The 69,448-nt window shown below is 66.2% G+C and overlaps 1 protein-coding gene across 1 annotated transcript; it reads right to left on the reverse strand.

The window, feature by feature from the left end:
* Positions 1–51,985: 51,985 nt before the first annotated feature.
* Positions 51,986–55,355, reverse strand: HMX1 (H6 family homeobox 1; the record flags this gene model as incomplete). The annotated part of the gene is made up of 2 exons (XM_081091771.1): positions 51,986–52,629; positions 54,962–55,355. The coding sequence occupies 2 exons, from the start codon at positions 55,353–55,355 to the stop codon at positions 51,986–51,988; spliced, it is 1,038 nt and encodes a 345-aa protein (XP_080947897.1).
* Positions 55,356–69,448: the final 14,093 nt, after the last annotated feature.

Consider the following 69,448-nt stretch of genomic DNA (forward strand, 5'->3'; position numbering starts at 1 on the left):
GGGTCCCAGGGCGGCTGCCTTCTGGGCGCTCGCCGCTGGCAGGTAGGAGGCAGCAGAGAGCTGGCAGCTGTGTGCCTCTCTTGTGGGTGGAAGTGTCCCCCCAAAAAGGATGTGCTGTCCCCACCCCAGCCCCTGAGAATGAGGCCTGGGCTGTTCACGTTGTATAAAGCGGGCAGGGTCACTTCTCTGCAGCACGGCATGCAGTCTTCATGCTTGCCACGCGTGACTGAGCACCCGCGGCGCCCTCCCCCGATCTGGGCACGGTACTCAGCAGAAAGCAAAACAAGTAAAGCCTCTGCTCCTTTGCCCACTGGGGGAGGCAGACACAGCAGAAGAATCGGTGACACAAATGTGGCTGATGCCAGTGACAGCGTGAAGGTGGGCAGGGAGGAGAGAAAGACATCAGTGATGAGAGAATCCCTGAGCGGCTGCCTCCCACACTACCCCCACTGGGATCCCGCCCGCAACCCAGGGCTGTGCCCTGGCCGGGAATGGAACCCTGACCTCCTGGTTCATAGGTCCGTGCTCACCCACTGAGCCTCGCCGGCCGGGACGAGCCACAGTTTCGACGGTGGAGCTAACGCGGCCCCACCCCCTCAGCAGGTGCGCAGGCGCGGTTATTCCTGAGCAGCGGGTCCCGTTAGCGAGCAGGGATCACACCCTCAGCAGGTGCGCAGGTGTGGTGATTCCTGAGCAGCGGGTCCCGATAGCGAGCAGGGATCACACCCTCAGCAGCGCCGCCTGCACCACGTGCCAGCCGGGCAGAAGCCGCTTCCTGGGTTCTTCAAATGCCCGGCACCGCCGGCCCACGCACAGGCTCCCCACGGCCGGTGCGCGGGGCCTGGCCAGCCGCCCGCGTGCCCCCGCACGGTCAGGGCGAGCCCGCGGAGCTGCTGCGGGAGCGGTTGTTTTCAGCGTGGAGTCGGCCGGGAGGGGATGGATCCGACTGCTACACGTGCTAAATCCCTTTAATGACGTGTGAACGTTTAATTAGATCGCCACCGAGGGCCTCCGATGACACGCCCGGCCCGTGAACCTGACCTTCAGAGCGAAACCAGGCACCGGAAACGGGACCGGCCGCACCTGCGGGCCACTTCCTGGGCATCCCGTCTCGGTCGTGGGGGGAGCGGACGTGAAACCTCGCGCCGCCGCCAAGGGAGGCTGCGCACACCGGGCAGGTCCTGCGGTGTGGCTGCCGTCTGCAGGGACAGCGTCTGAGGCCACGAGGAACCCGGAAAAGCAGAGGACGCTCCCCCCAGCGCCCCCAGGAGACAGGCGCGCAGGAGGGAAACGAGCCACGCGTGCCAGGCCCGGCTGAGCGTGTCACAGCCCTCGGGAGCATGACTCGGGCAAACGCCCATTTCAAAGGCCGAGCCGTGGCCGGCCCCCGGGGGGACTGTCTCCGCACTTGCCCCGCGCAGCCTGGGCGGCGGCCAGGCCGCCAACGCCAGCCCAGCTGTGCTTGCAGCGGCTGAGAAACCCTCCATGATGTGACGAGACCAGACAGGCGCAAGGAACAGGCCCCGGCTCATGTAAAATGCAGGCGCGAGTCCCGTGGGGACGCCTGCTGACCACGCCGCGGGGCGGGCAGTGGGACCGGCCCCCTCGAAGAGCCGCAGTCCTGGGAGGAAGTGGGCGGCTGGGCACATCTGTGAGGCGCACACACCTTCAGGGCCCGGGGAACCAGGCAGGGCCGCCCTGTGCCTCCCGGAGCCGGAGCCTCCGGCCCAGCGCGGATGGAGCGGCCAGCGGAGCGGCCGTGGGAAGGGAGCAGGCGTGTGCTCACCGGCCCAGAGCCTCGGGCGGGCGGCGGGATGATTGACCGGGAGCGAAATCGCGCATCCGCAGCCGGCCAGCCTGGGTCGCCCGACAGATTCCACACACGGGTCATCTCCCCGACGGATTAGCTCCCTGGTGCCCCGGGCCCAGCGGGGGTGGGGAGCCCTGAGCTGTCCCGTCGCCCGCGCTGGCCCCCTGCCCGGGGCTGTGGGAGAGCAGGGGCCAGGCCTCCGATCTGCTCACCTCACTCCGCCCCTGGGGTGAACCCTAACCCTCCCAGAGCTCGGCCCCCTGGCCCTGACAGTGGGCACAGGAACGGCACCGCCCCTCGGCCTGGCTGGGAGCAGGTGCTCACGGGCCAGGCCCGGGCTCTGCCCTGAGGGGGCTGGGGACCTGGGCACTGTCCCATGCAGGTCACTTACAGGCGGCCCAGGGGTCGGCTGCCCTGAGCCATGCCCACCCTGCCAGAGAAGCTTCCCACCCTGTGCACTGCGGACTTCCACACGCTGCGCCCCCCGCCCCCCCCCCCCCCCCGCCCGCCCCGGCACACTCAGGACAAGGCCCTCACGCCCTGTGCACAGTGGCATTGCCCCTCGTCTGTCCCACACCATCGCCCTCACCCGCAGGAGCAGGGGCGGCGGGGTGGGCCCCGGGCCTCTGAAGCACAGACAGGGACAGACAGGCGTGGGCACCAGATGGCACTGAGTCTAACAGGAGGCCCATGCTGGTAGGATGTGGGGTGAAGGGGACTCCTGGAGGGTGGGGATGTGGGGTGATGGGGACTCCCGGAGGGTGGGGATGTGGGGCGGTGGGGACTCCCGGATGGTGGGGATGTGGGGTGAAGGGGACTCCCGGATGGTGGGGATGTGGGGTGAAGGGGACTCCCCGATGGTGGGGTGGGGGGGACTCCCGGAGGGTGGGGATGTGGGGTGAAGGGGACTCCCGGATGGTGGGGATGTGGGGTGAAGGGGACTCCCGGATGGTGGGGATGTGGGGTGAAGGGGACTCCCCGATGGTGGGGTGGGGGGGACTCCCGGAGGGTGGGGATGTGGGGTGAAGGGGACTCCCAGATGGTAGGGATGTGGGGTGAAGGGGACTCCCCGATGGTGGGGTGGTGGGGACTCCCGGATGGTGGGGATGTGGGACGGTGGGGACTCCGGACGTGCCGTGGGGAGGAGCGCCCTTTCAAAATACCCAACGTTGTCTCCCAGCCCCAACAGTCTGCAACTCAGCAGCTCGGGCCCCTTCTACAGCCCAGAGAGCCGCCATGGGGAGGCGCACAGAGCCGCCCACGGTGGCCCCACTCGCAACGGAGCCAGACCAGACAGCCCTCCACGGAGACCCACGAGGGAGCACCCCTCCATGAGGGAAGCGCCCACACAGATGGAGGGTTTTTAACAGAAATTCTGAGGAGCCAGGCGCAATGCGGGCGACACGGGCATGGCTGGGGGTGTGAGAGCTGATGCCCAGGCCCCGGCCGGGCTGCACGAGGAGACGGCACCCGCCAGAGGCTGCGGCAGAGCGGGGCTCTCCGAGGAAGGGCGGGGCGCCCCCCAGGAAGGGAGGCTGGCAGCTGAAGACAGGCCAGGAAGCCACCCACCGGACAGAGCGGGGGCCCCACCGAGCAGCTGAGCCGCGGGACGAAACGGCGCGTTCCAGCGGCTGCGCGGCTGGGGTTTCAGAGCAGAGAGAATCCGCAGAAACCGCCCGGAAAGGAACAAAGCTCACAGGCGTCCTTCTCCCCCCGCAGCGGCGAGCGAGTGGGGCCACGAGTGGGGCCCAGGAGGCGGCCGCGGGCTTCACCCCGGACCCGGGGACATGTCGGCCAGTCACGCGGCCGAGGGAGGCAGGAGGTGCCCAAACCCGGAGCCCTCACCAACCTCGGCACTTGGGGCTGCCGGGCGGGCGCGGGGCCAGGGCGGACAGTTCAGACACAGCTGCCGCCGTCCCCAGAACCCCCCGCGGCCCCCCCCCACCCCACTAATTAGGCCACATCTGCTGACTGCGCCTCCCTTCCCATGGCCGCCTCACTCGGGAGACCGCCCTCCGGCCGCCGCCATCGGTGCCGCCATCGCAGCCAAACGACCCCCGCGCTCCTGCCGGAGGCTGCGTGCCAGGCCGCCTGCTGTCTGTGCCCTGCGGACCGGAGTGGTCCGGCTCCCGCTCCCCGTCACTGTCCGCTCCCCACGCCCCTCAGAGCAGATTCTAGAACCCGCTCGGCTGGAGAAGCCACGGGCTCCACACCAGCTCCGTCGCCCAGGGTCCTGGGTGCACCCGGCCGCACTGGGGGCCCCGTGGCCGCCCCTGGACGTGCTCGCCGCCGGTGGGGGAGGCCAAGGTCACGGACATCGCATGGGGACGTGGCCTGGGCACCCGTCCTGCAACATGGAGAAAGCGGCTAAGGGGCGGCCACGGCTTCCCTCCAGACCAGGGGCAGGAGCCTTTTCCTGCCCAGCGCCCGTGGGCACCGATGGCGTCATTCCCGGCCACACAACAGTAGCCCCTTAAACCGTGGGTCAAACACGAATCACCTCACCCGAATGCCGCGTGGGCCCAGACCACATGGTTTCAGGGCAGCGCCCCCACCCCGGCCGGACAGGGAGCTCGGGGGCCGCTCTTCCCGGATATAAGCTGAGGGTTAAGGTGCTTGCAGGTGGCAGGGAGACGCCCGCATTGGCCGCGGTGTGGCTAGTGGGTGGGTGTCATCCCACGCACCAGCCAGCAGCTCCGTTCCCGGGCGGGGCACCTGCCCAGGCTGGGGGCTCGATCCCCAGTAGGGGGCGTGCAGGAGGCAGCCTCTGGGTGTTTCTCTCTCACCAATGTTTCTCTCCCCCTCTCCCCCTTCCTCTCTCGAATCAATGAAAGCATCGCCTCTGTGAGGAACAAAAAGGAAAGAAAAAAAGGTGGCGCTGGCATCTTAGAGCCGGCCCAGTGTCCCCCAGGGGAGCCTGCCGGGCAGTGAGCATGGTGACAGCTAGGGGAGCAGCGCAGGGGGCGGCCCCCCAAAAGCTGGCCTAGCCCTGCAGCCTCCGGGCTGTCCCAGGCTCACACATCACAGGGCAAGTTGGGGTCTTGGCAGGCTGGGGCGAGGCCCCTCTGGCACAGGACAGAGGCGCTGGGTAGAAGGTTCCAGATGCTCGGGCGGACTCCCTGTGCGGGAAGCAGGCGCTCGGAGTGTGGAAGGAGGCAGCGTGGATGCAGCGCGTGGCTGAGGAGGAGGCGTGAGAGCGGGGCCGGCGCCCGGGCTGACAGCAGAGGGCTGAGCGTGGGGTGTCTCAGAGAAGGCGTGGACTGGGAGCCCCACGGGGGCCAACCTGCAGCTCTCCCCGCTGGGATCCCGGGATGTTGGGCAGGAAGCCGAGGAGCCCAGCGTTCAGCTGAGGGCATTTCAGCAAACTTGTTGCTGGCGGCAGGGCCCCGGGGGCCTGTGACACTCAGAGAGGAAGCGGGTGTCCCCGGGGAGCAATTGAACACTTCTGAGCACTTTGGAGAGGTGGCCTCCCCAGGAGACACGGCCCTGCCCCGCCCGCGCCTCCCCTGGTCCGCAGCTGGGCCAGGAATTAGCGGCACTTTAGCGAGGCCGCGGAGATGATCCTCTCGGAGTGGATCGATCCGGCCACACACGCTCGCGTTTCAAACCCAAGGCCAAGCGGAGGGCTGCTGGGACCGCGGGCCGCTCGGCCTCGCCTCGGTGCTGCTGGGACTTCAGATAAGGTGGCTCCAACGCCGAGGTGCCGGGCAGCCTTCCCCCAACTCAGGGGAACCCAGGGAGGGGCGGTGTCTCCCGCCCAGAGCCACCCCGTCTGGGACCATCCAGCCTCCTTAGAAACGTCCCCCTGCCGTGGCTGGGTTCTGCCTTCCTGTCACCCCAGTGCCGCGGGGGGACCCCTGGTGGCCCTGCTCCCTTCCCCCGGAGGCGCCCACGTCCTCCCCTTTCCTGGGGCCATGGGCCCCGCAGGTGCTTCCCGGGGACTTGGGAAAAGGCCGGAAGCTTTCTTGGTCGTCAAGACTGTGGCTGCTGCTGGCAACTGATGGGCGGAGGCCAGGGATGCTCCCCCACATCCCTGGGGGGACCCCCAGTGAAGGGGAACCTGGCCCTGAACATCCGGGTGCGGAGGAGGAGGAGGAGGAGGAGGAGGAGGAGGAGGAGGAGGAGGAGGAGGGAGCCAGATAGGCGGCCGGGTGTGCGCGCTCCTCCGCCTGCGGGAGCATCTGGGTCAGTGCTCGCCTTCAGTGAGGCCCGGTGGCCAGGGGACTCCGGGAGGTGGACACAGCTCCACACGGTGTGTCCCACTCCCCTCTCACGGCATCCAGGGCACCTACTGAGGGAGACGGCTGTGCCCAGGGACTGGCGTGTTCTGCCCCCGGTGAGACACGTGTGCTGTGCGCCCCCAGGAGCGGGGAGTTACTGGCCCAGCGTGACAGTGAAGAGCCGACGGCTGACGGCGTCTGTGTGTCCCACACCAGACACAGAGCTTCACTCGCGTGGGGATCTCACTCCACCCACGACCGCCGGGTCACCTCCTGCCAGTGGGGTCCTGCCAGTGGGGGAGGGGAAGCGACTCCCCCTGGCCGCACAGTGGACAAGGCAGGCCAGGCCTTCCTGTCCCCACAGCCGCTCTCGGTCCCATGCGACGCGTGTCTTGGCCCAGCAGTGACAGACCGATGGGCCTTCAGGGCTGGCTGTGCTGTCACCGGGCCCGAGTGACAGGCGTTGCACAGAAGTGCTCTTGCTGCACAGGGAGGCGGGTCTCGAGCAAGCGAGCGTCCCCAAGCGCGGCGGCTCCCGCTGTTTGCCAAAGTGGTCATTAGGAGCGGCGGGCGCAGTGGGCATTGCCGGAGCGGGACCTCCCTGGGGGCGGGGGTTGCGGGGAGGGAGGAGGTGCGCTTCCGGAGACAGGACCTGCCCCCTGTGCAGCCCCAGCTGGTCCCAGGAGACGGCACTGATGAAAGAGCAGAGAGAGCTGCTGCGCCCGGCCAGGTGGGGACAGTGCTGGCATCCACAGCATCCACTCCTTTCTATAGATAGATGATGATAGATAGATGATAATAGATAGATAGATAGATAGATAGATAGATAGATAGATAGATATAGATATAGATAGATATACTTTTACTGATCTCAGAGAGGGAGAGGGAGAGAGAGATAGGAACATCCATGATGAGAGAGAATCATTGATCAGCTGCAGCCTGCATGCCCCACACTGGAGATTGAGCCCGAAACCTGGGCCTGTGCCCTGACCGGGAATTGAACCCTGACCTCCAGGTTCATAGGTCGCTGCTCAACCACTGAGCCACGCCAGCTGGGCCATATCTTGGCAGCCATGCAGGGTGGGCCTTCCTCCGGCGTCTCATTCATTCATTCATTCATTCAGCACCAGCATGTGCGGGTGCTGGGATGACACAGCAGGGCCTGGATAGCTGCAGGCCCTGCCCGCGTGGGGCTCCCCGTCTAGAGGAGAGAGGGGAAGTGACCGGCCCATCGCGGCTCAGCGGGGGAGGGAGCCTGGGCCCGGAGGCCAGGGCCGGCGCCGTCCTGCTGGCTCCAGGCCACTCCGGCCGCATCTGTCGCTCTTCTTGCTGTGGCTGCCCCGTCTGTCCCGGCCGCTGGTCACGACGCTGAGGCCTGCCCAGGGACCTCCGGGCCGCCTTCTCTGCACCTCACCTCCCGCTGGAGAGCTGGTATTTCCACGCCTCTCCGGCGCCTCTAGTCCTGGCCAAGGCCAAGGGTGTTGACCAGTTACCCCTGACCCTTCTGCTCCGGCCTGGCTCTCAGACTCGCCTGCACCCTAACAGCCCCCCTAGTTCACACTCACAAGTCTGTCTGGGGGGGTTTGTCTGTCTCCACTGAGCTGGCTGGGAACCCCGACTTCCTTCCACCCTCACTCTGGGTAAAGGGAGGCCACGTGGCAATGGGGAAACTGAGGCTGGGGAGGATCAGCAGGGCCCGGGGCTGAAAGGAGGAGGCAGAGCTGGGTGAGGAGCTGGGGGTGGGGACGACCCTGGTGGGCTAAGACTTTATGTAAGATTCCGAGGCCCCTGAGGTCCAGACCTCTCTATTCTGTGAGGTTCTTGTCTTTGTATCTATTATTCTAAATTGCCACATAGTCAAGTTTCTGTATCCGATAGCCCAGGCCCCTGCGTGCCATCTCAGTGGCCGCCTCCCTTCCCCCTCCCTGCCTTCCCCCTCCCTGCCTTCCTCCCTCCCTCCCTCCCGGCCACCAGGCCCCTGGGCCCTGGCTCAGCCGCGGGAGTGGGCGACAGCCGATTAATTGCCCATAAAGCACTTAGACCCTCTCAGGCGACAAGAGCCGTGTCGCTGCAACATTATTTCATTACCGTCCCTCGGAGACGGAGCCGTCAGCGTCAGCGGATCTAAAACCAGGACGGGAGCCAGCGCTGCCTGAGGCCCTGGGGACCTGGGCAAGTCACTTAACTGCGGCCCGAGGCCCCGCCCCCGGCGGCCAGAGGCCCCGCCCCCGGCGGCCAAAGGCCCCGCCCCCGGCGGCCGGCGGCCCCGCCCCCCTGCGGCCAGAGGCCCCGCCCCCGCGGAGAGCCGCCGGACGCCCCGCCCACTCGCGCTGGACCACCCCCCGCCCGGTTTCCGCCCAGTCGGGGGTGGGAGCCAGGCGCCCCCTGCACTCTCCACACCGGACCTGCTCCGTGTGGGACGTCCAAGGCCCCCCCTCCCACGACGCCGGCCTTTCTCAGCGCCGGGACCGCGTGTTCCTCTCGTCGGCAAACAGGCCCCGCAGCACCTGCTCCTCCGCCCGCCCCGCCCTCCCTCTCTCCCTCTGGCAGGTGTCACGCCCCTGACAGGGGCCAGTTTCAACCTGCGACCCGATGGCGGAGAGACCAAGTAATCAAGACCTGTTACCACCACCAAGTCCGAGGCCGGACTGGGGCCTGGGGGTGGACTCCCGGCGGCCCTGCAGTGTCCGCAGCCTCTACACCTCCCCGCCTCCCGCCTCCCCCTACTCCTCTGGGAAGAGAGCACTTTAGGGCCATTTTCCAGGCGTGGCCTCTGGAGGCGCCCCAGAGTGGCGGCTCTCCTGCCCTCTTGGGGGAGTCCCACCACCTCCCCACCCCCACTCCTGCAGGGGCTCCAAAAGCCCTCCCGCCCCTTGGGGTGCAGAGGAGGTGCGGGAGGCCTCCACTAGCCGTGGCCACTCAGCAGAGGCCATGGCCACATGGAGGGGGGCCCCCACCTGCACAGGTGACCACCTCCACGGCCAGGACCCAGCTGGACCCAGGGGCAGCCCCGGCCCGTGGCAACCGCCCCTGAGGGCAGAGCTTGTAACAACCAACGGTGCCAGGGCAGACCCAGCAGCCCCAGCCTGGGTCCCTGCCCCCAGCACGGGGCCTGGCACGGAGCAAGGGTCTCCTGCTGCTGCCGGCGGTGGGCAGTGAGCATGGGCACTCGGGTGGGACTCAGGAGTCCTGCCTCCCTCCCTCCACTGTGGTCGTCCCGCCTCCCTGACCGGGGAGCCTGGTGATGAGCGAGCCAGGCGTCAGGGCCGGCCGTGACTTCCCCGCCTGTGAGCTGAGGTGGGGGGGCCTGGCCGCCTCCCTACTGGGAGGCTGGGAGTCGGCAGCCCCTGAAGGCCCCCCAAGGCCTCACCAAGGGTGACGGAAATCCTATAATTGCCCCATTAAGCCCCTCCCCCAGCTGCAGCCCAGGCGGAGGTCAATACAAGTCATTTGCTAAATGTGATCAGAAAGTGGACAGGTCAGGTTACCCGCCTCGGACCAGGAGCCACGGGTGGCGGGCTGTCTGCTCCCTCTGTGCCAGGGGGCATGGTCGGGGCAGAAGCCCCAGGGGTGGCTCTGAGACAGAGGAGGTGCCGGGCAGAGGGCAGTGCCTGGGGAGCAGAGAGGGGAGCTGGGGGGCAGCGGGGCAGGAGGCAGCCCTCATCACCTGCTCAGTGTTTGTGGGTCCAGCAAAGAGGAGGCGATTCGGGGGAACAGTGGCTGCAGTGGGCGGACGGAGGCAGCCCCAGGGGCCCCGGGCTCCCCTGAGCCTCGTCTCCGCCCGCATCAGAGGCAGGCTATCCCAGTCCCTGGCGGTTTCCTCATCTGTCAGGCGCCGGCAGGAGCTGTGAGGAGTGAGAGGGCCCTGGGCTCCACGCCTGGCACAGCTCCCCAATGGGCAGAGTTGGGTCACTGCCGTGGGGCCCGCAAGTCAGGTCATGATGAAAATCAGGGGGTGCAGGTGGGGGTTCAGGATCTGAAAGGGGAGCCCTCCGCATAGACACAGGGTACAGAGCCCCTGAGGGAGCAGGGCAGGGGAGACAGGCTCTACTGCGCGCGGCCCTCTGTCCGCCCTACTGCGCGCAGCCCTCCTCCTGTCTCTGCTGTCTCCCAGGTGCGCGTCCTTCTCCAGGTTACAGGCAGCTCATCCCAACTCGAGGGAAGAAGAGAGTGTTCCCCCCAGGGCTGCTCTGAACTGGTGGGGGGAGGGCCTTGGACCACCCAGCACCGTCCTGAGTCTGCCGGGCCCTGGGGGACTGCCACTGACCTCACCCAACTCTGCCCATCGGGGAGCTGTGCCAGGCGTGGAGCCCAGGGCCCTCTCACTCCTCACAGCTCCTGCCGGCGTCTGACAGAGGAGGAAACCGCCAGGGACTGGGATAGCCTGCCTCTGATGGGGGCGGAGACGAGGCTCAGGGGAGCCCAGGGCCCCTGGGGCTGCCTCCGTCCGCCCACTGCAGACGCCATCCTCCATAACCGCCTCCTCTTTCCTGGACCCACAAACACTGAGCAGGTGATGAGGGCCGCCTCTTGCCCCGCTGTACCCCAGCTCCCCTCTCTGCTCCCCAGGCACTGCCCTCTGCCCCGTACCTCCTCTGTCTCAGAGCCACCCCTGGGGCTTCTGCCCCACCACTCCAGGTCCCCCCCGTCCGGCGGTGCAGGTGACGCAAGCTTGCCACTCCACGCAGACCTTCTTAGGGTTTGAGGCACCCGTGGTCTGTTGCTCATTGTGATAACGGGGTGTGCAGACAGGCACTGAGCTCCATGCACCCCCGGGAACTGCCTGCACCCCCTGGCCCAGCGGCTGGCCCCCCACACTGTGGGCCACGGCCACTAGTAGCCTGGACCTTCTGCACACATGGACCAGCCGTGGCTGGGTTGAGGAGGAGGGAGTAGCACCTGAGTTCATGTTGGGCTGACTTACATCAGAACCGGGGGGCCTCTGTGCACCCCCCCCCAGGAATCCCAGGCCCGGGGCCCAGCCGCTCTGCACTGCTGGCACCTTCACCCTCTGCTCTGGCCTGTTAAATGGAGCCCCCGTGCCTCCTCCCCGAGGGGGACGGGGACAGGGACTGCATCACAGGATGGCTGGTCCGCAGGGTACATGCTGCTGAGCTCTGGGACCCTCAGCACTGGGATCCCGGCCAGCAGCGCGGGGTCGGGAGCGGCAGCAGATTCTCTGACAAACGAAGTCGGAGTGCGGGATTTGACAAAAGTAAAAAGTAATCCTGTCCTCACATGTTCGTTTCCGCCCCTCCAGCCCCCCTTCCCCGTAATGTTTTGGGGTTTTATTGTGAAACTAGAGGCCCGGTGCACGAATTTGTGCACCAGTGGGGTCCTGTGGCCTGGCCTGCCGGATCAGGCTGAAACCGGCTCTCTGACATCCCCCAAGGGGTCCCGGATTGCAAGAGGGCGCAGGCCAGGCTGAGGGACCCCACCAGTGCGCAATCAGTCTGGGGTGGGACCGCGGGAGGTTGGCCGGCCAGGGAGGGATGGTTGGAGGTCTCCAGGATGTGTCCAGCCCATCTCACTCAGTCCCGATCGGCCAGACCCCACCAGCAAGCTAACCTATCGGTCAACTGTCTGCCCCCTGGTGGTCAGTGCACATCATAGTGAGCAGTTGAGTGGCCTTAGCTTATCATTAGCATATTACACTTTGATTGGTTGAATGGCCAACCGGTCAACTGGCTCCAACCCAGAGGCCGTGCTGGGGCGGGACGCAGGCGCACAGGGCGCCGTGACCGGGAGCTCCAGGTCCACACCCGGAGGGTGACCGCAGGCACCTCCGCCTCCTGAGCCCGTCCTCCGCCGAGGACTAGCAGTCGGCTGCCCATGCAGGAAGGGGGTCCAGCTGGACTGGCAGTCACCCCACGCCTGCTCTGAGCTCACCCTCCTGGCCACCCCTGGGTGACAGGGCTCTCTCTGATCCCTGGAGTGGCCATGCCTCCAGGGTACGGCGTGCACCCTCCCGGACCTCTTCCCGCCCGGGGACGGCATGGGCTGGGGCCGGTCCGTCGCAGGGAGAGCAGAGCGGCCAGGCAGCAGCTGGCCGGGCCCCGACACCCTGCGAACAGCTGGGCAGCTCCTGCGGCAGCTGGACACGCCTCCTGGCGGGTCGGGGACAATAATTAAGAGTCAGGTTTCATCGCAGAGCTTTACTGCCGGGAGGGGTTGTAAATCAATAGACAACGTTTTTATCGCAGAATGGGAATTAATTATTCAGTGTCGGACATGCTCGCGCTCACTTCGCTGCGAGGGCCGGCTGGACTCGGGCTGGACCCGGGCTGCCAGCACCCCGGCCAGGACCGGGCAGAGCGGCCTCCGGGGTGGGCGCCAGGGAGACTGAGCCTAACGGGCCGCACCGGGAGGGGCCGCGCTGCGACTCAGGCCCCTCCGCGCCCTCCAAGCGGCTGGAAGTGGGGCCCCCGGCCGTGGGGGGTGGGGGGGGGGTGGAGGGAGGCAGGGGACCGCGCAGGCACAGGTGCAATGAAAGCCACTGGCAGGCGGCCAGCCAGGCAGGGCCAGGCGGGCGGACATGGCGCTGCCCTGGCCCCTCCATCCCAGGCCTGGGTACCGGTTCGGAGCCGGACACAGCCCAAGGGCCTGCAGCACCTGGTGCAGAGTGGCCCCACCCCCAGGCCTCTCGGGGATCACGGCGCCCCCAGCCTCTGGGCCCTCAGGCTGCCCCCCTGCCCCTCACTCCCACTCCCTCCCCGGCTCTTCCTCGCCTTCCCCGTCATCCCCGGCCGTCCCGGGGCCGCACGGCCTGGGCCTCATGGAGCCGCTGCCCTGGCCTCTGTGCTGTGGTGGGGCCAGCAGCCAGCACAGCCGAGTGGAGGACCCGGTGTGTCCCAGGGTGTGTCCACGTGCAGGGTGGCACAGTGGGCGGGCACTAGAGCATAGTGAGAGGCGGGAGGTGAGAGGTGAGAGGTGAGAGGTGGGAGGTGAGAGGCGAGAGGCAGGAGGTGTGGCCATGAGGTCAGCAGGGGTGACTGCAGAGCCGGACCCAGTAAGTGCTGGCAGACAGTGGACTAGCTGAAGGCAGGAGAGGGTGAGGTCCCTGACCTTCAGGAAGGTCACTCTGGCTGCGGGAGGGGCAGGCGGAGGTGGGAGGGACTGAGCGGAGAGGACAGAGGCGGGAGAGCTGGGGCTGGCGGGGTGGGGGCCGAGGGCAGAGCCGCAGGTGCTGTGCAGGACGCAGCCAGGAGGGCTGCCTGGAGGAACTGGCTTGCCTGCTGCTCCAGGTGAGGGCGGGGGAGCGAGGGCGGGGAGGCCGTGGCTGCCAGAAGCAGGGGGAGGTCAGGCCCATCCCTGCCCCCCAGGGCCCTGCGGGGTGCACAGGCCCGGGGAGAGGGCGCCGGCCCATGCCTCCTGCTGCGGCCGGCCGCGCGAGAGGAGAGCCTGGCAGCGAGTTTCCCGTCGTTGGTGTGAGTCCTGGGCCGCCGTCACACACCGCGTGGCCTGTCCCCACGGCTGGACGCGCTGAGCCTGTTTCCTCCTCTTCAAAATGGGGTCACAGCCCCATGTTCCTCCCTCCCAGGGGCCTGTGCAAACTGGAGGGAGCCCTGGATTGGGAGGGGGGGGGGGCGGCCGTGCCCAGCTGCCGCCGCGGCACCTGGACGCCCGTTGGCCTGGCTGACCCTGGTCACGGAGCCCTCCCTCGCAGGAGAAGGGGGCGCCCCTCTGTGTCGCCGTGGCCGTGTTGCCATCAGATATTCATATTTCCAACACTGATATTTACAAACCTCCCCCGAGGCCGCGCTGATGGAATATCGGTGATCACGCTCAACTAAAAAGAGTCTATTGATCGGGGGAAAACACAGGTCACTTTTGAAAAACCCCAAACCTATAAAACACTGGAATCCATAGCCCGGGGCCCGCTGCAGGGACACCCGCGGCCGCGGTCTCGGCGGCTGGTCAATACGGCTCCATTAAGGGCCACCCCGCGCCCCCGCCCGCCCGCCGCCCCGCGCTGTCCAGATTAATACGGGCAGCGTTTTAATTCTGCGTCCATTAGTCTCACGTTGCCAGCTGACCGGCTCGGCTATCGATCCCGCGGAAGGCCGCTCGGGGACCCTGTGCCCGGCGAGGTCAGCGGGGGACACGGGACAGCTCTGCCGGCCTGAGGCGGGTCCGCCCTCCCGCAGTCCGGTGCTGGCCAATCGGGCCGCAGGAGCCCGGGCTGGGAGCACGCAGGCCCCGTGGTCCCTCGGACGCCTGCAGGGCCTCACCTGCCCGGAGGACGTCACGCCTGTCCGGCACCTTCTCCCGCCAGGTGCCACACCGGCCTCCGGAGCGGGGCCTCGGCCGGACCGGGCTGCCCGCAGGCGCCCTGGCTGATGCGTGTGGAGGTGCCACGCCCACGCCTCTGGGAGGGGGGGGGGGGCGGGGGGCGGGGGAGTGAGTCTCCTGGGGCCAGTGTCATCCAGGAGAGAGACGGCAGGGCCTGGACTGCAGGCCGGCAAGATGGACGGACAGATGGATGGACAGACGAAGGCAAAAACTGCCTCACCATCCACCAAGCAGGCAGACTGGTGGTGGGCCGACGAGGGGTCCCTCCTGCACGTCCCCCCAGTGGCACAGCCCCCCAAATGCACAGTGACGTCAGAGGCCAGGAGTGGCCCTCAGGAGCAGAGCCGTCCTGGGGCTCCTCTCGGGGTGCAGCTGGGAGGTGAGGGAGGCGGCGGCGGAGGCCTGGCCCTGCCCCCCACCCACTGTGGGTGCGGCTCAGGGGGCCCGCACCTTCCACCGCCCCCCCAGCCCCTGCAAAAGCCCACGTGGGAATTTCCAGAGTCGGGGCCACGTCTGCTCTCTCCCCAAGAGGAGCTGAGTCTGAGCCTGTGTCTTCGTCCCGCTGCTCCCGTTTCTACCCCCTCTCCTGTCACCATCATAGCTGCAGGGGCAGGGCGTGGAGAGCTGGCAGGTGCTCGCTCCCGGGTGTGGGTGTGGGTCCCAGGCATGGCTCCCTCACAGGTCAGGCCCTGCCGCCACCTCCTCTGCACTGGGGGAGGGGGGGCGGGGGAGGGGAGCGGACACCTTTTCCCCTGGGAGGGCCAAGTGGCTCTGGCCCCCTGACACTCCTGTCGCACCCCAGGAACTTGGCCCCTGGCTACCGGCACCTGCAGGCAGCGGGACCTGTGGTCTCCCGCCGAGGCCCAGCTGCGAGTTAGACGTTCTATCGCTGAGAGAGGATGAGGCCTGCGGACAGAGTGGCTGCCGTGTTTGTCTCCAAGAGTCTAGCTCAGACCCAGACGGGCCCAGCTCATGCTTCTGCACCAGGTGCTGCCCAGGTGTGCAGAGCGCCTGCTGGGGCTGCGGCTGGGGGCCCAGGTGTGCAGAGCGCCTGCTGGGGCTGCGGCTGGGGGCCCAGGTGTGCAGAGCGTCTGCTGGGTCTGCGGGCTGGGGGCCCAGGTGTGCAGAGCGCCTGCTGGGGCTGCAGCTGGGGGCCCAGGTGTGCAGAGTGTCTGCTGGGGCTGCGGGCTGGGGGCCCAGGTGTGCAGAGCATCTGCTGGGGCTGCGGCTGGGGGCCCAGGTGTGCAGAGCATCTGCTGGGGCTGCGGGCTGGGGGCCCAGGTGTGCAGAGCACCTGCTGGGGCTGCGGGCTGGGGGCCCAGGTGTGCAGAGCGCCTGCTGGGGCTGTGGCTGGTGGCCCAGGTGGGCGGAGTGCCTGCTGGGGCTGCGGCTGGGGGCCCAGGTGTGCAGAGCGCCTTTTGGGGCTGGGCTGGGGGCCCAGGTGTGCAGAGCGCCTGCTGGGGCTGTGGCTGGGTGCCGGGAGCCGGTCCATCCTTGCTGTTTCAAAGGACCTGGCATATATGGCATACTGTTCTTAATATGTTTGCTCACCTTGGCACTATGTGTTTTAACCAAGGTCTCCTCTCTGTGAAAGGTTGTTTCCCCAGGTAGGAATTTTTCCCTGAAGTCAGGGAGGGGATGCCTCTCCTAGAAAGGTTGTTTCCCCAGGTAGGAATTTTTCCCTGAAGTCAGGGAGGGGATGAAACTCCTTAACTAAGTGCCAGGCGGGTAGTTAATCACTATGAACAATCATGCTTAAGCTACATAATCTTTATTCCCTGGAATGGAGATAAGAAACGCCCTAACCTTTGGAACAGAGATTGATAGGATTGGAATCAACTGGTATAAATACAGATGTAATAAGTCAGAACGGAAGAGAGACAGAGAGAGACAGAACCTAGGCACAGAGCCTACACAGAACATTCTCTAGAGACAGAAGAACTTCTCTGGAGAGAACATGGCAAAAGATCCTGGACAGAAACTGGCCTCAGAACCTAGAGACAGAACCTAGCGAGAGAACATGGCAAAAGATCCTGGACTGAACCTGACTACAGAAATTGGCAAGAGAACCTGACTAGAACCTGGTGACTGAACCTGGCTGGAGAACCTGGACAGAACCTGGCTGGAGAACCTAGCGAGGGAACATGGCTACAGAACCTGGCTGGAGAATCTGGAGAACCTAGCAAGAGAACATGGACACAGAACCTGGCTGGAGATCCTAAGCAGAACCTCTCTGGAGATCCAGACCAGAACTTGGCTGGAGATCCTGGCTGGAGATCCCGGCTAGGCTGCTGATCAACTGAACTCCGTGTCCGTGTCATTCCTTCTTCGCCGACTCCGTCCACACCTTTGGGGACCCCTGGACCCGCTGGGGTTGGACCCCAGCAGCTGGGGGCCCAGGCGTGCAGAGCGCCTGCTGGGGCTGTGGCTGGGGGCCCAGGTGTGCAGAGCGCCTGCTGGGGCTGTGGCTGGGGGCCCAGGTGTGCAGAGCGCCTGCTGGGGCTGCGGCTGGGGGCCCAGGTGGGCAGAGCGTCTGCTGGGGCTGCGGCTGGGGGCCCAGGTGTGCAGAGCGTCTGCTGGGGCTGCGGCTGGGGGCCCAGGTGTGCAGAGCGCCTGCTGGGGCTGTGGCTGGGGGCCCAGGTGTGCAGAGCGCCTGCTGGGGCTGCGGCTGGGGGCCCAGGTGGGCAGAGCGTCTGCTGGGGCTGCGGCTGGGGGCCCAGGTGTGCAGAGCGTCTGCTGGGGCTGCGGCTGGGGGCCCAGGTGGGCAGAGCGTCTGCTGGGGCTGCGGCTGGGGGCCCAGGTGGGCAGAGCGTCTGCTGGGGCTGCGGCTGGGGGCCCAGGTGGGCAGAGCGTCTGCTGGGGCTGCGGGCTGGGGGCCCAGGTGTGCAGAGCGTCTGCTGGGGCTGCGGCTGGGGGCCCAGGTGGGCAGAGCGTCTGCTGGGGCTGCGGCTGGGGGCCCAGGTGGGCAGAGCGTCTGCTGGGGCTGCGGGCTGGGGGCCCAGGTGTGCAGAGCGCCCGCTGGGGCTGCGGGCTGGGGGCCCAGGTGTGCAGAGCGCCCGCTAGGGCTGCAGCTGGTGGCCCAGGCCCTGCAGCATCAGCCAGAGACCCACGCCCTGCAGTCAGGCTGCAGCTCAGACCCCTGCAGCCCGTGTCCAGCCTGGGGACCCGCAGCCCCATACAGGGCTGGAGACGCCCGGTCTGGCCTGGTCCCGCCCACGTGGGGCCCTTGTTGTCCGTGGGCCGGTGGCAAAGCTGCCCTCCAGGGCTGCGGCAGGATGGGCTGGGCAGGCCTGTGCTGCCCGTGTGCGCAGGGGCGGCCCCTCGGGGCTGTACAAAGCCCTCGGCCGCGCTGAGGAGGGGGTTGAGAAATGAGCTGATGGAAGCACCACACGTGGGTGTCATTGACGTCACTGGACTGTGCACGTAACATGGTTAAAAAGGCAAGTCTTATGTTATATGTATTTAACCGCACACACACACACACACACAGACACACACACAGACACACACACAGACACACACAGGCACACACGCGTGCACACACACACACAGACACAGACACAGACACACACAAGAGCTCCCAGATTGCTGGTTTGGTGCAAGGTGCACACACCCGGGAGCGGGGCTCTGGGGAAGGGAGCTGGGGAAGGGAGCTGTGGGAGGGGGCCGTGGGGGGGGACTGAGGGGAAGGGAGCTGTGGGAGGGGGCCGTGGGGGGGGACTGAGGGGAAGGGGGCTGTGGAAGGGGGCTGTGGGAGGGGGCTGTGGGGGGGGCTGTGGGGAGGGGGCTCTAGAGGAGGGGGCTGTGGGACGGGTAATTGAGGGGAGGGCTGCGTGGAGAGGGGTGTGGGTCTGGAGAGAGGCTGCAGCCCTGGGGACGGAGGTGAACATGGCTGTGGCCAGAGGCCTGGGAGACGGAGGGGCCACGGGGCAGGGGCTGAAGGCGGCGGGTTGAGCTGCTGAAAGCGGGGCCGGCACAGGAGGAGCCCAGCTGCCCCCCTGCTCCCTGGCCCACACCTCACGCCTGAGCCCCAGCCCCGCCCTGGGGCACAGAGCAGGACCTGAGGTCGCAGGGGACGGCTTTGGCCACTGCGGTCGGCGGTCGGCTCGTCAGCACCCCGACTCCGCCGGTTACCCCCTCCCTGCTCCGAGCACAGCAGGTGGGGTCTCCTTCCCACAGGCGGCCTGGCAGCTGAGAGCCCCTCGCCCAGGTCGCCGACATTTGTCACCGACGGATCGATACGTCACCGGTCCTGGCCCCTCTCCCGCTGCAGAATGAGGAGGCGCGGTTGTTGGCGTCACAGGGGCTGCCCGCCCGGTGGGGGCAGGTGCCTCTCCTCCAGGGCCGGGCGCGGGGACCTCTCGGGGCGCCCTGAGGTGGGCCGCGGGACATGGGACAGCTCCCGGGGCCGGCACTTGAGCTTCAGGGGCCAGCCTGGGTGGGGCCCGGGCCACAGCGAGGGGGAAAGGTTTGCCCCGAGACACCGGGCAGGAGATGCAATTCTTACCGTTTTGCCATATTTTCAGAATTCCTAAAATTCCTGAGTTTTGCATGAGGGTCCTTTGTGAGAGGACCCGCTTCCCAGTCCATCGGGAATCACTAACTGTGCACACACGCACCCACGCTCGCACACGCGTGCACACGCACACCCTCACGCTAACGAGTCCCTCGCTCTGTTCTCACAGGCGCCTGCTCTCCCACACCGCCGGGCCTTTGCACACGCCCGCCCTTTGCTCACAATGCCCTCCCTCTCCTCTCCCCGCCAATCCCTGTCCTTTCACAAACCCAGCCTGGTGACCGGCCTCCCTCCGGACAGTCTCCTCCCTCCCCCAGCTGGGCTGGGCCTCCTGGGCGCCCACCACCTGGCTTCCATCTGCACTGTCACCTGTGTGGCCCCCCACCCAGCCCCCCGGGACACTGGGCTGCCTTAAAGGCCAGACCACGTCTCCTGGCTTCCCCCCCCCCCCCACGTCCTGGTGCCTGAGGCCTCGTGGGTGCTCAGTGAACACTAACTGAGGCCAATGTGTCCGTTTCCTGCCAATAAAACAATGCCGACCAGACCCCGTGCCCGGCCCCGCTGGCTCACTTTCCCAGTCCACGGCCCGTCTCTGGGACAGTTGGCAGAAAAGGGGTTTTGATGTCTGTCTCCCCCACCCCCAGGAACCCCAAACTCACCGCCCAGACCCCAGACGGAAGGAGAGCCCCTCCCCAGGGGCGCTGCGGCCGCACCCGGTCTGCAGATACCCTGAGAGCGTCCTGGGTGTGAACTCCCGCCATCAGCAGGGCCGCGGCCGCCTCCATTATCTCCGGATGAGTGAGTCCGTTTAGAGAAGCCGCTCGGGCGCTGCCCGGACAATGGCTCCTGTCGGAAGCTGTGGCGAAGCTGGGGGCGATGCGCCGGGAGGCCCAGGCCGGCCTCACAGTTTACCAGCTCATGCAGAAAGCAGAGCGCAGCGCGGACCACTTGGCCGCTGAAATCCATGCCTTCTGACCCCAAACGGAGAGATAAGCCCAGGGCTTGTTGGCACTTGAGCTTGGAGATGCCGGGAATAGCTGGCTCCGAAGGGGACCCTCCCGTTGGCCACAGACGGAAAGCCAGTCATCACCAGGCTGGGAAGAATGTAGCTCTCACGTCACCCGGCACCGTGTGCCCTGCAGAGCACCCCCGGGAGAATTCTGTTGTAAAACTAGGAGCTTGGCGGAGCTTTCACTGAAGGAAGCAACATGCCTCCTCTGTTTCCATAGTGAAGACTCTAAACTCGATCAGGAGCTACTTTCTCCTTGGCTGCCAGGGAGCTCCAGGCCAAGAAACAATCTGTCAGCAATGCCGACCCTTTATTGTAACACGTGCGTTCTCTCTTCCATTAGTGTTGTGGCTTCTATTTGGGCGTCACTCTGTGCATTCAATTTGCCCCACACCGTGATCCACTTCAAATCCTTTGTTGCAAGCGTAGGGACCCGCGTGACATAAATAACAAGGTGGAGTGGGGGAACGCGGAGCTGGCGACTGCTTCCGGTTGTGACAGCTGACCGGCCATTTGACCTCTGACCCGGTGAATGACGGGTTTCCTGCCTGCATCTGACTCTGGCTCTAGACCAGTCTGGACACCATCAACCACCCACCTGCCCGTGGGCATTTGGGACCCTCACCCCGGAACGGTGGGTCGGCTCCGCCGGCTGACAACCAACCAGCCCCCAGCTCATGGGACAGAACACCCACTGGTTCCTCACTCACGGCCCGGGCGGTGGCCCCGCTGGGTCCTGGGATGTCCGTTGTCCTGCGGTGGCTCACGGGAGGGCAGTGTCCCCAGGACGATGGAAATTAGGAAACGCAGCTGATGAACTCGGCCACCTGGCAGGCGTCTCCTGCAAAGGGCCAGAGAGGGGACAGGGGAGGTCTGGGGGCCTGGCGGTCCCTGCCGCAGCCCCTCACGCCCGCAGCTGGAGCTCGGACCACGCAGGGACCGCACAGAAGGCAGTGGGCACGCCCGCGTCCCGCAGCGGCTGGGCTGCCCCGGGGCCATAGTGTGCTGCCCCCCGGTCTAGCTAAGGTTTCCAGGGAAGATACTGAACGTGCTCGGATCGGTCCTGTCAGATTCCACGAGGCCCAGATGCACACTCACGAGGGACACAGGTGAGTCCTTCGCTGCGCCCACCGTGGAACCAAAGGGCCGGGACAGGGCCGGACATGAGACTCGGGGCCTTTCAGCAGCCAAGGGTCCGCTGTCCAGGAAGGCCCGGTGCTGAAACCTCAGACCCCACCGAGCCCTGGATGGGGCGGGGCTGATCCTGGCCAGTCCCCTCACAAATAAAACGCGTTTCTTCTCCCCCAAAGCTGCTGCCGGAGTGTGGCTCCCGGGCCGGCGGGGGACCTGCTGTGACGCTGCCCCCTACCTCCTCGCCGCCAGGATGAACGAATGGAAGGCGAGAGCGGGGCTGGGGAGCACCCTTTCCAAGAGGAACTGCAGGAGCCAGGACTTGCTGGCTTTGAGTGCGGGCGTGGTTTTGGTTCCCGGTCTGTCAGATATTGACGTGCCTTTCCCTTTTAAATGGCTTCAGGGACAAGATGGAGCCCCGGGTGGGGCGGGGGGCCCCCGTCAGGCTCCAAGGTCGGAGGGGCCCTGCGGACAAGGACCCCCTGAGGAGCGGTGGTCCCCTCGGCCTCTGCGGAGACAGCAGGTTTCAGACTCACGGGGGCCTCACGGGAGCCCGGGCTGGAGGAGAGCTGCTCCCCAAGACACGCGGGGCTGGGTCCCAGCAGTGGGCGTGCAGGTCGCCTCGGAGGACGGACGGACAGCCCTACTGCACGGACCAACTGCCTTGCACACGGCGTTGACCCCCTGGTACCTACCCAGAGTCACTGGACTCTAATCACCGTGGAGTGAGGACCCCCTGGCTAGCAGTCACCTCAGCTTGTGCAAGGAGGACCTACTGTGCGCACCGCGCTGCCCAAGGACCTGCCAACCACCCCCAGCTCCCTGGGAGCAGGCGCCCTTCCTGCGGATCCCACGGCTGCGGGAGCTGGGGTCACGCTGCCTGCCCAGGCCGGGCCCCAGGGAGCAGGGAGGCGACCCCAGGCCTCCGCCACCTGTCCCCCACGAACACTCAGCCAGAGGCAGACCTGTGAGCTGTCACTGGCAATAACCGGATCAGGGACGGGACAGGGCCTGGGGCACCAAGACAAGAGGCACCTTAATTAGTGACTTTTCCGGAGCAGCCAGAGCCCAGTCGGCGCCTGAATCGGCCCCCAATGTGGACGGCGGGAGGCTGGCACTTACCCGCCACCCTGCGTGTGTGTGTGGGGGGGGGGGGTGCAGGTGTGTGTGACAGTGTGTGTGTGGGTGCGGGTGCATGTGCGTGTGTGGGGGGGTGTGTGTGCAGGTGTGGGTGCATGTGCGTGTGCGTGTGCGTGTGCATGTGCAGGCGTGGACACGGTCTGTGACACTGAGGGGTGCGCGTGGCGGGTGTTGAGAGCCGAGCTGGTCTAGGACGTGCCTGTGTCTCTGCCCAGGGTGCGGAAGTGAGCCCCAGCCCCGAGGAGGCCACCCAAGGAGAAGGGCCCCTGGGAGGGAGGGGCGGGAGCGGAGCATCACATGGACGGCCGCCCACAGAGAGTGGCTCCCTCACCTGCTGGGGAGCGGCACCCCGAGGAGCAGCACCCCAAGAAGCAGCACCCCCTACAGTGGCACCCCTTGAAGTGCGGCCCCCCGAGGAGCAGGGGCTGGGCCTGTCTCGGGGCCCCGCCTCGAATGGCTGGGAGAGCTGCTGTCCTCCCCGGTGACTGCCGGGCGAGGTGCCCCCCGCGGCCCCTTCTCGCCTGAGCTGGCGCCCCTGCAGGTACACTTCAGCAGGGCCTTAAGGACCAGAGGACCCAGGGGCGAGCAGGGAGAGAAGCCATGGGGGGGGGGGAGGGCGCCGGGGCAGAGGCCTGGCCCTGGGAGCGTGTGGGCCTCACTCGGGGAGTGACGGCCTGGCCTGGCGTGGGGGGAGCAGGGTGACGGGCAGGACGGCAGGCGGGAGGGGCCAGACCCGGGACACGGGCGGTAGGTGGGTGCCCTCACCAGGGGCCTCATCTCCACAGGGGGTTGTTGCAGGGCTGAGCCGGCTCAGAGTTGGGGGCAGCGTGGGGTGCAGGGGTGAGGGCCGGGTGGGAGGGTTGAGCCCCTTCGCCCATGGACAGGCCAGGCTGAGCCTCATCTCAGGGAGGCCCCCTCGGGGAAGGGTGGTGAGGAATCGGAGGAGACGGAACTGCTCCCTCGGACCCTAAAACAGTCCCCGGAGGCCTGGCTCCTGGTGACGCCATCTGTGCCCCCCTCGTCGGCCGGCTGCGCCCCGGGTCTGGCAGGACCGCCTGGCCGAGGTCACGCCCCCTGCCCTGTCCAGATGGGCCAGGGGTGACCCCGGCCGTGGCGGGCGAGCACAATGGCCCTGTTGTCGGCCAGCTGCCCTCGGCCACACTCTCCAGGGACCCAGTGACCCTGAACAGGGCTGCGGAGAGGTCCCTGCTGACTCGGCGAGATGCCCGTCGCTAATGAAGGGCCGTTGGAAAGGGCACTGACCTTGGGCAGCAGGCAGGAGCGTCCATCGGGCCCGCGAGGAGAGGGAAGGGTGATGCCACCTCCTGCCCCACCTGGAGGGCTCGCGACTTGGGCGGCAGCTGCCGGGCCAACAGACGGGACGGGCCTGGGCGAGAGCAGGACGCAGAGAGGGGGTCAGAGGCTTAAGGCAGTTCCCGCTGACGAGGGAAGCAGCAACGGCCACCAATCAGAGTTCTCAGAGCCAGGACCCAGGGCGGCCCAGGGCCGTGGGAGGGCAGAGTGGCCCTAACCCAGCTTGGAGACCAAAGAAGGCTGCCTGGAGGAGGCGGCCTGGAGCCGGGCCTCCAAGATGAGTAGGATTGGCCAGAAGCCAAGAAGGAGTAGGGGTTCCCGCTAGGAAGCGCATGGACGATGATCTGGGGGAGAGGGTGCTGAGATGACGAGCGTTCTGACTGTAACAGCTGCCCGGGAGATGAGAAGCAGTGGGTGGCACAGAGGGCATGAGCCGGGGGCGGGTAGGATGTTTTAGAAACATCCCCTCTGGGTTGGAGCAGCGGGAGGGAGGGCAGAGGCCAGAAAGCCACTGAGGGGGTAGATGGGGGGTTGGAGGGACGGCCCTGGAGAGGGACAGTGAGGTTGGGAGAGGGGGGGCAGGACAGACCACAGCCAGGACCTCGTCAAAGGCATGGGCCGGGATTGTCTGGTGCCGGCAGTCCAGGGGGTGCGGGGCCCTGCAGGGCCTGGAGAGCAGCAAGGCCGGCCCCGCAGAAACCCAGGGGAGGCCATTCCGACCTGAATGAGGACCAGAGGCAGGACAGCGCGAGCGTGTGGGCGACAGAGCCAGCCCCTCGCTGAGTTACAGGAACGTGAAGCGGGGACCAGGACAGGAAGGTCGGCGCGGCCTGCGGGGGCGACCGGGACCGGAGAGGGGCTCAGGCAGGACCCCGCTCCCCCAGAGGGAGGGAGGCTGGAGGGGCAGAGCCTGGGCCTGCTCAGCCCCCGAGGGTCTGGGGTTCGCTGGGTGGGATGGGCAGTGGTGACACCTCGCTGTGGCTTCCTGCCTGGTCAGCATCCAGCGCGGAGGCTCAGGCTTGGACAAAGCCCACACTCCCTGCAGGGGCTGCTGGTGCCGGGACACTGTCCCTCCGGCCACTCGCACGGTGGCCCGGGCGCGGGCAGGAGGAGCTGTGGGCCCGCAGTTACCTGCCACAGAGGAGCTGGGTGCTCTCCCGCTCTGAGCGCAGCCCCTCCTGCAACTGTGGTGTGACCTCTGCCCTGCTTCCCTCCCGGACGTTGGCGCCACACGCAGGGGCACACCGGGCCTGGCCGCGGGGGCTGCAGGGGGACGTTGTCTCCGTCGTGGCACCGGCCCCTGCGGGAGGCCTCACGCTCTCCTCAAACGCACGGGGGATGTTTACAAAACCCGGCAACTCCCAGGTCACTAAAGGAGACAGCTATGCAGGAAAGAGGTGAGAAGAAATTAAGTAGAAAATTAAGAAAAATAGAGCCCAAGCCCGTTTGGCTCAGTGGATAGAGCATCGGCCTGCAGACTGAAGGGTCCCAGGTTCGATGCCAGTCAAAGGCATGTACCTTGGTTGCAGGCACATCCCAGTAGAGGGTGTGCAGGAGGCAGCTGATTGATGTTTCTCTCTCATTGATGTTTCTAGCTCTCTATCCCTCTCCCTTCCTCTCTGCAAAAAAAAATCAATAAATATATTTTTTAAAAAATAGAAAAAAATCAATAAGAAGCAAAAGGTTGTTTTCTGAGAAAAGGTGGGAAAATTCCTAGCAAAACTGAACAAGAAAAATGTTGTAAAGAAACCACTTTTCCAACACAGGAAGGGCTGTACAAACACACAGAGTGAGAACTTGGTCAAGGGCACCACCTTCTACAACACCGTGTATGTGTAAGTATAAAGGACAATTTTCTTGAAAAAAAAAAAATCACCAACGTTAATTCAAGATGAAACAGAAAGACAGGAACAAACCAACAACCAAGACAGAAACGGGGTTGATTTGCAAAAGCCGTATCTCTCCAAGTAACAAATAAAAGCCACCAGCTCAGATAGCATCACAGCAACATTTACCAAAACTTCCAGGCCACATGCTCTCTGCTTCTAGAATAGAGGAAAGGGGAAGTGAATCCGTTTATGAGACTCGTGTAGCCAATGCCTACAGCCAAATGGCGTCATGCAAGGAGAAGGTTGTAGAGCATGATGCTAAGCGAAAGAAGCCAGTCAGAGGAAGATAAACATCACATGACCTCACTCATTTGTGGAATATAATGAGCAACATAACCCGATGAACAAAAACAGGTCCAGAGACAGAGAAACATCGATCAGACTGTCAAACCTCAGAGGGAAGGTAGGGGAGGGTGAGGCGAAGGGGGAGAGATCAACCAAAGGACTTGTATGCAAGCATATGGGCCTAACCAATGGACACAGACACCAGGGACCCCAGGCTGTAGGGATGCAAAAAAGGAAGAAAGAAAAGAAAGGGTGTGTTGGGGACACACGAGACTGGGTTGGAAAGTTGTCAACATTCTGAGGAAAGGGGGGTGTGTGTGGGAGGCCACCTGCCCTGTTTATGGGAATTCCGAATAAGGGAGACTAAGGGGGGGTGTTGAAGGCAGCGCCCCTAATTATTCCTTGACCTTCCCAAGCAAGTCTGTGCACGTGCAGACCCCCGGGTGTTTACTGGAATCCTTATGCTTAATCCCTGGGTGCCCTTGCCTACAGTGCAATGTCAACACGTGTGTCCTCCCCAACGTTACTCACCCCACTGATTGTATCTAAAGACAAACTTTATCTCAAGCTGCTGTTACAGTGAAAGGCTAACGAGGCAGGCAATCGAGGCTGCATGGCTCCTTTAGCCAGGCTGTCCCTTAGCCTCTCTTACACAGTGAGCTGTGTCAGAGCAATCTGCTCATCCATCGTTCAGGAGCTGCGGGTCCCGGGTGCCGGAGGGAAGCCGGTGCTGGCAGCTGGGGGAGGGAAGGCCTACTCTTACACGAATTTTCATGCATCGGGCCTCTAGTCTATATAATAAAAACCTAAGCGACCTTTATAGTAGAACGACCAGAACGACTGGTCGCTATGATGCACACTGACCATCAGGGGGAAGACACTCAACACAGCAGCTGCCCCCTGGTGGTCAGTGCACTCTCACAGGGGGAGGGCCACTCAGCCAGAAGCCGGGCTCATGACTGGCGAGCCCAGCAGCAGTAGTGGGAGCCTCTCCCGCCTCCATGTCAGTGCTAAGGAGCAGCAAGCTGAGCGGTAAGGAGCGAGCAGGCGGGTGGTAAGGAGCGAGGGGTCCCGGGTTGCAAGAGGGATGTCCGCCTGCCAGCTTAGGCCCACTCATTGATCGGCTGCCTCCTGCACACCCCACGCTGGGGATTGAGCCAGCAATCCAGGCATGTGCCCTGACAGGAATCGAGCCGTGGTCTCCTGGTCTGTAGGTCGATGCTCACTCACTGCGCCACACCGGCCGGGCAGGGAAGCTGGCGTTTGACGGAGGCAGAACGCACACCTTCAGGGAAGGAGACTCACGGGGTGGTGGTGCCGACTGCGCCCCATGGCTTTCCAGATGGAAGCGAGGAACACTTGTACTTACAGAAAAGTCACCTCCAGGCGACAAAGACATACATGTGAAAAGGACGATAAAACCTTTAGAAGAAAAGATTAAATAATATCTGAGGGATTTTTAAATACAGCACAAAAAGTACAAGCCTGAGGGAAAGGCTGGTGGCTTAGGCTTGGCTAAAGCTAAAGCTGCCCATTGAGGCCTCCTTGGGACTGGCCCTATCACCTCTGCCCTAGTCGGTGGGCCTACCCACGTCACAGGCCACCCGGAGGGAACCCTATCTCCGCCCCTCGGTGGGCCTGTGCACAGGCACGTGGCAACGCTGTGGGTGGAGAATCGGGGCGAGCCTTTGTCCCTAATCTCCCATGCCCAGCCTTGCGGTGGGTGAGGCCCCAGAGAGGAGCCTGGTCTGAGCAGGTGATGGGCGGGGAGGGGAGGGCGTTAGGAGACAGACGGGCCCCTGCACGGCCCTGCAGACCCACAGGCGCTGCCCATCCTACAGCTCCCGGAGCCAGAACCCCGCGGGAATCCGGGGTCCCAGATGACACAGGAGAGTCACCCTAAAAACGCAGACCCTTTGATGTGGCTGTTTCGAATCTTCTCCCCAACTCTCCAAGTGACTGAGCGACACGAGACACGAAGGACCACGTGTCCCTCAAAGTAAAGCAGATCAGCGAAAGCAGGAGCAGCTGCCAGCCCTGCAGGTCCTGGCGGGGGGGAGGGGGGGGCGGGGGGGGGGCTGGTGTCTGCTCCCGGCCCTGCCCTCGGCCTGGTGCCCGGGAGCAGAGAGGGGTGCCAGCGGCTCCGGGCGGGGCAGGGGCACCCCGTGGGCGCTGGTGTGGGGCCCACCCGGGACACCAGGGTCTGAGGAGCCTGGGGAGCCGCCATTCCTCCTCCCCCCTCTGGATGGTCGTGGAGATGCGCGTTTTGAATTGACCTGCGCGAGCTGTGAGGACGGCGGTGTTCATTAATCACTCCCGTCAGCAGCGCCCTGGGCCGGGCACAGCTGGCCCAGATGTGCGGACGGCCCTCCCCGAACTGGCGAGGGATGCCGGAGACGGGCAGGCGTGCGGGGCCTGGGGTGCAGGGTCTCTGGCTGCGAACACCTGCCAGGCTTCCCAGAGGCAGGGGGGGGTCCTGCGCCCATTCTCACCCTCGGGGAACTCGACAAGGCTCAGCAGCGCCCGGGCCCGGGGCATCTCTGGTCCCCGCAGCTCCACACCGAATCCCTCTGCCCACCAGGGATCAAGAACACGGGAGTCCCCGGCTGCACCCACCGGGACCCGGTCCCCCAGAGCGGCCTTGCCTGCACCCCCCCCCCGCCCCCCACGCCTGTGCGGCTCCTGTGACCCCGTCCTCAGGGTGAGTTGAGGGTCCTGGGGGGAAGGGCCTGTCCCTCCGCACCCTCCCTCTGCCCGTTGCTGCCCCTCCTGTGGGCACTGACGCCTGCCCCCGGGAGGAGGTCGGCCTGATGGGCACATGGCCCGCGGGCCTGGGCCGCCGTGGGGTTGGCACTGCACGCCTTCTCGGTCTGTGGATGGGGGGACACAGGGTCCCCCTGTGGGCGTCTAAGTGGCAACGAAGCCGGCGCTGCCCAGACACACGCAGGGTGTGGGATCAGGGCGCCCAGAGGCAACGGAGTCTTGCACATGAGTTGCAACTGTGCAGCCCCCCGGCCCCCCCTCGCCTTCCCTGGGCTGCCCCGGGGCTGCAGGCCTATCACCCGCCGAGCCATGGCGAGGGCTGGGAGGCTTCTGCCCCACGAGTGCCCAGGACTTGCGTTTTCCTCAGGCTCCTCTCCTCCGACCTCCATCAGCTGAGCTCATAATGAGGGAGCCGTGATGGGAAGGTAGCTGACGTGCCGGGGCGGGGAGGGGGGGGCGGGGGAGGGGAGGCTGGGCACCGTTGCGTCTTCTGCGTTCTATCCAGGGACCCAGCCTCTAGCGAGCGGCCGCATTAATCCAGATGGACAGTCGCGCCCTCGCTCTCCCTCGCGCTCCCCGCGCCTCCTGCCGGGAAGGTATTGTGTTCCGACACGAAAATACTTTTCATTTTTCCTACAATTTCCGTTTAAAACGTTCCAAATGTGCAGCCATATGATCTGAAACTGAACTTCAGACAATCCTACGGGGGTTTGGACGGCGGAGAAAACGTGGGTCGGATCCGCTGACCCCGAGCCAACGGGATCCAGTTTCAGGCCCTTCTCCTCCCCCCCGCCCCAGCGGTCCTCGCGGGGCCGGAGCCTTCGCTGGGGGCGGCCCACCGGACGCCGCCGGGACGCCCGCCCGGCCCGGCTCGGGGTTCCAGGACCCGCCCTGAGGTCGGGAACCGGGGGCCAGGGCGGCTCTGGGGCCCCTCGCTCTGGGCCTGAGCTGTCCTCGGTGAGTAACTGCATTGAGTACTTTTCCTTTTTATAAGTCCTCACCAGAGAGTGTGTTTTTGATTTTAGAGAGAGAAGACGGGGAGAGAGAAGACGGGGAGAGAGAAGACGGGGAGAGAGAAGCTTCCATGTAAGAGAAGCGTCGATCAGCTGCAGCCCGTCCGCTCCCCGACCGGGGATCAAACCCGCAACCTGGGGATGTTCCCGACTGGGAATCGAACCCACAACCTCGGTGTAGGGGACGATGCTGCAATCGCCGAGCCACCCGCCAGGGCGAGGACTTTCACTTTTCCAGAACCGCAGTTAACTCCTTTGTCCTCGCAACACCCTGTGGAGTGAAGCTCTGGTTTCCACCTTACAGACGGGTAACCTGAGGCCCAGGGGCTCACCAACGTCTTCAGGCCCCAAATGCAGGCTGAGTCACGGGAATCCACGCTCTGACTGGCCAGGAGCTTGCGGGCGCCCTCGGGCTGGGACACCTGTGTGTCTACAGAAGCGTGTTGGGGCCTCGTCCTCTGAACTCTGTGAGGCGGGAAGCCGGGCAGCGGGAGGAAGCCTGCGGGTCAGTCCGGTCCCCGGGCCCCGCCCCGGGCCCCACAGGACCCAGTAGTGAGCTCCCCTCCGGGTGCCCGCTCCCCGGCCCGGCTGCGGAGGGGACCAGGGCGGTCTCTCCCGGCCGCAGTGGGTGTCGGGCAGCCACAGCCAGGTTTAGAAGGTGAGCCGGACAAGGGCGTGCATAATCCGCACCGCCGCGTCCACGCACGGGTGCAGGGCCGTGGTGCGGCCACACGCAGGCTGGGCCGGAAATGGACGAGACCCAGAGCCCCCGGGTGAGGGCTTAGCATTACCCGGCGCCTGCAGTCATCAGAGCCATCGCGCTGCGAACTCAGCGCCAGCCCAGCGGGGTGCTGAGCCCCTGAGTGAACGAACAAATGATGCCGGAGTGTGCTCACCCCGGAGACCCCCAGGCCCACGGGGTCAGCTGGGCCCCGCCGGCAGCACCCCTCGGGCTCCCCGGGCCTGGCCCCTGCTCGGCTGGGCCCAAGTTGCTACAAGAGAACCAGCCGAGTGTGTCCTGGCCTGTCTCCCCTCTCCCCGCCCACCCCCCCCCCCCCACCCCAGATCCCTGGAACTTCACAAGGAAGGAGGGGGGCTGACACGAAAGGGGGAGGAGGCACAGAGATGGCCCGTGGCTGGGTTTTCACGTGGTCCCTCCGCCCGAGGACTCTTCCCGCAGGACTCACGCCCAGGGCACCCCCACAGCAGGAGCTGCCACTTGGCTGGACTCACAGCCCCCGGGCTCACCCCGACCCCAGCCGGGGCCGGCGCCCCTCTGCTCCCCGTACGTCGGGGCCCGGGGCCGGCTGGCGGGCGCTTCTCTCCCGTCAAGGCTCGAGGTCACACTCAGCAGACCCTCAGGCTGAGCAGACTCTTCCCCCAAAACGCCCACTAATGCGGACCAGGTCCGGCCGCTGCCCTCCATCCGGGAGCCCAGGGAGTCACAGATGCGATGCATCAGGCGGGAGCCCGTTCGCAGGCGGCCCACAGGCTGGAACTCTAGACCCCGGAGGGGAGATCTGAGAGGCCTCCCTCGCCACCGCATCGCCACCCCACCAGGCAGGGCTGGGAGCTCGGCGCAACTGAGAAAAATTAACACCAGGGCCGCTCACACACCTGCCGTGAGGGGCCACCCACCCCCAGACCCCTCCTCCGCCAGCCCCGTCCTCCCCGAGATGCAGGGGAGAAGGCGTCTCCAGGGCCGGCCTCAGCCTGTCCGGGGGCAGGGGCGAGAGGCCTCCTCCCTGCCCGGCGCTGCCAGGCCCGCGTCCCTTCCCCGGAGACCAGGCCCGTCCTGCTCCGGCACAGCTCGCTGCTCGCAGCTGGCTCGGTCGCGGCGCTCCTGGACGGCGGTGCTCCGAGGGCCCCTTCCAGCCTCCGCGGAACTGAGGAGGCCTCTCCCCACCCGCAGGCGGGGAAGCAGGCGCAGCGAGCACACCCATGTTTCCGGGACCACCTCCCAGGCAAGCACTGCCCACCGGGACCCACACCAGGACACCCCAGGTCTGAGGCCGACCCTCAAAGCCGCCCGGAGGGACCCCTTCACCACGCCAGCCTGGCGGGCATCTGTGTTTTAGCTGTTGCCCTGCAACACTTCACAGAGCAGCCGGCATCTCGTGAGGCTTCTGGAACGGAAAAGAAATGAGTCAGAAAAGAGTTGGGGCCTGGCCGGTGTGGCTCAGTTGGCTGAGCATCATCCCATGACCCAGGAGGTTGCTGGTTGGATTCCTGGTCAGGTCACATGCCTGGCTGTGGGCTCCATCCCCAGTAGAGGGCGTGCAGGAGGCAGCCGAACGATGTTTCTCTCTCATTGATGTTTCTCTCTCTCCCTCTCTCTCCCTTCCTCTCTCTGAAATCAATACAGACTTCTTTTTAAGAGTTTGGGGTGATGGTGAGAATGGAAATGCTGGCAGGACGTGACTGGATGTCCGATTCCAGGATCTCCTCCAGGTGGCGACAAAGGCAACAATGGACCACCCCAGCCGCAGGGAGACCCCTCTGTGTGGGCAGAGCCAACTTCCCCGCCCTGCAAGATCCAAGACGGACCGCCGGTCCAGGTTCCGGCTCCTCAGCACCCTGGGACCCGACAGGGCAGGGCCTGCTTCCAGAATCCCCAGGAACCAGCCCTGGAGAAAGGGCCACAGGAGTCCTGAGCGCTAGGACACCAGGTGGGACCCAGGTGCCACAGACCTACCTGGGGCCAGAGTCCAGCATCCAGGCTCTGCTCAGCCGGCCCGTCACCCTCCCAGGCCTCGGTCTCCTTGGAGCAGGCCCATGGTGGTCGCCAGGGGCGGGCAAAGAACGTGGCCAGGGCTTGGTGCCAGATGAGGAGGGCTACCATCCCAGAAAGCCCAGGGAGGACTGGAAGATCCCGGGGTCCCAGTGGACCTCTGCAGGTGAGGGCAGGCGGGACGACGCGGATCAGCTCTCCCACCGCTATTGTGCCGAGAACAGAGCCCCGGGGCCACAGGCTACGGCCCCCTGATGTCACTCATCTGCTTCTTCCGCCCGGCCTCCCCGCGCCTCTCAGAAGAACCTACTACGCGCTGGGCATGGTGCCCGCACACCAGCCAGGTTCGCTCAGCTGGCACCTCCCTGAGCACCTGCCAGGGAGGATTAGGACGGCGCCCTGGGAGCCGGCTTTGTTTGAGGAATTTCCCCAGCGGAGCAGGAGAGGGAAGGGGAAAGAATGACCAATTATTCGCTGTGTTGTCTCAGATGAAAGGCCCTTGTTGTGGTCCCTCCCGCCTCCCTGGCGGCTGTCAGCAGCAATTTGACCAGGGAGGCTGCTCGCCTGACCCGTTCCTCCCGCCAGAACCCACTTGTGCCTCATCCCAGCCCCGGAGCAGCCACGCCTTCCGCGGCCCAGGCCCAGGAGGCGCTCAAACCGGGGACACTGGTCGGGAGCGAAGGGCGGCCTCCCTGCCTCCATGTTCTGAGCTCGGGAAGCAGGGAGCGGGAGCTAAAGGGGCCTCCACCGGGTTCTCCCCACGCGAATGTCGGCACTGAATGGCCACTTGTTACTCAATTCTAATTGGTTCTGGGTCACTTCCTTCGAAGTCGCGGCTGCGCTCTGTTCATTTTTTCAATTAAATCTTAACAATTCACATCTGACAAAACTCAAAAATCTTGTCAAAAACTGTTCAGATTTGTGTGAGCGGGACTGTGCCGGGCGCGGCTACGGGCAGGGCTGGCCAGAGAGGCTCCCGGGAGGAGCAAGTGGGGGCTGACTCCCAGGACGGGCTATTCCCTCCAGACTCACCGTCCTGCGCTGCAGGGCACAGAGCACGAGTCTTTCTCACCAACTCACCCCAAAATTAAAACCCTGACACTGGGGGGGAGACCACAGGCCGGGGCCTGCACGGGGGTTTCTCCGGGTCTGGGAACTCGAGCCTCTTCTCGTTCCGTCTCCACTGAGAGAGCGGTTTCTTTATCCCCAAGGTACCCAGGAGGCGCCGATGGAGAAAGAGGGGAGGGCTTTGCAGCGAGCAGACTGGGCCCGGAGCGGCCACGCTGACGAGCTGGCGGGGTGGCATTTCCTGCAGGGGCGCCCTCGGAGCCTCGGTTTGTCGCGTGGGGACGGGGTTTGCTACGTCTGTGGTCACCTGTGAACAGCGGCAGGAAGAAGCTGCGCTGTCCCCAGACGCTGCTGCTGCTGTCACCCGGTTGCAGAATGCTGATGGCTTAGCCCCAGCCTCTCGTTTGTCAATCAAAAACCTGCAGACCAGAGAGGGCGGGTGACTTTCCCAAAGTCACACAGCCCGTTAGTTCTGGAGGCGGAAAGAGAAGGGACCGTTCCCTCGACGCGGCTTTCAGGTGAGGTGCCGGAGCGGGGCCTGCTGTCTGGGGCCGGCTTCCCGCAGTGCGGCGGTCCCTGGACCCCAGGGGGGCGTCCCCGGAGACCTCGTCCGAAAGGCAGGGTCTCAGCCCGCCCCCCGCCCAGTGCGGTGGGTGTGAAATGGTGCTCTCACCACCCGACCCAGCCATCGGGCCCCCTGGGATTTACCCAAAGGAGGTGGAAACAATCCACTCAGAAGCCTGCACGCGCGTGTCTTCAGCAGCTTTACTCTCCGCCGTCAGGACTTGGGAGCAGCTAAGCTGCCCCTCGGTGGGCGGCTGCATGAAAACCTGTGGTCCGTCCAGACCAGGCGCCTTACTCGGCTCCAAAAAGAAATGAGCGCCCGGCCGGCCTGGCTCAGGGGTTGAGCGTCGACCTATGAACCAGGAGGTGGAGGTTCAATCCCCGGTCAGGGCACGGGCCTGGGTGCGGGCTCCATCCCCAGTAGGGGGCGTGGAGGAGGCAGCCGGTCCATGGTTCTCTCATCATTGATGTTTCTCTCTCTCTCTCTCTCTCTCTCTCTCTCTCTCTCTCTCTCTCTCTCTCTCTCCCTCTCCCTTCCTCTCTGAAATCAATAAAAATATTTTTAATAATAAAATTAAAAAGCCATGAGAAGATGTGGCAGAACCGTAATGCATGTGACTAAGTGGCAGAAGCCGACCCGAGAAGGCCACACACTGTGATTCCGGCCACAGGACACTCTGGAGAAGGCAGCGCTATGGAGACAGCGGCAGGAGGCGGTCGCCAGGCTGGGAGGAGGCGGGGGGGGGGGGGGGGGGGGACCACGGAGGGCTCTCAGGCAAAGAAACTGCTCCCTGTCGTCCTGTGAGGGAGGGCACAGGCCGCACGCATTCGTCCAAACCCAGAGAACGCAGAGCCCAGGAGCGGCCCTGTGGACGCCAGTCAGTGGCAACGGATCCACATTAGCTCATCGAGGTGAGGACTGTCTCGCACCAACCTGTCATCCAAGGCAGGCGCCCCCGGGAATGCTCTGTGCTTCTGCGCAGCCGCCTGTACCCCTGAAACTGCTCTGAAAGTGAGCGCCGTGAGTGACATTTTCACAAATTCCTCAGCATCAGCGGTTCCAGAGCCGCCGCCAGGAGGCCGGACCGGATGAGGCCCGAGTGCACCCCACAGCGCCAGCCCCGCTCTGCTCTGCGCCAGCTTTGCCCCGCGAGCCACACGGTGCCCAGGGAGACACAGGAGGCGTCTGGCCCTGCCTGGGCGGGGGAGGGGGAAGGGACAGGAAGCCGGGGCCCTTAGGAGGAGGGCGAGGCCAGTGGCACTGGCCACGGGGCTCTCTGGATGGGGACAAGGAAGGATGAAGTGACGAGGCCCCAGAGGCAAGCAGGGGCAGAGCTGGAAGGCTTCCCGGAGGAAGAGGCTCACTTCCTTAAGGGCCAGTCCCAGGAGCTGATCATACCCCCACCTCAAGTCTGGCTCACCTCTACCTCCGGCCTCCCCATCCCCCACCAGGCTCAGGACACGCCCACCCACCCAGGCACCCCATCCCTTCCAAGCCCCTCATCACAGCACCCACCCGGGCGGCTGTACAGCACAGACCCGCCATGGCTTCCCATTGCCCTCAGGAGAGCAATGCCTGGCACCGCCCCCACCCCCGCCCCACCAGGACCCGGCAGGTGCACAGGGCCAGGTGGAGGTGCGGGACCTTCCAGGTGGGCGGAACGGCGGGCACATTCCAGCGAAAGGGCCGGGGCTGGTCAGCAGCTTCAGGGACATGGACCCCTCGTCCCTGCACAGAGGCCGCGTGGGCAGGTGGTGGCCGCCCGCAGAGGGACCCAGGTGCGAGGAGGCCCTGCCTGACCAGGGACTTCCCGGAGAGGGGCCTCGCCCCCAGAGCTCCGCCCACTGTGCGGCGAGGGATCTCGGAGGGGAAGGACTCCCAGGACCTGGCTGAGGGACCTCAGGCCACTGGGGCTACGACCTTCGCCTGCCAGCTTCCTCAGTCCTGGTGATGATGGGGGACAAAGGGGAGGGCGGCGCACAGCTGCGGAGAGCCGGCTGCCCTGGGGAGAGGAGGCAGCCCGGAGCACTTGGCCTTGACCCCAGGAGCTGAAGGCCACCGGCAGTGGCGGCAGCACTCCGCTAATTCATTATTGAGCACCCCAGCCCTCAGCAGGCAATTAGCAGGGGGCCTCCATCCTGACAGCTAATTGCACTAACTGATGGGGTCGGCCACGGCCTCCCAGCCCTTGCCCCGGTCACGGATGGCTTCACGCCTGGGAGCCCGGCCTCCAACCCCCTCTCCCGAGTTCTCTGGAGCGTCTCTTCTTGGAGGCCACAGTGTGGGAACCCTCGGTCCGCCCCCACCCCTGGCCCGGACTTCAGTCCCGCCCTGACACCTGGTCCTTCAGCCACAACTCTGTGAGAATTGGGGGGGGGGGGGGGCGTGGTCACAGAGTACAGAATCCGGCAGCTAGTCAGGAGCTGTGGTGCTGTGGGTGGGTGAGCAGCCTCAGGACACTTGCAGGGTCATGGGGAAGGTTGGCTGAGGGGACAGACCCAGGTGAGGAGCTCAGTAAACTGTGCAGGTGCCATCACAACGATGACAATAATAGTGACAGTAATGGTGGTGGTGGTGATGGTGGTGGTAATGGTGATGGTGATGGTGATGGTGGTGATAATGGTGATGGTGATGGTGATGGTGGTGATAATGGTGATGGTGATGGTGATGGTGGTGGTGGTGGTGGTGGTGGTGATGGTGGTGATGATGGTGGTGATGGTGATGGTGGTGATAATGGTGATGGTGATGGTGATGGTGGTGGTGGTGGTGGTGGTGGTGATAATGGTGATGGTGATGGTGATGGTGGTGGTGGTGATGGTGGTGGTGGTGGTGATGGTGGTGATGATGGTGGTGATGGTGATGGTGGTGATAATGGTGGTGGTTATGATGGTGGTGATGGTGATGATGGTGGTGGTGATGGTGATGGTGGTGGTGGTGGTGATGGTGGTGATGATGGTGGTGGTGGTGGTGGTGGTGGTGATGGTGGTGATGGTGGTGATGATGGTGATGATGGTGGTGGTGGTGATGGTGGTGATGATGGTGATGATGGTGGTGGTGGTGATGGTGGTGATGATGGTGGTGATGGTGATAATGGTGATGGTTATGATGGTGATGGTGATGATGATGGTGGTGATGGTGATAATGGTGATGGTTATGATGGTGGTGGTGGTGATGGTGGTGATGATGGTGATGGTGGTGATGATGGTGATGATGGTGGTGATGATGGTGGTGGTGGTGGTGGTGGTGATGATGGTGATGGTGGTGATGATGGTGATGATGGTGATGGTGGTGATGATGGTGATGATGGTGGTGATGATGGTGGTGGTGGTGATGGTGGTGATGATGGTGGTGATGGTGATAATGGTGATGGTTATGATGGTGATGGTGGTGATGGTGGTGATGATGGTGATGGTGGTGATGATGGTGATGATGGTGGTGATGATGGTGGTGGTGGTGGTGGTGGTGGTGATGGTGGTGATGATCGTGGTGATGGTGATGGTGGTGATAATGGTGATGGTTATGATGGTGGTGATGGTGGTGATGATGGTGGTGGTGGTGGTGGTGGTGGTGGTGATGATGGTGGTGGTGATAATGGTGATGGTTATGATGGTGGTGATGGTGGTGATGATGGTGGTGATGGTTATGATGGTGGTGATGGTGGTGATGATGGTGGTGGTGATGGTGGTGATGATGGTGATGGTGGTGATGATGGTGATGATGGTGGTGATGATGGTGGTGGTGGTGGTGGTGGTGGTGATGGTGGTGATGATGGTGGTGATGGTGATGGTGGTGATAATGGTGATGGTGGTGATGGTGGTGATGATGGTGGTGGTGATAATGGTGATGGTTATGATGGTGGTGATGGTGGTGATGATGGTGGTGGTGGTGATGGTGGTGATGGTGGTGATGATGGTGGTGATGGTGGTGATGGTGATGGTTATGATGGTGGTGATGGTGGTGATGATGGTGGTGGTGGTGATGGTGGTGGTGGTGATGGTGATAATGGTGATGGTGATGATAGTGGTGATGGTGATGGTGGTGATAATGGTGATGGTGATGGTGATGGTGGTGGTGGTGGTGATAGTGGTGATGATGGTGGTGATGGTGATGGTGGTGATAATGGTGATGGTGATGATAATGGTGATGGTGATGGTGATGGTGGTGATGGTGATGGTGATGGTGGTGATACTGATAGTGGTGGTGATGGTGGTGGTGGTGATGATGGTGATGGTGGTAATGGTGATGGTGGTAATGATGATGATGGTGATGGTAATGATGGTGATGATGGTGGTAATGGTGGTGATGATGATGGTGATGGTGATGATGGTGGTAATGGTGATGGTGGTGACAGTGATGGTGATGATGGTGATGGTGATGGTGATAATGATGATGTTGGTGTTGATGGTGATGGTGATAATGGTGACGGTGGTGATGCTCTCTCACCCCCTGTAAAGGCCACCGTGTGGAGCTCCCATTGTGGGGCGGTTACAGCCCGGGCTCTGGACCCAGCTGCTGGGTGCAAATCCTACTCTGTTGTGTCCCCTGCCCACCTGAACGGCAGGGCTTGGAGGGACAGTCTTCTATGTGCCTGCGGAGGTCACTAGTCCTGTCTACATGGGGTGTCAGCTGTCCTGTGGCTCCACTGACCCGCCACAGCAGCTCAAACCAGGCCCTGGCTCACAGAGGGGTTCTGTGGCCCTGGGAGCTTGTCGCACGTAGGCTCCCACCGAGACGGATGCAGTATGTTCGGGGGGGAGCCTGGGGGTCCCCCTGGGCCGCACTAACCCCCCATCGGGGAGTGTGGCCTGCGATACCATGTGTCCTAAGCAGGCCTGTCATTCTCCCCTCGTACACCCGCCCACACTGGGCATCGGACCAGGGCAGAGCCCCCTCTGGGCCCTGGTGTGCCCTTTCACGTGCTGGAATCCCTTCCCCGCTCCTTATCTTATCCTTTTCAGGTTATCCCTTCAGACTCAGTTCGTATATCACCTCCTACAGGCAGTCTTCCTTGATCTTCTGATTGGAAATGCCTGACCCTTTCTCGGAGCTCCAACATATCATCGCTTTAGCTCTTCCTTTGGCCCACATTTTCGTCAGGGGGCACTGCCAGGCATCTGCCGTGAGTAGGGTGCCGCTGGGGTCGTGTGCGGGGGGGGGGGGGCAGATATGGCTGGTGGGACCCAGGAGCTGAGTTTTACATCTAAAAACCGACACTCCTCTCAGGACCTGGGCGCTGGCATGGTATTAGCGTGTTTGGAGGAACATTCCCAACTGTGGGGGTACCAGGGCCTTGGTTTCTCCATCCCACCGGCCCTGCCGACCCCTCTCCAGGTGGCACAGACAGCAACGCCTCTGAGGTCCTTGGAGACAGACAGGGTCAGTGTAGGAAGCGGGGTGTGAGGAGGGCACCCCTCGCTCCCCAGCCCAGAAAGGAGAGGCGGTGGCTTCCACCCCTGCGAGCTCCCCGTGGCGTCCCTCCTGGCTCTGGGTCTGCGGGCGAGGGGAGTGGCAGGCAATCACCACATTCTCTTCAGTAGCAGGCCTTGCGTGAAGCCAACTGAGTGGCGATTCGTAATAAAAATCACCATCAGCACCAGCGTCAGCGTCACCACCACCTGCTTGGCTGGGATCGGCTCGCCCAGAGCGCAGGCGTCCAAGCAACACGGCTCCAGGGCAGGCGCCACTGGCCGGGGCCCCCTGAGACCAGGCCCTGCGCGCGGGCCTTGGACAGAGCCGCTGCGACAACACTGGCCACCCTTTCTCCAGCACCTACCACGCCCCACGGGGTGGAGAGGCGCTCACACAGGGCCATCTCCTGCCTCCTCCAGCCCCCAGTGCGGCAAGGGCAGCTCAGAGAGGCCGGGGGCCTGGCCCAGAGCCACACAGCTAGAGAGCAGGGGCGCCAGGCCTCCAGGGATCTATCTGGTGGAAGCCACGCCCCCTGCGCTGTCCGTCTGCCTCCCAGGATGCTGAGGGGGGGGGGGGGGGCGCAGGTGGCAGCCAATCAGTGATTCTCTCTCATCATTGATGTTTCTCTCACCCGCTCTCCCTTCCTCTCTGAAATCAATAAAAATATATATTAACAATAAAATAAAGCCCTGACCGGTTTGGCTCAGTGGATAGAGCGTCAGCCTGTGGACTGAAGAGTCCCGGGTTCGATTCCGGTCAGGGGCATGTACCTTGGTTGCAGGCACATCCCCAGTAGGGGGTGTGCAGGAGGCAGCTGATCGATGTTTCTCTTTCATCGATGTTTCTGACTCTGTCCCTCTCCCTTCCTCTCTGTAAAAAATCAATAAAATATTTTTTAAAAAAATAATAAAATAAAAGTCCCGGTCTTGTTGCTGAGCTGTGGCTGCAGCTCACAGCCTCCTCTGCGCAGCGCCTCCTGGTTGCCTCCCAGTACCCACTCCCCTCCCTGCAGTAGTAACTGCACCCTCTGCACGATAGGGGTGGTCAAAGAGATGCAGGCAGGCATCAGGGAAAGGGCCCCTGGGGCACCCCTAAAAGCTGGGAGGACACCCCTCTGCTCCTCGCACTTCCTTTCCTCCTGCCTGGGACAAAGGCATGATGGCTGGAGCTCCAGCAGCCGTCCAGGGGCCTGGAGGGAAGGGCCCATGTGTCAGGGTGGCAGAAAGAGAGGCAGAGGGGCCCTGGGTGCCCGTGCCTTTGTGCGTGGCACACCTACAGGCTGTGTAAGCTGCTGTGGTCAGTTGGTAGCTGGCCAGTTTCCCAGATGGAAACCAAGTTCCAGGGCTTACACCAGACAGGAGGTTTTCTCTCCCGAGTAAAAATGCAAGTGTGGATCGGGCCAGGGGCCTGGCAGCTCTGCTTGGGGCCAATGGACCCAGATGAGCCAGGTGTAAGCTGTGAGCCAGCCTCCCGGCCCCGCCCCTACACTGCCACCACCTGGACACTGGGGGAGAAACACCCGCCCCCACCTGCCCTCTCCCCGCATGGGCCCAGCCTCTGTGGGTCCTGGGCACCGGAGGTGGTGGAGGTGATGAACACTCCCCTGCCCTCCGGGAGCTCACCGTTGGGCAGGGAAGGGACCAGAGGTTGGGGGACAGGGTGGCTGCCCTCACACAGTGAGTCAGGCCGTAGCTGCCCTGCGGTGTGACGGGTGCTCCCCGCTCCCCGCTCCCCACGGCTGGTGCCCCAAACGGGGCCTGCAGCTGGGAAGCCCAGTGGTTTGAAGAGCGGGAGGCTCACAGACGCTGCTCCATTCACCTACACGTTACGCGATGCCAGCTTTTTCTGTGGAGAGAGGATGCGAAATTCATACGGAGGCCTGACTCCTGAGATGTGAATGTCGGGCACCCACTGGCCATTGTCAGGCTCCGGCCCAGATGCTGCTGCGAAGAAGGTTTTAGGCGAGATCAGCGCGGACTTGGAGTAAGCCCTCGCTGTGCGGTGGGCCTCACCGAAGCAGGTGAAGGCCTGAGGGCAAAGACCAGAGTCCCACCGGGTGGGAGGGGCCCTGCTGAGGCCCCCTGGAAACCCGCCTGCGCTCCAGCGGCAGCCTGTCCTGCAGACCTCAGGCTCGCTGCCCCGCGAAACAGCCACCTCTCTCTCTCTCTCTCTCTCTCTCTCTCTCTCTCTCTCTCTCTCTCTCTCTCTCTCCCTCCCTCCCTCCCCCCCCCACCTCAATACCTAAGACAAATATGTATTACTTCTCCAAACAAGATTTTTAAAAATGAAATATAAGGTAACGAAAATCATTCTGACATGACCCCATGCCCTTCAAACTCTCTGTAGACATGATAAGAAATAAATCTATAAGTACAGGGTGTAAAGCAATTTCAGCGAATGCACCGGGGCCCTGACAGGTGCGGAGCCTGCCTCCCCCCGCCCCCCGCCCCGCCCCCAGCTTTATCAGGGCTGAGTTGCTGTGCCAGCGCCCACCTGTGGGCCTCCCGACTGCGCTTGAGCTCCGCCCCTTCCGGGGGCACCGCTGTCTCCTGTGGCGCATGGGGACCTGGAACCAGTGTCAGCTTTGCTCCCAGGTTTGGACTCAGTGCCCGCTGAGTGGGGGCGCCCCCCCCCCATCGCATGGAGGCTGTGGGGGTTCCCCACCACCTCGCCCACCATTCACTCACCAGGATGGACCAGGGGCCGCACTGCCCCCCAGGAGCCCCAGGCCCGCCAGGCAGACAAGGAACTGCAGAGCCTCAACGATGGGAGGAGGGGTGGGGAGGGGTCACCTGGCGGAGCCCAGAGGCCGGCGGGTTGGGTGGGGGTGCCAGGGCGGCTCGCTGCCCAGTGAACCCCACTTGAAAGAATTCTGACAGACAGGAATGTTTGCGTTGCCTGCACCCTCACTGACCCCGGCTCAGGGAGGCTGGTCGGGGCGTTGCTCTGGGCACCCACAGCGCAGCCAGGCCCCCATTCCTGCAGCGCCTGGGAAATTCCGAGTCCGAGCCGGGCAAACCCCCCTGCTCCTGGCAGGGGGCGCTGAGCAGAAGGTGTCCCAGGGGCACAGGCACTCAGAGCCTTCGGGAGGGACCCACAGAAGGCCGCAGCTGGGAGCTGACTGGCCTGGCGGCTGAGAAAGCCTCGGATGTGGTCTCGGAGAGGGGGGTCCAGGGAGCAGGAAGCTGAGCCCACCTGCACCCCCTTCCCCAGCCCCCGCGGCCCCCCCCCAGGGCATGCGTGTCCCAGAGACTCACAGGCTGGAAGGGGGGATAGGAGAAGCAAATGGCAGGTACAGAGAAAAGGAGGGAAACTAGTGTGCGAGGGACCAGTGACCCAGCCGGTGCCCAGTGGGAGGGCGGCCCTCTGAGGACTGGGGGGGGGGGGCAGAGAGGGGAGGGGAGGGGAGGGCTGTGCCTGCCCGAGGCAGTGACCGCCTGCAGCCAACCTCCCATCTTACATCCGGGCCACGGCACTCGGACCGGGACTGTTCTTTTAAAAATGAAATCCAGCAGCAGTATCAGCAGCAGCAGCGCCTGGAAGGAGGGCGGCCCGCGAGGCCGGCGGGCGGGGCTGTGTCTCCTGTGGACACGGAGGGTTTAGAATCGCGCGGACAAGTGACGGTGATGTTCGAGGGGCGGGAGGAAGGGGGTGCAGGGGGCCTCTGCGCCTCGGTCTCCGGCCGTGTGCGCGAGTGTCTCCATCCCTTACAGAGGAGGACGGGCGTGGTTCGCCCCAACGCCCAGAACTGTGCGCTCAGCGCGGTGCTCCCGCGGGCGGCTGCTGGGAGTGTGCGCGGCCGGGCAGGGCCGGCACTAACTGTCCAGCCAACTAGCTAACTAGCCACCTAGCCACCTAGCCACCTAGCCAACTAGCCACCTAGCCACCTAGCCAACTAACCAACTAGCCAACTAACCAACTAGCCAAGTAGCCAACTAGCCAACTAGCCAACTAGCCAACTAACCAACTAAACAAATGAACAAACAAGGAGAAAACCCCAACAACCTTGTTGTTTTCGTGCCTGGATTTCCGACTTTTCTACAACAAAGGGGACAGGAAGCGAGTAGCGCTTGTTTCCCGGTGAAATCAGGGGCCTCGCGGGCGGGCGCCGGGGCCACGGAAGGCGGCCCCGAGCCGGACTCCCCGGGCAGCGGCCGAGGAGGGGGCGCTGGGCCGGGCCGGGGCTGAGGCGGCGGGTTCCTCCCCTTCCCCTCGGCCGCGTCCCGGGCCTGCGAACGGCCGGCTGCTCCGGTGACGGGCGCCTGGAGCCGGTCCCTGGCCGCGCCTCCCGCGGGTGGAGCGGGCAGCGGGGCGCCGGGAGCCCCTCCGAGAGGTGGGACCTGCCGCTCCTGGTCGGTCGGTCGGCGCTCGGTCCTGCCGGGTCCGATGGGGGGCGGGGGGGGGGGAACTGGTCGGTCTCCTGGCTCAGCTCCAAGTTCTGCATTTTACGCGCCGGGAGCCCAGCGGCCCGCGCAGCCCCGCCCGGCCCGGCCGGCACCCCGCGGCGGGATCACGGCTCGGTGGCGGCCACGCGGTCCGAGCGGCGCCCGCCCGGTGGCCGGAGCCGCGTCTCCGGGGGCAGCGGGTCCTGGGCGCGGGGCTGCGGGCGCGCCGCGGGGGGGAGGGGGCCGCGTGGCCGGGGAGGCGGCGGCGGAGGCGGGTGAGGACCGAGGGTCGGCTTTTAGCGAAAAAGAAGTTGAATCATCAGCGAAACCATTAGGGCTAATGCGCTGTGCACAGGAGGCGGGATCAATGCCGGGCCTCGCGGGGGCGGCGGGCGGAGGGGGCCGCGGGGCCCACGCGCCCCTCCCGCCCATGGGAGGCGGGGGAATGGATTTTCGCGATTCAGAAACAAACTCAAACCAAAGGGAGCGAGGCCCGGATGTGCTGACGCTGCGGCCCCGAGACTGGCTCCGGGAAGGGGGCGCGGGCGGGGTGGGGGGCGCGGGCGGAGAAGAGGGAACTTGGCCGAAGGGACCACCAGGCCACGCGCGGGGCCTGCGCTCCCTGGCGGTGGGCCGGCCCGCACTCCCCGGGCTCCGTGTCCCAGGCCCCCAGTGGAGCCGCGTGAGCCCGGTGGAGGCCGGGCCTGTGCAGGACGCAGGGACACCGCCTACCTGGCCAGCTGGGACCAAGCGCCCCCACCACCACCACCACCAGGCTTTGATAGGTGGGCACCATCACACACCGCCCCGCCTCCTGAAGGACAGTGAGCCCCAAGCTCGGGTCCTCGGGTCCTGAGTGTCCCTCTGCCAGGCCCTGGGGGAACCAGACTTTCAGAGGAGAGAGTCCATGGGGTGAGCGTCCTCACAGTCCGGCTCTCCCTCGGCCGCCCTCTCTCCTCCCTCCAACAGGCTCCGTTTCTGGGCACTTCCTGTGGGGTGGGGCGTGCCCTCTGCCAGGGCCCCTTTGCGGGTTCAGGAGCAGAGGGAAGAAGAGGGAGCTGACTGGCTCAGCCTTTCTCGGGGCCTCATTGGGTTTGTCTGTGAAATGGGTGCAGGAGCTGAGATGGGCTGGAGCAGGGGCGCTGGGAGGTGGCTCAGGAGCAGTCACCACCACCTCCAGGAAAGGAATATTGTTAAAGGGACCCTGTCCATCACACATCAGCATGTCAGCATCGTCTGTCCACCTGGTCTCTGGTCCCGGCCAGGCTGCCTCCCAGAACTGGGCCCACACAGGGCTCTGCGGCCTGAGCCTCCCCTGGGGCCCACTGAGGCCCAGGTGGGGTCCAGGCACCCAAAGGGCCTTAGAAAACTCCACGGAAGGCACTCCACAGCTCGGGGCCCCCTGAGGCAAAGCCTGGGGCATGGAAGGACAGCCTCTGAGACACCCCCACCTTAGGGGACTCAGGGAGGGAAGAGGGAGAGGGGGCTTGAGGAAGGGGAGGGGCGGGCCCTCACCCACCCATCTCCCCTGCCCCAGCCCTGCCCCTTTGGAGACCCAGCTCTGCCTTCCCCGCAGGCAGCATTTGCAATCAGAGGCCCTCAATCCTCTTTCATAAAAGGGGCCTCATCCCACCAGGTGACTCAGGGGTGTGAGACAATAAGGCCCTGGATCATCCCCAGCTCAAAGGGAGCCCCATGGATGCGGACGGGGCTGGGCCATGCACCTCTCCCCGTGGCCAGCTCTGGGCCAGGGTCTGCGCCCACCTCTGGACACACTGTCCTGCCAGCTGTGTGGCCAGTTGCCTGTGGTGGGAATGGGGCACAGGCGTGTGGACACCCCGTCTCCGTCTCCCTGGGGATGTGGCAAGGGGTGGAGGGGAGATGGGGAGCTTGGATCCCCTGTCGGAGGTGGGGGTTGGTGAAAGAGGGTGCTGGAAGTGCCTGCAGGTCAAGGGTGCAGCTGTGAGCATGGAGGGCCATGGCGCAGCATGCGCTGTCCTTGGGGCTAGGGTTCTGGGCACCTCAAGGGGCAAGGCCGCTGTCTTGGCTGAGCCCAGCGGGGCGTGACGCAGCCCCCTGTCCACCCGCAACAGACTGGCCGGGCACCGGCCAACGCAGGGCACTGTGGCTGAGCATCTGGGCGGTGCGGGCTGTGCGGAGATCTGAGAGGGACGCGGGCGGCTGCATGCCCACGCGCGGCCTTGTCATGAGGTCGCGCTGCCTTCACCCAGGCTCCCTCCCACTGCTGGGCGTGCTGAGCTCAGGAAGGTGAGGCGAGTCTCCCGAGAAGCCACGCAGAACTCCCAGCCCCTCTTCCGGGCAAGTCCCGCCCGGAGGACCGGAGGGCGCAGAGCCCGATGGAGCTGCCAAGGCCGAGGCGCGAGGCCGGGTCTCTCTCTACCTTCGCGCCTCCAGCCTCACGTCTCTCTAGCTCTCGGGTTTCGTGCCGCCGCCTCCCAGAAGCCTTCCGGGACCTCCCTTCGTCCTCCTCCTGCCCCACACCCACCCCCACACCCACCCCTAGATTGCGCTCTGCGCACTTCTGGAGCTGGTGGCGCGGATGCTGCGCGGGAGCCGGAGGGAAAGGGACGGGCGGGGGAGAGGGAGCGGCAAGGGGCGAGGTGAGAACCGGGGGGCGGGGCCCCAAGGCCGAGCTAGACTCCCCGACGCCTAAGAGACACCAGGTGAGCCCGGCGGGGGCGGGGAGGGGGCCGGGCGCCAGCGGGAAGGGTGGGGGCGGAGCCGGAAGGGCTGCGGGGAGGGGGCGGGGCCCCCCGGGGCCCGCGGGCGGGGAGGATGGAGGCCGGGTGGGGAAGGGGTCGCGTCCGCGGGGCCGGGAGGGGCGGGGCTGGCGCCACTGCCAGGTTCTCTCCTTCGGTCCCGGGCAGCCCCGCGGGCCCGGGCGCCGTTCCCTCTTCTACCTCCGGGACCTCAGGCCCTACCCTAGAGGGGGCGAGCCCGGTTCCAGGGTCCACGGGGCCGGCGCGGGCTTCGGACGCGGGGCAGCGACGCCAACTCCCCCAGCCCGACCCGAGCGACGCAGGGCCCGATCGGTGCGCCGTCGCCCCCGGAGCGCGCGCTGCCAGCGGCCTGGGTCCGGGAGACGCTCGGCAAAGAAATCAAACCTTTGGGGGCGCGGGGCTCACCTGGGAGGGTCCTGGAGAGGAACATCGGGGAAGGCCCGCGGCCGGGAGAAATCGGGTCCCGGAGAGGGACATGGGGGACGGCCCGCGGCCGGGAGGAATCGGGTCCCGGAGAGGGACATGGGGGACGGCCCGCGGCCGGGAGGAATCAGGTCCCGGAGAGGGACATGGGGGACGGCCCGCGGCCGGGAGGAATCGGGTCCCGGAGAGGGACATGGGGGACGGCCCGCGGCAGATGCCGGCGCAGGCGGAGAGCGGAGGGGAGGCGGGCGGAAACCAAGAGCGGACTCTGAGCGAGGAGGCAGCGCGCGCGGGGCAGGCGCAGTCCCGGGGCGTCGCCGAGATCGTGCGGGTTGGCGCTTCCCCCAGGCTCCTTTCCAGGGGGCTGGGGAGACCCGCGATTCCATGCTGGGCGCCCCCACCCCCACCGCCGGGCCCTAACACCCCCAGATTCCGGGGGCTCACCCCCTTCCAGGGGACAGGGCGCAGCCTTCGCACGGCTCGGTCCCTCGGACGGATCCCTCCCCGGCCTGTCCTCCGGGGTCTCCGGCCCAGCAGCGCGTGGCCACCCAGCCCAACTTCCGGGGCGCCCAGAGCGTCCGGGGCGCATCGTGAAACCAAAGACACGAACACAGGACTGGGGAGGCCGCCGCCGGGCTCGGCCTCATGAACGCACAGCGGGTCTGACAGCCGCACCCGCAGCTGCACCTCGAGGTCCGCGTTGGCGACTCCAGCGCTGGGCTCGGGGTTGGGGGGGGGGGGGCGCCCTGATCCCGCAGCGAGGCTCCGACCCGTCCCCGCGGGGCTCAGCGGCGCCCCAGGCGGGTGGAGGCCGGGGAAGCTTCCTGGATAAAGAGGAGGCTTGAGGCCGGGACGCGTCTGCAGAGACCGAATGGCGCGGTTTGCTGTGCCGGGTCCGAGTGAGCGGGCGCTGGGGGAGCCCGCGGGCGAGAGCGGGGCCCAGGCAGACCCGGGTGGGATGAACCGCCTTCCGCCAGCGGGACCGCGGCCGCCAGGAGCACCGGGGTTTCTCCTGCTTTTAAACGCGCTTTTATTCTGGTTTCCTAACGTCCGCGAAGTGGAGGGAGCCTTGAAATGAAGCCGACGCCCCCACACCCCCCCCCGCCCCCGCCCAGCTATGACTCCTGGCCAGCCGGTCCATCCTTCTCTATTAGCACTTAATGTTTATTTTTGTTGAGATATTTTCAAGCAAACGCAGGCATCACATCATGCCATCGGTAAATACATGTGTCTTTAACTGATAAGAACTTTCAAAATTAACAATACAAAAAAATAAAACTAAAACATTACCAATACAGCTGAAAATTCACCTCTGGGTAACGTGTCCGCAGCAGCCGACTGGTCCAGGGGGAAATGCAGGCGGGTGCTTCTGTTCTGACCGACCGCAGGGATGCAGGGGATCTCGCTGTGACTCAAACGCACGGAACTGAGCCAGTGGCTCCGGAACCCTGAGGGCGGAGCAGGCGGGCGGCTCCGCTGCTGGGTCTCCAAGAGGCTGAGGCCGCAGGGCTCTCGGGTTCCTCTTGGCACCTTTGTCCCTTGAGTCTGAGTCCGGTCCGGACAGAGGCCTCAGAGCCTGAGGACTGGGTGCCCCTGTTTCACCCGCCTTGTTCGGGCAGGCAGCGGGGCTGTGCAGCCCGCTGTGCAGAGCCGCCTGGGGAGGGCCTGGACCCCGCTCCCCTCCAGAGGCAGGCGCTAGGAGGACACCGCACTGGCCGGCAGCAGGGAGGGTGGCCCAGGGAGTTACCCAGGCGATTCCAGCCGCAGGGAAGGCGCCTGGGCACTAACTCCCAGGGAGGGGCCCCGGGGAGGGGGTGTCTGACCTCCCAGCACCAGGTGGAGGAAGGGGGTGGCCCAGTGACTTCACGGGGTCCCTGCCCCACAGTCTCTGCTCCTCTCCGAGCCCCAGTTTCCCTTTCCGGGAATTGCCAGATGGGCCTGGCCGGTGTGGTTCAGCGGTTGAGCATCGTGGACCCAGGAACCAAGAGGTCACAGGTTCGATTCCCCGGTCAGGGCGCATGTCCACATGCTGGGGTTGCTGGCTGGATCCCCAGTAGGGGCCCTGCAGAAGGCATCTGACGGATGATGTTCCTCTCTCATCTCTCAACGATGTTTCTATCTCTCCCTCTCCCTTCCTCTCTCTCTAAAAACCAATAAAAACATGTTTTTAATTTAAAAAAGAAAAAGAATTGCCAGATGGGACCAGAGGCCACGAAGGATGCTTGGGAGAGAGACCCGCCTCCCGCTCCTGCCTCCCTCTTGGTGCCCACCTGTCCCCTGCAGCTCCCAGCCCCTTTGTCTCCGTCCACCTGGGGCAGCTCCGAGCCCGGGCTTTAGGAAAACCCTCCCGCGCCTGGCTCAGTCAGCGGGAGGCCCTGGGGGCAGCAGTCCGGGCCAGGGCTCGGAGGTGCAGGAGCCTGGCTGTGGTGTGTTGTCATGTTGTGGCTCCATTTCCCCTTGACCCAGGAAGGGCCCAGCCCTCGCCCCCCTTTAGTGGCCCTTCCCAGACTCACCTGCACAGATGGGGGAGCGGATTCTCCACCTTCTTCTCCGGGAGGCGCTAGTGAGGACTTGGCCTGGTCCTCCCCAGGCAGGGCCCGGAGTGCCCGGAGGCTTGGGTCACTCCTGAACACCCATAGGGTAGTCCCTAGACTCCTGGGCAGGGTGTGGCTATGGCGCTGGCCTGGGTCCGGGCCAGGGAAGGCCCAGCACTTACAGGTGAGACCCCATCCTCAGCCTGGAGAAGAGAAGGGGCTGGCTCCAGGCTCAAGGTCACTGGTGAGGACGGCGGGGGCTGGGCCAAGGCGGGTCTGCCCTGGGCGTCCAAAGCCGGTCAGATCCTCCCGGGCTCAGGGAGTCTGACCCGACACCCTGGGCAGCTCTTGGTGGCTGAGTCGGGCCTCTCTGAGGGGTGCGTGGGGCGGTGTGGAGGGGAGGGCAGGCGAGGTGGAGGCAGACGTAAGCCATCCATCTTCGGCCAGGAGGGGAGCCAGCACACCCAGGCTGGCGGGAGACCCATGGCGCTGGGGCTCAGGGTGCTGCAGTCCCAGCCTGGCCCCGCTGTAACCACCACTGCTCCCTGCTGGTGCTGCCCCTGTGCCACCCCCAGGACGCTGGTAGCGCCGGCTTCGGCTTCGTGAGCCCGGCTTTCTGTGCTTCCCCGTGGGGCTCCCAGCTCAGAGACAGCGCCAGGCCCTCCAAGAGGGGTGCAGCCACCTCCACCGCAGCTCCCTCCATCCACCTCAGCCCCGCCAGCCCCCGCCCGGCAGGGCAGGTGTGTTAGGTGCTGGCCAGCCCAAACATTCACGGATTCATGGAAAAGACCTGGCCCTTCTCTCCCCATCCCTCCTCCCCCTTCCCTCGGACACAAGTGGCCGGCTCCTCTGCTGCTTGGGGGAGTGGAACTTCTGACTCTGCGCCCACAGACTCCGCACCCTTCACACACCTGCGGCCCCACCGTGAGGCTCCTGGGCCTGAGGCTCCCCTGCCTGAAGCTCTGGTTGGTGCGCACCCACCGGCCCCTGAGGGAGACACGCCTGGGGACCGGGCACCGCCCTCTGCTCAGCACACGCTGCAGCCGCCATGTCTCCTCAGGGCCACCGGGCTGTGGGCCTGGTGTGCAGAGAGGGTGGGTGCTGCAGGCAGGACCGGCCCTGGCCCCCAGGCCTCCATGGGAGGACGGGAGCCGCAGGAGGCCACCACCAATGCGACAGCGCGAGGGTCCCAGGGGAGCTGGAGCCAGGGTGTGGAGGCCCAGCGTGGGCCTGGGGAGCAGCGACGGAGGGTGGGTGGGTGCGGCCCTCGGAGTGGCCATGCGGAGCCCCTGGCACCTCACTGACTAGGCGCACAGGCCTTTAAACTTAGCATAACTAGCAGCAAACCCGCTCCGTTAAGCCAGATCCTACGTCCCTTCTAGACTAAGTCAAGCCGAGTCTCAGCACCTGCTAAAGTAGGGGGTGAGCCTCTGAGCCTGGCAGGGCCACGGGGAGGCTGACAGGGAGCTGGCAGGTCTGCCTCACCAAAGGGTGGGGGCTGGTTTGGAGGGTGGGCCCCTTAAGTTCCTTAAGATGCTCCCCGTGTCCTGCATCAGGCACGAGGAGCAGGGAGCCGGGGATCTCAGGTGAGGATCTTAGTGCCCGGAGCTGCCAGGACAGCCTGGGTCACCACGGAGGCCCCAGGCTGACAGAGAGGGGTGACTTCCAGAGCCCACAACGGCCCTGAGCAGGGACTGTGCCCATCGACAGTCCCAGGCCCCCAGGCGGCCAGAGACTGCAGGCGGGCCAGAGGTGAAGCCAGGTGGGGCTCAGCATTCCTCGCAGCCCTTTCTGGGAGGCCAGGGTTTTGTTTTGGCAAAAAGAAAAACCCCATCTGGCTGGAGAGGCTCTTAACTCCAGGCCCGACGGGACAGTGGGCATGGCTGCCACATGGAGCAGCCCACAGGCTCTGCCTAACCTGCCGGATGGATGGCTGCTGGTTTCCGCGGAGACCCAGAGCTTCTCATAGGGACCCACCTGTGCCCCTCTCCCTCCCAGCTCCCTCCCCGGCCCACTTCCTCTGGGGTCGCTGGGGCTCCCCGTTGTGGGGGAAGGGGCGGTGGTAGCATAGCCCCCAGACCTCAGACTCCGGCCCACCTGCCACCAGCGGGGCTCTGCGCGGCCCAGGTCGGCTGGAAAGTGCTCGGGAGGGAGAAAGGGCGCCCACGGGCTGCCAGAGAGGCGGCCCCACCCAGTGACCACAAAGCAGCCGAACCGTCCAGAAAACGTCCCTTTTATTCCATACGCAAATAAGTAGATTCGTTAAAAAAAAAAAAAAAAAAGTCTTGGCCGCTGGAGCCGCAGCCCCAGAGGGGAGGCCCAGCCTGGCCCTCTCCCCCGGGTCCTCTCTCGGGGGCCAGGGCCAGGCCCGAGGCTGGTCACAGTCCTGGGTGGCCCGGTCCGGTCCCCTCGCGGTGCATGTGCTGAGGGTGCAGCTCCTGCTGCAGCGGCGCGGGCTGTCTTGGCTGCGCGGTGCCGGCTCCCCCGCAGCGGCGGAATGGCTTCCAGGCTGAGGCCCCTTCCCGGGGGAGGACTCCGGCCTCGCAGCTCCGCGGATCCGCGTCCCTGTTATATTCTGGGGGCGCTGGGGGCAAAGCCCCGCCCAAGCTGGCGCTCCCGGCGCCCCGAGGGGCTGCAGGCGCACACCAGCCCACCTGGGGGGCCCCGCGCCCCCTGCGCCTGGCGCCACCCCACGGAGCGTCCCCGGAGCTCCCAGCAGCCGAGGGGAGTGGGCCCGGCGGAGGGGCTCACACCAGGCCGGGCATCTGCGCCCGCAGGAAGGGCACGGAGGCGGCGGCGGGGAAGGCGGCCAGGGGGTAGGCCAGGGCCCCGGAGAAGCCGAGCAGCGGCGGGGGCGGCGCGGGCGCGGCGGGCGCCAGCGGGAAGGGCAGCGCGGCGGGCGCCCCGGAGGCGGCGGCCGGCGGGCTCTCGTGGTAGAGCACGGGCACGCGCACGAGGCGCTGCGCGCCGGGCGGGGACAGGCTGGCCGCCTCCAGCTCGGCCGCCAGCTGCCGCTTCCACTTGTTGCGCCGGTTCTGGAACCAGATCTTGACCTGCGTCTCGGTGAGCTGCAGGGAGGCGGCCAGGCCGGCGCGCTCGGCGCTGCTCAGGTAGCGCTTCAGGTCGAAGGTGGACTCGAGCTGGAAGACCTGGCTGCGCGAGAAGACCGTGCGCGTCTTCTTCTTGCGGCCGCCGGCCGCCGCCGCGCCGCGCGCGTCCCCCGCCGCCGGGGCCCCCGCCAGCTCCGCCGCCTCCTCCGCGCCGGCCGCCGGGCCCCGCGCCGCCAGCTCCGCCGCCTCGCGCTGCACGGCGCCCGGCCCGGGGCCCCGCTGCCAGGCGCCCTCAGCGCGGCCCATCTCCTCGCCCGTCTCGGGTGAGTCCCGGTCGCTCGCTGCAGGGAGACAGGGAAACACAGTCGGTGGCGCGGGCTGCTCCCCAGGCCCCGTCGCTGGGGCCTCTGCGCCCCGCGCCCCGCGGCCCGCGGGCACCACCGCTACTCGCCGGGCGTCTTCCCGGCACCGGGACCGCAGTGGCACATCCCGCGGTGACGGGGACCGAGAGGCAGAGGGACAGGAGGTGGCCTGCAGACCAGAAACTGTCAGCACCTCGCGCCCGAGACAAAGCGGGGAGACGGCCCAAATGCACAGAGGCCGCCGCCTGCAGCCAGTGACACGCAGTGGAACAGGACACACCGGCCGCCTCCAGGAGGGCAGATGCCCTTCAGAGAAATGTGCGGGGCGCCTGGGGAACAGCAAGACGCCCTGGCCCCAGCCCCCAGCCCCCAAAACGAGGACCTGTTGGGACCTGCGGGCTCTCGCAGGAGCGGGTGCAAGTCCCAGTCCCCGCGTGCACAGAAACATTCCTGCGGAGGCAGACCACGAAGCACACGATCCCAGGAAACTCCAGTGCTCAGGCCACCGGTGCCCACAGCCCCTTTCCCGGCCCTGAGCCAGATTCCCCAGGATGCTCCCCGAAACCCACAGTCTCGCCCGGAGGAAACAAACTCAGGGCCTGCAGGACATGCAGTCGCCACTGAACACGCGGGCGGCTGCCCAGCCTGTGGCTTTCCGGGTTCAGGAGTCTGCAGGGGCCCCTGACCGCCCAAAGGTGAGGAGAGGCCCCAGGCTGACAGAGGATGGTGCCCCCAGCCCAGAGCCGGTGGTGGCTGGGGCTGTATCGCCTGGTGCCGCGGGCTGGGCCGATGTGCGGGTGCCCCTGCCCAACCCCGGTGGCTACACCTCTTGGTGGCCACGGAGAGGTCAAGTTCCAGTCCGGCGTTCCTGCCACCTGATGTGGGGAGCCTGTCTGACCACAACACCCACACCCCCACACTCACGAGGTTGGTGAATGGCCACAGGGTGCCCGGCAGGATCACCAGCTCCGAAGCAGACTGGGACCCTAACCCGCATGGTGTGAAAGGAGCCCAGCCACCTCCTGGGAGCTGAGGAAGTGGGGGAGCGGGAGGGGGGTCTCACCTTCTGAGACCCTCTTCAGAGTCGCCCCTAGAAGGGCCCTAAATTGGATCACTGGATTTTAGGAAACACATCCGCTCACTTTAGTAACAGGGCTCAGACTTCCTGAGTATGGCCTCAAGACCTGCCCGCGCTGCCAGGCACACCAGAGAGGGGGTCACCCAAGAGGGAGCAGGTCTCTGCCCACCACCTCAGCACACAAGCATGCCACAGGGCTGAACGGACTTCGATCAAGAGCCCCCAGAACCCAGAACCGAGCTGGCCACGCAGTGTGTATGTGGGGGGGGGGGAGGGGCTGGCAAAACCTGGGCCTGGTAGGAATGGCTTCCCGGTGCCCCTCCCCGTGTCTCCCTGTGAAGGCCAGGTCCCCCCGGAAACAGCGACCCTCCTAGGGGAGCAGAACCTTGGGGAAGGGGTTCGGAATGAAGGGGTGCTGAGCTGCGAACCCCCAGTCCCAGCCCTCAGCAGGGAACAAAGGCAGGAGAGGGGGAGGAGCAGGAGAGGAGGGGAGGGGGAGGTTGGGGGCTTCAGTACAGGCCCCCTCTTGCCCCCCCAGACCACAGTCCTAACGTCTGGAGGCTCGGGAGGGAGGCTGGGCCCTGCGGGAGGCCTGGTGCGCAGCTCTCGCAGGAGACGGGACTTCGGGGCACAGACACTGTGGAAGCCGCTCCCCTTGGGGTCGGCCCCCCAACAATGGCTCCCTCTGCTCAACGCCTGTATTTCCCGCATCTGACTCCCCTTTGTCCTCGCTGCCTCTCCTCCTCCTCCTCCTCCTCCTCCTCCTCCTCCTCCTCCTCCTCTCCTCGCTGTATCCTTTCTCTTCCCCCCTCACTCGGGGTTCGTTTTCTGCACCTTTCTCCTCTTTGCTCCTCCAGCGTCCTCCTCTCTCTCCGTCCCTCTCTGCTCCCTGTCCTGCAGGTCTCCTCTCTCCTCGTCAGATTTCACTTTCTCTTTTCTCTTTCTTCAACTGCCACCGCCTCTCCCAGGCCCTCTCCACGCTCCCCGGCCTCCCCGGGCCCTTCGGGGTCTGGCAACAGCGAAACCCGGACCCTGCGAAGCCTCCTCCCCACGGGCACCCTGTTCCGGAGCGCAGGCCTCCAAACGCACCCACCAGGGTCTCCGCTGCGGCCGACCCGACCCAGACTCCGCCGCACACAAGAGGAGGGCGACCCAAAAGAGTCCCCGAGCAAATGCGCGGGGAGGAAGCCCGGCGCCCCCGCCTGGCCCGCCCCGCCACGCGCCCTCACTCACTGTCCGGACTCAGGCCGCCTCCGTAGCCGCCGTGCGCCCGCGGGTACCAGCGCGTCGTGCCGCCGCAGCCCAGAGCGTAGGGCGGCCCGGGACCGGGGGGCGGCCGGGGACCGAGGCCCAGCGCGCCAGGCCCCAGCAGAGCCCGCGCCCGCGCCTCCCCGCCGGGCCCGGAGCCCGCGCGCAGCTGCCGCCGCCGCTGGAGTCGCCGCCGCCGCGCCCGCTCCGCGTCCTCGTCCTCCGGGTCTTCGTCCTCGTCCTCCTCGTCCTCGCGGCCGCCGCCGCCCTGGGCCGCGCGCCCCGCGCCCTTGGCCTCCGCCGCCAGCAGGTTCTCGATGAGAAAGGAGGAGGCGCGGGCCGGCGTGGCGCGCCCGGGCTCCGTCAGCTCGTCCGGCATCTCCGCGGCGGGCCCGTCGGGCTCGGCAGGACTCCTCGGGGTCCCGAGCGCCCGGGGCGCGGCCAGTCCCGACACCCACTGGGGACTGGGGCGCGCGGCTCCGGGTGCACGCGCCGGCCGACCCTGGAGCCGCCGCTCGGAGCGCCGGCGTCGGGGCCCGCGGTCAGGCGGCCTCCGCGCGCGGTCGGGCCAGGCCGGGAGCGGGTGCGCGCCGACAGCCGGCCGGACAGCCGCCTCGCTCGCCTTTCACGTCGCCGCTCTGGTCGCCGGCGGGGCCGGCCCCGCTGGGGGCGGGGAGGGGAGGAGGGGCCAGCGGGGGCGGGGCGGGCGGGCGGGCGGCCAGCTCAACCCACGGACCCCGCGGCGGGCCCCGCGCGGCCACTGCCCGGAGATGCCACGGGACCCGCACGCGAAGGCCGTCGCGCGGCCGGGGACCCAGGCTGGGGGTCGCGGCGGGTCCGGCCTCGCGTGATCCATTCCCGGGGTCCGCGCCAGGGCTCGGAGGGGTGGGGAGCCGGGGCCTCGGCCCGGCGACCGCCCATTGGCTGCGGGACCCCGGTAAGAAACAGGCTAGCCAATCACCGCCCTGCGAGGCCGCAATTCCCGGGCTCTAGGAGAGTGTGGGACCGAGCGTGAGTAACTGTGCGCGCGCGCGAGTGGCCTGTGCGTGTGTGCACGCGTGTGTGTGCGTGTATGTATGTATGTGCGTGTGTACAGCGGGGCGCAAAGATCCCGGGGCGTCCAAGAAATGGCAAGGGGCTGGGCCACAGTCATTTTTTTTAAAGACCCCGGGTGTCAGGGCAAAATTATGGCATATTTTCTTTTTCTTTTATTTTTTAAATATATTTTTATTGATCTCAGAGAGGAAGGGAGAGGGAGAGGGAGATGGAAGCATCAATGATCAGAGAGAATCCTTGATCCGCTGCCTCCTGCACGCCCCACAGGGGATGGAGCCCGAAACCTGGGCATGTGCCCCGACCTGGAATCCAACCGGTGTCCCCTTGGTTCCTGGGTAGATGCTCAACCGCCGAGCCCTTCGGACCGGGGCCTAGTTTCATATTCAAACTTAGTGAGACGTGAATGCCGACGTCGTCAACGTCGTTAATGCAACTCCAGTTCCCCGGCTCAGGCTCCGAGTAAGGAAAGGCTCCCCCCCCCCCACACTCCCGCCACCCCCATACCTCGCCTGAGCCACCCGAGTAGGAGCTGGTCCCCAAGTCCAGCGCCTGGGGAGGCCCGGCCTCCGAGGGGGTGGGGGCTTCCGGCCCAGCCGCTGCCACTCCGGGCGGCCCTGGGGAAGGCCCGTCCTCTCTGAGCCTCCGTTTCTTTTACTGTGAAGCCGCGGAGAGCGACCTCCCTGCTGCAGCGGGAGCGCGGGGAGCGTGCGCCCCGCCCACGCCGCCACCCGGAGCTGCGGCTGCAGGGGAATCGGCTTTGGAACGGGCTCCTGGCTCGGGTGGCAGCCGAGCGGCCGGGTCGCGGCGGTCGCTCGGGCGGGCGAGCCGGCTTCCCCGGACGCGGATGACCGCGGGGCGATCCATCCGCACGCCCAGCGCCAGCGGGGGCGGGGGAGGCGAGGGGCAGTCCGACCGCGTGCCGCCCGCTTCCCCGAGGTCGGCGGCAGGCGCGGCTTCCAACTCGCTTTAATCCCCGAACAACCAGGGCCAGCGCGGAGGGAGCGCCGCCTCGCTTTCCGGGGCGGGAGCGGCGAGGGGAGGGCGCCCAGGTGGGACGTGGCGCCGGCCCGGGTCCGCGCTCGGAGCCTGGGATGCGCCCGCTCCGCGCCGACGCGGTGATCCGACGGGAGCTCAGCAGCGGCCGGGAGCCGCGCGGGCCAGGGCCTAGCGGGGACCTCGCCCCGTGCAGGTGCGCCTGCCCCGGGGCCAGCAGCCCTCGCCGCCTGCATTTTCCTCCTGCGGCTGCCCCAGGACGGCGACCTCGGGGGGAGGGGGCTTTGCCCACGCGGGACCGAGGCTGGACCCTCTCCTCCGGCCGCACAGCGGCCCCAGGAACAAAGACGACCCGGGATCCAGGCTCCTGGAGGGGACTCAGGGCTGGCGCGGACGCAGATGGGGCCTCCCGTCGGTCGGTCCGCTCTATGGATGAGGACACCGAGCTGGGGTCTTGGGAAGAGCCGTGGTCCCGCCCCCCAGGACTGCTCCCCGGGACTCCCCAGCCAGAGGGGCTGGCCAAGGGGAGGGATGAACTCCCCCATTACAAAGAGGACTGGTTCCTGGCTCCGCGCTGCGGCTGCCTGCGACTCCCAGGGCGTCTGACAGATGGGGAAGCAGAGGCCCCGGAAGGCGCTGGTGCGAGAGGCTGTGGGGAGGAGTGCCTTCCGGACAGCAGACTGCTCCCCCAGGGCGCCTGGGCGCTCCCAGGAGGGGCGCTCCCCCAACACTTCCCTGGACCCCCAGCCTGAGAGTGGGGCCACCACGGCCACCTATCTGGGCACCTTCCAGCGGGCGTCCTCTGAGTGGCTCCTGACTCTCCCTGCTTGGGGAGGGGGCTACTGGCCCTGCGTGGGGGTGGGGGGCAGGGGACTCGCCTTCCCCACCCTGGCTCTCTCCTGGAAGCCGCACTAGTGAGCACCCTGCCTGGGCCGGCTGCTGGGAGTGAGGCTGGACTCAGCCAGCTTGTGTCTCCCCACTGCCTCTGGGGGGGCCCTGGGGGATAGAGGTGCCTTCCTGCCACAGCACGGGCTTCTGGGGGTGTCGGAGGGCGTGTCCCTGAGCGCAAGGCACCAGGCACCTTGGGTCCCCGCACCCCTGGGCCCTCATTGCTCCAGCCCACCCTGGCGGCCGGCAGCCCAGACTGGGACAGCCAGCAGGAGGTTGTGCTGTGGCCAGAGCAGGTGAACTAGCCACTGGCCGCAGGTGCTGGCCCAGGCCTCCCCCTGCTCCGTGCTGGTCCGAGTGCAGTCGTGGCCTGGCCAGGTCCAGGGGAGGGGAGAGCGTCCAGGGGAGGGGAGAGGCATCCAGGGGAGGGGAGAGCGTCCAGGGGAGGGGAGAGCATCCAGGGGAGGGGAGAGGCATCCAGGGGAGGGGAGAGGCATCCAGGGGAGGGGAGAGGCATCCAGGGGAGGGGAGAGCGTCCAGGGGAGGGGAGAACGTCCAGGGGAGGGGAGAGCGTCCAGGGGAGGGGAGAGCATCCAGGGGAGGGGAGAGGCATCCAGGGGAGGGGAGAGCATCCAGGGGAGGGGAGAGGCCGAGAGCCACAGGACCGGCAGCAGAGGCCCCAGGTCAGTCGCAGGTCTAGCAGGTCGCTTCCTCTCGGGCTCTGCAGGTTGAGAGAAGGCTGCAGCTAGAGCAGCGGCTGTCCTCAACCCCAGGACCCACTCCAGAGGGACCTGCGACGGCCTGCTCTGGCGGGAGTCCTGGCGTTCCCACGGCCAGCTCCCCAGTTCTGGTCAGCCCTGGGCACTGGGAAGATTGGGAAGCTGGGGGTTCCCTCGCAGAGTGGAGCCTCAGCCAACAGGTTGTCACATCTTTGTCTCCATGAGGGCCCCCACCCCCCAGGCCTCAGCCATCCCCCCCCTCCTCCTCCTCTTCCTCCTCCTCCTCCTCCTCCTCCTCCTCCTCCTCCTCCTCGGTCACTCTTGTCCTCCTTACTCTCTGGCCGCCATCTCTCCAGGTGCCCTGGCCACTGCGGGACCCCAGCGAGGGGTCTGAGAGGACGCCCTGTGCCCTTCCCACCTGGACAGGGGACAGGGGCTGTGCCTGGTCGCTGGGCCCCCCTCGACGGGCTCAGCGCTGGTGGCCACAGGGCTCCAGACACCTGAGGGGTGAGTCGGTGGATGGCCGCCACCGCTTTTGTTTTAATAAAATTTTATTTGGGAATAATTTCAAGGAATGTCCACTTTTAAATTCCAGGCTGACCTCAGCTTGGCTTCCTCTCCCCACTGGGCCCTCCTTCCCGCCCCCAGGTCCCTGCTCCCGGCCTGCTCTCGCAGAGGGGGTGCATTGGGAAGGGAATGGGGTGCCCGGAGGGGGAACCCCTGGAGGATGGACTGGGAGAGCGAGTGAGTGCGGACGGGCGGAGTGTGTGAGATGACGGGGCGCAGGAGGTGCGTGCTCAGCGCTGTGCATGGACCTGTAGGTAGCGCTGTTGGTGCCAACAGTGGGGAGGGGCTGAGTGGCCCCGGAAACGCACGTGCTGACGTCATAACCCCCAGCCCCTCAGGGTGCGCTGCCTCAGGGAGAGGGTCTTGGTGGGTAATGAGATGAGGTGCGGTCGCCTGGGGGGTGGCCCCGGTCCAGGGGGACCCTGTCCTGCAGGAGAAGGCCCTGCCCTGGCTGGTGTGGCTCAGGGGTTGGAGCATCGGCCTCCGACCAAGGGTTTGGTTTGGATTCCCCATCAAGGGCACGGACCTGGGTGCAGGCTCCGCCTCCGGCCGTCAGAGCGGGTGTGGGAGGCAGCCAGGCCATGCGGTCTGTCGTTCCCCCCCCCTTTCTCCCTCTCAATAAAAATATATCCTCAGATGAGAATTTAAACATTTTTTTAATTAAATGGAAAAAATGAAAAGTCCTTAAAGTGACACCCTGGGGAGAGGAATCATTAAAGGTGGTTGGCAGAGAAGTGACAGCGGCCGGGGGACCCCAGGCCAGCGGGCTGTGGAATGAGAGCGGACGATGTGGGAGAGGTGCCCCGGGCCCAGAGGGGCAGGTGTGGAGGGGACGGCAGGTGTGAGGGGCAGCACGTGTGTGGGGGCGTGTGTGGGGGGGGCAGCAGGTGTGGGGGGGCGGCAGGTGTGAGGGGGGCGGGTGTGGGGGGGGCAGCTGGTGTGAGGGGTGGCGGGTGTGAGGGGCGGCGGGTGTGAGGGGGGCGGGTGTGGGGGGGCAGCTGGTGTGAGGGGGGCGGGTGTGAGGGGGGCAGCTGGTGTGAGGGGCGGCGGGTGTGAGGGGTGGCTGGTGTGAGGGGGCGGGTGTGGGGGGGGCAGCTGGTGTGAGGGGTGGCGGGTGTGAGGGGCGGCGGGTGTGGGGGGGGCAGCTGGTGTGAGGGGTGGCGGGTGTGAGGGGGCGGGTGTGAGGGGGCAGCTGGTGTGAGGGGGCGGGTGTGAGGGGGGCAGCTGGTGTGAGGGGGGCGGGAGTGGGGGGGCGGGTGTGAGGGGGCGGGTGTGAGGAGGCGGGTGTGAGGGGTGGCGGGTGTGAGGGGGCAGCTGGTGTGAGGGGGCGGGTGTGAGGGGGGCAGCTGGTGTGAGGGGGGCGGGAGTGGGGGGGGCGGGTGTGAGGGGGCGGGTGTGAGGAGGCGGGTGTGAGGGGTGGCGGGTGTGAGGGGGCGGGTGTGAGGGGGGCGGGTGTGGGGGGGCAGCTGGTGTGAGGGGTGGCGTGTGTGAGGGGCGGCGGGTGTGAGGAGGCGGGTGTGAGGGGGCGGGTGTGAGGGGGGCAGCTGGTGTGAGGGGCGGCGGGTGTGAGGGGCGGCTGGTGTGAGGGGGGCGGGTGTGGGGGGGGCAGCTGGTGTGAGGGGTGGCGGGTGTGAGGGGCGGCGGGTGTGGGGGGGGCAGCTGGTGTGAGGGGTGGCGGGTGTGAGGGGGCGGGTGTGAGGGGGCAGCTGGTGTGAGGGGGCGGGTGTGAGGGGGGCGGGAGTGGGGGGGGCGGGTGTGAGGGGGCGGGTGTGAGGAGGCGGGTGTGAGGGGTGGCGGGTGTGAGGGGGCAGCTGGTGTGAGGGGGCGGGTGTGAGGGGGGCAGCTGGTGTGAGGGGGGCGGGAGTGGGGGGGGCGGGTGTGAGGGGGCGGGTGTGAGGAGGCGGGTGTGAGGGGTGGCGGGTGTGAGGGGGCGGGTGTGAGGGGGGCGGGTGTGGGGGGGGCAGCTGGTGTGAGGGGTGGCGGGTGTGAGGGGCGGCGGGTGTGGGGGGGGGCAGCTGGTGTGAGGGGTGGCGGGTGTGAGGGGGCGGGTGTGAGGGGGCAGCTGGTGTGAGGGGGCGGGTGTGAGGGGGGCAGCTGGTGTGAGGGGGGCGGGAGTGGGGGGGGCGGGTGTGAGGGGGCGGGTGTGAGGAGGCGGGTGTGAGGGGGCGGGTGTGAGGGGGCAGCTGGTGTGAGGGGCGGCGGGTGTGAGGGGCGGCTGGTGTGAGGGGGCGGGTGTGGGGGGGCAGCTGGTGTGAGGGGTGGCGGGTGTGAGGGGGCGGGTGTGAGGGGGCAGCTGGTGTGAGGGGGCGGGTGTGGGGGGGGCGGGTGTGAGGGGGCGGGTGTGAGGGGCGGTGGGTGTGGGGGGGCAGCTGGTGTGAGGGGGGCGGGTGTGGGGGGGCAGCTGGTGTGAGGGGTGGCGGGTGTGGGGGGGGCAGCGGGTGTGAGGGGGGCGGGTGTGGGGGGGCAGCTGGTGTGAGGGGGGCGGGTGTGGGGGGGCAGCGGGTGTGAGGGGGCGGGTGTGGGGGGGGCAGCTGGTGTGAGGGGGCGGGTGTGGGGGGGGCAGCTGGTGTGAGGGGGCGGGTGTGGGGGGGCGGTTGTGAGGAGCGGCGGGTGTGAGGGGGCGGGTGTGGGGGGGGCAGCGGGTGTGAGGGGGGCGGGTGTGAGGAGTGGCGGGTGTGAGGGGGCGGGTGTGGGGGGGGCAGCGGGTGTGAGGGGGGCGGGTGTGGGGGGGGCAGCGGGTGTGAGGGGGGCGGGTGTGGGGGGGGCAGCTGGTGTGAGGGGGGCGGGTGTGAGGAGTGGCGGGTGTGAGGGGGCGGGTGTGGGGGGGGCAGCGGGTGTGAGGGGGGCGGGTGTGGGGGGGCAGCGGGTGTGAGGGGGGCGGGTGTGAGGAGCGGCGGGTGTGAGGGGGCGGGTGTGGGGGGCGGCGGGTGTGGGGGGCGGCGGGTGTGGGGGGGCGGCGGGTGTGGGGGCGGCGGGTGTGGGGGGCGGCTGGTGTGGGGGGGCGGCGGGTGTGAGGGGTGGTGGGTGTGAGGGGCAGCTGATGTGGGGGGGCGGCGGGTGTGGGGGGCGGCGGGTGTGGGGGGCGGCTGGCGTGGGGGGGGCTGGTGTGAGGGGCGGCAGGTGTGAGGGGGGTGGGTGTTGGGGGGCGGCTGGCGTGGGGGGGCTGGTGTGAGGGGCAGGGAGAGTCAGGAGGCATCTAAGAGTGAAAAGCCCCACCAATGGACTGAAGTGTGGGTGAGGGGGGTCCATGTTGACTGTCCCCCAAGGCCAGCCTGAGGTCCTGGGGCGGCGGGGGCTGGGCTCTGCGGCCAGGCAGTCAGCCGGGACATCCTCTCTGGGCAGCGGAGTGAACGGGCCGGGCGCCCAGGGTCAGGGCCACACTGCGGCTGTGTCCTGGGGGCGCCCGGCCCCGGCGAGGGCCTCCCGCTCCATGGCCGTCAGCTCTGCCTTCGCCCGCCTCTTCTCCCACGAGAAATAGGGTTCTGTGTCGTGTAAATAACACGCTCAGCGCGAGACCCACCGCCGTCTGCCCGGGACCCACCGCCGTCTGCCTGGGACCCACCGCCCACCGCTCTCCAAGCAGACACAGCCCACACCCACCCACACTCATACACACACTCACACCACACGCCACTTACACACATCCACCCCCACTCATACACACACACCACACACACCACTTACACACCCCCACCCCCACTCATACACACACTTACACACACACGCCACTTACACACATCCACCCCCACTCATACACACTCACACACACACGCCACTTACACACATCCACCCCCACTCATACACACTCTCACACACACACACCACTTATACACACACACCCCCACTCATACACACACTTACACCACACACCACTTACACACATCCACCCCCACTCATACACACACTCACACACACACACCACTTACACACATCCACCCCCACTCATACACACACCCACACCACACACCACTTACACACCCCCACCCCCACTCATACACACACTCACACCACACACCACTTACACACCCCCACCCCCACTCATACACACACTCACACCACACACACCACTTACACACCCCCACCCCCACTCATACACACACTCACACACACACGCCACTTACACACATCCACCCCCACTCATACACACTCTCACACACACACACCACTTACACACATCCACCCCCACTCATACACACACCCACACCACACACATGTATACACTCACACAAACACACACCATCCACACATCCTTACACACATGCAGCCCCCCAACCTCACCACACACCTCACATACACACGCACACCCATGACCACAGCATGCCCCCACGTCCACACCCCTCCCTCCACAGCTGAACCCCCGACGCCCCCCTGCTCAATGTCACACCCAGGGCGCCCTCTGCACCCTGGTCACCGGCCCTCAGCACTCACCCGCCTCCACCTGCCCCTGAAGAACCGCCCTGCCGTCCTGCCGCGTGTGCCCTGGTCTCCGGCCGTGTGACCGCGCCCACAGCGGCGGTGGCGGGGTCAGGACAGCGAGAGCATCGTCCGTGCAAATTCCGTCGCACGGCATCAGCCTTCGGCCTTCTCTCCCCCGGCGCGGCCTGGGGGCCCGGGGCCTGGCCGTGTGAGCTGCCACGCTGGGCACATGCCCCCATGCCACCGCCTCCTCTCACGGCCTCGACTTGGTCTCCAGCTCCCCTGGCTGCAAGCAGCACTGTGTCCGCGGACAGGCATCCTGTCACTGTCTCCTTCGGAGCTGCCTGTGTGTGCGGGAGACTCCTAGAGCCCAATAGCGTGTGCGTGAGTGAGTGTGCATGCGTGTGAGTGCGTGAGTGTGCATGTGTGTGAGTGTGCACGTGGTGTGGATGTGCATGTGTGTGAGTGTGCATGTGTGTGAGTGTGCACGTGGTGTGGGTGTGCATGTGAGTGTGCTCCCCAACCCACGTTCAAATCTCAGTGAATGGACTGCACCCCTCCCGCCCCAGCGCCCCGCCCAGGGCTCAGTGCAGAGTGGGGGCCGAGGGCACCTGTGGGGGTGGCGGGGCTGTGGGACCCACACCTCCCCCCTCGGGGCTGTCCTCCGGAACCAGCGAGCCCTCCAGTGGGCGAGGGGAGGCAGTGTCTGCCATGGAGGGATTTCCACGGCACCAAGCCCGTCCCACCCGCGGCATCACACTCCCCACCGAGGCTGAGTCCCTCAAAAGGAGGACGTGGTTGGGCCACGGGCTGAGGGCCACGCGTGCCCGGTGCCCTGACGGCAGGGGGGCAGTTGGCAAGGCGGGGCCTGGTTCTCACCCACAGTGTCCCCGGCGGCTCACAGCCCGGGCCGGGGAGGCACACCCAGCCTGGCAGTCACCGGACCGTGTCCGAAGCATTGTGCCCAGATGCCCGCAGCGCTCGGGGCCAGGGACGGACGCAGCAGCAGCAGCGCCTGGGCCGGCTCTGCCATAAGCCAGGCCCTGCTGGCGGCCAGCGGGCACCTCCTCGCAGGCCCCTGCCTTCAAAGCGGAGCCACAGCGCCCTGTGACCGCCGACCCCCCAGCGCCACCGTGGGGACACTTCTGGGACTGACCTGAAGGACCTGCAGGCCTGGGACAGGCCTTTTTTAATAATATAAATATATGTACAGCTTAGCAGGGTCCTCAAACTTTTTAAACAGGGGCCAGTTCACTGTCCCTCAGACCGTTGGAGGCCGGACTATAGTTTAAAAAAAACTATGAACAAATTCCTATGCACACTGCACATATCTTATTTTGAAGTGAAAAAACAAAACGGGAACAAATACAATATTTGTATTTGCATGTGGCCCGCGGGCCGTAGTTTGAGGACCCCTGGCTTAAAGTATTACAGAGAGTATTGCATATGGCTCCTTTTTCCCCTCTTGACAATCCCCTGGCGTCCCCCACCCCCACTCCCCACTCCCCACCCCCACCCCCACTCCCCACCCCCACTCCCCACCCCCACCCCCACTCCCCACCCCCACTCCCCACCCCCACTCCCCACTCCCCACTCCCACTCCCCACTCCCCACTCCCCACTCCCACTCCCCACCCCCACTCCCCACTCCCCACCCCCACTCCCCACTCCCCACTCCCCACTCCCCACTCCCACTCCCCACACCGTGTCTGTAACAGTCATGGGGAGTAAAGAGCTGGTGTGGTGGGGGTGCAACAGGGGTGGAACTGGACTGAGGGTTAAAAACGCCTCTTCCTCCCGCCCCCAAAGGCTTGTTAAACACCCCCGCCCCAGAATGTGGGACCCTTTGAGGTGAGGCAGGCACTCCCTGTGCTCACACGGTCATTTGTTCGGCGGCTGCAGGAGGCCCTGTTCCACGCCCGTGAGAGCAGACGGGGGGGGGGGGGGGGGGGTTACGGGGGGGGTACGGGGGGGCGGGGGCGGGCGGGGGGGCAGGGGGGTGCTGTTTGCGTTTCAGTCTAATTACACAGCAGAACCCCAGGGCAGCGGGGCTCCCACAGGGGATGCCCCCCCACCTGCCGCGCAGGGGCCGCCTGCCCGCAGCCTCCTGACCGGGCGATGGGAGCCAACCCCAAGCCCCCCACCGGCTCCAGGAAGCAGGGGGACAGCTGAGCGCGGAGCCGTGCACCCCGGGGCCCAGCGCAGCCTCGCAGGCCATCTGCCCCCGCTGAGCCGCTCGGAGGAGCCCAGCCCTGAGAGGTGAGGCACCCCGAGAGGGAGGACTGGCTCCTGCGCGGGCCTTGGGGGGCTCCTTCCCCACCCGGAGCCCGCAAAGCAGGCGGCACACGGAGGAGGAGGAACCGGAACACAGCCCAGCAGCGGCCTGGCCTGGCCTCCAGGGGCCTGGGGTTTGCGCCAAGTGCCCGAGGGCACAGGCTGGAGGGTTTCTCGGCCCAGCCCCTCCATTCTCCCAGCAGAGCTGGCGAGGGGAGCCAGGGACTTGCTGACGGCACAAGGCGGTGCCAGGCTGCCAGGGGACCCCTCTGTGCCAGGCTGCCTGGCCATGGCGAATTCCTGTCCAACCTCCCCAAGCCCCGGCCTGCGGGAGAGCCCTGGCCCCCACAGCGACCCTGCTGAGCCTGCCTGCACCCCACCCCCCACCTGCCAGAAGGTGGGGGCCCAATGTGTTCCCAGCGGAGCGAAGTCCAACCCTTCACCCCACGCCCTTGAGTCGCCCTTGCCCTTGGGAGCTGGCTGCAAACTCCTCGCTCAGGGGCCAGCGAGGCACTAACCCCTCCCGCAGCGCCTGCCGGGACCTGGAGATGGGGGTGTCCGGTCCCACCGCTGCCTGGCCCGGCCCGGCCCTGCCCGGCTCCTGCGGGTCCCTGCACCCCGCTCTGCGCTCAGCAGCTGCAGGGGCGGGGGTGCGCCGATGGCCCATGGCGGGGGTGGGGGAGCTGAAAGCTGGGAGCACTGGTCGAACCTCTGCTGGTTGAACCTTCCCGCCCAGTCAGGACCCGCACCCCTGACCCCTGACCAGTGGGGTCAGGCGAGGGTGGGGGGCGGTGAGTGACAGGGACCCGCCCCGTCCGTCCGTTGTGCGCGTGGCTCTGGGCTCTGGGGCCACATGAAGACCGGGACCCCTCTGTTCACAGCCCGAGACGGGCCCTGATGTGCGGGGAGCCCTTCCCCTGGGGGGCCGCTGGGGGCGCTGGGGGCCTGTGCTGTCCCTGAGGCTCTCACATGGGGCGGGATTGTGGGGCTCAGGGGCGCCCAGTCCCACCACCGAGCGGGCTGCCTCCCCAGAGTGGTGAGGGCGGGGTGGAGGGTTGGGGGGGAGGGGCTGGGGCTCAGGGAGGGAGTTGGGGCTCCGGCTCCGGAACCTCACAGACCTCAAGCTCCTGCTGGAGGCGATGCCCGCCGCACCCCATGTGGGAGATCAGGGAGAGGGGTCCCAGAGGAGCTGGGTACCGCCCCCCAGAGCGCCGGGCGAGGCTATGCACCCCAGCGAGCAGGGGTGCTGAGTGTTGGGCCCTGGACCTTCGGGGAAGCAGGAAGCACCCATCCTTTTGTAGGGCACCTGCGGGGGGGGGGGGGCGCCCTGGAGCAGCGAGGCCCAGGGCCCCCCAGGCAGAGCCCCCACAGGAAGCGCAGGCTGCGGGGTGGGGGGAGGAGCTGGCCAGGCCCGGCCCCCCGGGGCCCAGTTTCCCTGCCCATGGGGGCGGCTGCGGGACTTCCCTCGGGTGGGGGGGGGGGTCCCCTGAAGCAGAGGTTGGCCCGGTCGGTTGGTCCGGGAAGGGCCTGTGGGGTGAACCTCCCGCGGGGGGTGGGCCCGAAAGGCCTCTGGACTGTGGGGCTCCGGGAGGCGGGGGGCTCTGTGGGCGCAGCTCAGCTCCAGGCCCCTCTGGCAGCCAGACCCCGGCCCTGCGGGGCCCCAGCTGGGCTGGAGGCTGATGGGCCAGAAACTGAGGCTGCACCTGAGACAGGGCCCCGGGCCGGCCTCCCGGCGCCTGGAGGGGGGCGTCCCGGACCCACCCCCACGGGGAATGCGGCCCCAGGAAGCTGCCCCTCCCGCTGGCAGGAGCGGGGCTGGGGGGGGAGGGCTACTGCTGCAAACCCGGGGCTGCCGGCCATCAGCCTGGCAAGGCCACCGGCCACTGACCTGTCCCTCTTCACTGACCAGGAACCCCGGCGAAGGGCGGGGAAGGAGCCCAAGGAGTGGATTTACATCCAGGCAGGGACCGCCCTCTGCTGCCCAACCTCGCACACCACGCACACCACCTCACACACCACCCACACACCACCTCCCACACCACCTCCCACACCACCTCCCACACCACCTCCCACACCACCTCCCACACCACCTCCCACACCAGCTCCCACACCACCCCACACACCACCTCCCACACCACCTCCAACACCACCTCCCACACCAGCTCCCACACCACCCCACACACCACCTCCCACACCACCTCCCACACCAGCTCCCACACCACCCCACACACCACCTCCCACACCACCTCCCACACCACCTCCCACACCACCCCACACACCACCTCCCACACCACCTCCCACACCACCTCCCACACCACCTCCCACACCACCTCCCACACCAGCTCCCACACCACCCCACACACCACCTCCCACACCACCTCACACACCACCTCACACACCACCCCACACACCACCTCCCACACCACCTCCCACACCACCTCCCACACCAGCTCCCACACCACCCCACACACCACCTCCCACACCACCTCCCACACCACCTCACACACCACCTCCCACACCACCTCCCACACCACCTCCCACACCAGCTCCCACACCACCCCACACACCACCTCCCACACCACCCCACACACCACCTCCCACACCACCTCCCACACCACCTCCCCACCACCTCCCACACCACCTCCCACACCACCCCACACACCACCTCCCACACCACCTCACACACCACCTCCCACACCACCTCCCACACCAGCTCCCACACCACCTCCAACACCACCTCCCACACCACCTCCCACACCACCTCCAACACCACCTCACACACCACCCCACACACCACCCCACACACCACCTCCCACACCACCTCCCACACCACCCCACCACCTCCCACACCACCTCCCACACCACCTCCCACACCAGCCCCACACCACCTCCCACACCACCCCACACACCACCCCACACACCACCTCCCACACCACCTCCCACACCACCTCACACAACACCCCCACACACCACCTCCCACACCACCCTCCACACCACCCCACACACCACCTCCCACACCACCTCCCACACCACCTCCCACACCACCTCCCACACCACCTCCCACACCCCTCCCACACCACCCCACACACCACCTCCCACACCACCTCACACACCACCTCCCACACCACCTCCCACACCAGCTCCCACACCACCTCCCACACCACCTCCCACACCACCTCCCACACCACCTCCCACACCACCACACACCACCTCCCACACCACCTCCCACACCACCTCCCACACCACCTCCCACACCACCTCCCACACCACCTCCCACACCACCCCACACACCACCTCCCACACCACCTCCCACACCACCTCCCACACCAGCTCCCACACCACCTCCCACACCACCCCACACACCACCCCCACACCACCTCCCACACCACCTCCCACACCAGCTCCCACACCACCTCCCACACCACCTCCCACAGAACCCCACACACCACCTCCCACACCACCTCCCACACCACCTCCCACACCACCCCCACACCACCTCCCACACCACCTCCCACACCACCTCCCACACCAGCCTCCCACACCACCTCCCACACCACCTC

Source organism: Myotis nattereri (genome assembly GCF_964212035.1).
Source record: "Myotis nattereri genome assembly, chromosome: 1".
NCBI classification, from domain to species: domain Eukaryota; kingdom Metazoa; phylum Chordata; class Mammalia; order Chiroptera; family Vespertilionidae; genus Myotis; species Myotis nattereri.